Source organism: Narcine bancroftii, chromosome 9, assembly GCF_036971445.1.
Source record: "Narcine bancroftii isolate sNarBan1 chromosome 9, sNarBan1.hap1, whole genome shotgun sequence".
Lineage (NCBI taxonomy): Eukaryota > Metazoa > Chordata > Chondrichthyes > Torpediniformes > Narcinidae > Narcine > Narcine bancroftii.
In genome coordinates, this window is record NC_091477.1 from 66,178,543 (window position 1) to 66,233,214 (window position 54,672).

Consider the following 54,672-nt stretch of genomic DNA (forward strand, 5'->3'; position numbering starts at 1 on the left):
TGAGAGGGGAAAAGAAGTTGCTTTTAAGAGAGGTTGAATCTTATCAGCATATTGAGAGATCCACTGGGCGTAATATGAGAAAAACCCCAAGGATCTCCTCAAAGCCTTCGTGGTCCAGGGAACAGGGAGTTCTAACAGGGGGGCATCCTATCGGGGTTGGGGTCAATGATGCCATTCTCCACCCAGGCATTTAGTCCTGAACACACACTTACTAGAGTTATAAGTGAGGTTCAGGGATTTCACTGCGTGGAGAAATCTCTGAAGGTTGGCATCGTGGCCTTCCAGCGTATGGCCACAGATGGTGACGGTATTGAGGTAGGGGAAGATAGCCTTTTACTCAGACTCATTGACCATTAAGTCCATCTGCCTCTGGAAGATATAAAACTCATTAGTGACACTGAAAGGGACCCTCTGGAATTGATAGAGATGACCATTAGCCTCAAATGCAGTATATGGACGGTCCTCAGAATGGATTGGCATTTGGTGATAAGCAGTTTTCAGGTTGATGGTCGAATAGACTCAATATTGTGCAATATCATTCACCATGTACGCAATTCGAGGGAGGGAGTATGCGTCCAGGAGTGTGTAAAGATTAATAGTTTGGCTTTGGTCAATTACTCGCCTGGACTTGCTTTCCCCTTTTACCACGACCACTTGTGCTCTCCACGGGCTAGTGCTAGGTTCGATGAATCCTTCATTGAGGAGACATTGTGTCTCAGACTTTCTGAAATCTCGATCTGTTGTGCTGTACCTTCTGCTCTTGGTAACAATAGGTTTGCAGTCTGGGGACAGTTTCGGGAAGAGAGGTGGGGGGGGGTCTATCTTCTGTGTGGAGAGCCTGCATGTGGGTTCTGATTTTAGAGGCCCTCTGTTCTGAACCATTATGGGGGAAGGGGGCCAGAATACTGAAAGGTCACGTTTTAAAGTGACACTGGAAGTCCAGACCCAACAGCACTGCAGCACACAATTCATTAAGTAAAAACAGGCGTATTTTTCAAAATTCCTCCCCTTCAAACGAAATATGTACTATACAATGTTTTTGAATACAGATAGCATGTGAACGTGAACTACTCTTTGCAGACGATGCCGCTTTAGTTGTCCATTCAGAGCCAGCTCTTCAGCACTTTACGTCCTGTTTTGCGGAAAGTGCCAAAATGTTTGGCCTGGAAGTCAGCCTGAAGAAAACTGAGGTCCTCCATCAGCCATCTCCCCACCATGACTAACAGCCCCCCCCACATCTCCTTCGGGCACACAAAACTCAAAACGGTCAACCAGTTTACCTATCTCGGCTGCACCATTTCATCGGATGCATGGATCCACAACGAGATAGACAACAGACTCGCCAAGGCAAATAGTGCCTTTGGAAAACAACACAAAAGAGTATGGAAGAACAACCAACTGAAAAACCTTACAAAGATTAGCGTATACAGAGCCGTTGTCATACCCACACTCCTGTTCAGTTCCGAAGCATGGGTCCTCTACCGGCATCACCTATGGCTCCTAGAACGCTTCCACCAACGTTGTCTCCGCTCCATCCTCAACTTTCATTGGAGTGACTTCATCACCAACATCGAAGTACTCGAGATGGCAGAGGCCGACAGCATCGAATCAACGCTGCTGAAGATCAAACTGCGCTGGGTAGGTCCCGTCTCCAGAATGGAGGACCATCACCTTGCCAAGATCGTGTTATATGGCGAGCTCTCCACTGGCCACCGAGACAGATGTGCACCAAAGAAAAGGTAGAAGGGCTGCCTAAAGAAATCTCTTGGTGCCTGCCACATTGACCACCGCCAGTGGGCTGATATTGCCTCAAACCGTGCATCTTGGCGCCTCACAGTTCGGCGGGCAGCAACCTCTTTTGAAGAAGACCGCAGACCCCACCTCACTGACAAAAGACAAAGGAGGAAAACCCAACACCCAACCCCAACCAACCAATTTTCCCTTGCAACTGCTGCAACCGTGTCTGCCTGTCCCGCATCGGACTTGTCAGCCACAAACGAGCCTGCAGCTGACGTTGACATTTACCCCTCCATTAATCTTCGTCCGCGAAGCTAAGCCAAAGTCATCATGCAAATGAAACACAAGGAAGGATACACCTTAAGGTTGTATTCTTGTACAGTCTGTGAGTCTATGAAGCTTTCAGTAGAGCCTGTGTTGATTAGGCATTTAGTGGAGAGTCTGTTTATCTTAACAGTCACCATGGAGTTTCTAAACTGGTGATGTCTGTCCTGATCGAGAACTATTGAGGCCAGGACTTTGGAGACTCTGTGCTCCTCCCTCGAGTGTTCCCCAACATCCTTGGTTGCCTGCGGGTAAGATGGAGTCAACCTCATGATGCAGCAAGATGGCTGCCCTCCTTCCTCCTCCTCTGAATCTTGAGGATTTGAATAGCTGTTTGTATTTGAGTCATGGCAAGATGGCCACCGGACGTTTTCCTTGCTGCCACTCCCCTTCGGTGTGTAGCGCAGCAAGTGTGTTCAGGTAAATTTGGGGTTGACATCTTGGGGCTGGAATTGGATCTGGGAGGGGTGCAGGCTGTGTACTTCCCTTGGCTTCTTCTTGTGTGGCTAACCCTCGTCCAGTGTCCTTTCTTGCCATAGCTGGAGAAAAAGGTGACTTTAGCCGTGCAATGAGATCAGGGGTGCTGGCAGCCGTTATGGCAGGGGTAGTGGGAGGAGCCGGACCTTGAAAGGAGTCACCTGGGGGAAGCAAGCTCGCTAGCTTCGAGGTCGTCATTCTCAAGCTTGGCCAGTTTCAGCACTTGGCCAGTTCAACGTGAGTAGCCAGGTCCTTCTTACTTGACTTGAGCAGTCGCTGCCTCATATACCTCAAGCTGAGCGCCGCGACTAGAGTGTTTCGGATTTGTTTTTCCACACAAGCATGGCCTGGACCCACTTCGTACCTGCACTTCTTTGCAAGCATCCACAGATCCAGCAGGTAATCATCAATGGCCTTTCCTGGCATTTGGTGATGTTGAGCGAGTCAGTACCTTGATAGGACCTCATTTTGCGACTTCAGGTATTAAGCCTTCAAAGCCTCCATGGCAGCATCATATATACTGCAGTCCCTAATGACTGCGTACCCTTTGGTTCCTATCCTTGAAACGAATGAGGAGCTTCTGAGTTCACTGGTGTGGAAGATTAGATGCATTCAGGTAGGCCTGGAAGTAGTCTAGTCAGTATGTGAACTCCTCAGCCGCGTCAAGGGACAGAGGGTTTATCAGTAGCAAACCTGGCTGGAGCAGCACTTCCATCTTCTAAGGAGTAAGCTAATACAATTGTAGCGTGAATAAAAGCTCTTGCGACTGGAGGAAGAATGCATGCTTTTATTAGCTTATAACTGAGGGTATGGTCTTACAGTGGTCTTCAGAAGGTCTCAGGAGTTAAGTGAGAAACCAGGGTTATATCAGGGTAGTTGGGGGTGGGGCCAACCTTCAGTATAACAAACCACCAGTGAATCTTAGTTCACTGCATGTTCACCCTAAACTTTTACGCTTTCACTCTTAACCCATGTCCTCTAGTTTGTATTTCATCAACCCTCAGCGGAAAAAGCCTATCTACATTTACTTGATCTATCCCCCTCAAATTTTAAATACCTCTACAAAATCTCTCCTCATTCTTCTATACTTCAGGGAATGAAGTCCTAATTTGTTTAACCATTCCCTATAACTCAGTTCCTAAAGACCGGGCAACATCCTAGTAATTCCTTTCTGCCCTCTTTCTGTCTTATTTATATCTTTCCTGAAGTTAGTTGACCAAAACTGCAGACAATACTCAAATTTGGCCTCACCAATGTCTTATACATCTTTACCATCACATTCCAACTTTCTATGAAGGCCATTACGCCAAAAGCTCTCTTTATAACCCTATCCACCTGTGATGCCTCTTTCAGGGAATTATGTATCTGTGTTCCCAGATCCCTCTGTTCTACCACACTCCTCAGTGCCCTACCATTTACCGTGTATGTCCTTTCTTGTTTTGTCCTTCCGAAACGTCTGCATTAAATTCCGTTGGCCATTTATCAGCCTATTTTTCCAGTTGGTCCAAATCCCTCTGCAAGCTTTGAAAACCTTTTTTGCTGTCCACAACACCTCCAATCTTAGTGACACCTGCCAACCTGCTGACCCAATTTGCGACATTATCATCCAGATCATTGGTATAGATGACAAACAACAATAGGCCCAGCCTGGGGTGCCAGAGCTCACCAAAATAGAGACAAGAAGGTTTTGCGAGACCTCGCCTTGGTGGCCACAATGTTGTGTTTAGTGCTGAATAATTGAGAATGAAGGGTAGGAGAACTGGTTGTGGTAAAGCAGGTATGTCCAGAATAGAGAATAAGTGCTCAGCGATTATGGGTTATGGGTTTCGCAAATGGCCACAATATTTTAATTCCATGTGCCAATCCACACTCTTAGCTTGTCTGCCTTTCCTACAATACTCCTTGCATTGAAATAGATGCAACTCAGAACATTTTCACCACATTCAACCCATTGACTTCTAACGGTGCATGCAATTTTTAACAAAATCTTTGCCCTCCTCCAATCCTCTATCTGCTCTGGCCCTCTGGTTCTCCACTCCCTGCAAATGTAGTTTCTAACCCACCAGAGCAGCACAAGAAACCTTCTCACAAAGACATTTGTCGCTTTCTAGTTCAGATGCAAATGTTCCCATTAGTACAAGCCCCATCGTCACTGGAAGAGAACCCAATGATCCAGAAACCTGAAGACCTCCTTCCTACACCATGTCTTTAGCCATGTGCCCTTATAAAGAATTTCTGACTCTCCATCCTATACTATTGTCCAAAGAAATATGCGTGAAAGTGGACAGTGTTGTAGAAATGCTCAACCTCACTTGGGACTTGGTGTCCTTTGGGATGGAGTCACGAGAGAATAAAGCTGATATCTCTTGTGTTGGTAATGATTCAGACAGGGGATGTACAGAGGTATAGTGAAGATATGGCAAGGCATGGGACTGGGAACAGGGCAAAGACTAGGGAGCAAAAACGCAGAGGATGAAGTGAATTCTTTTACAGTTTTTTACATCTAAAATGAACAAAAAAGGAAACTGCAAATGTAGTGGGAAATGAAATGGAGTTGTAGATCAGGGCAGGCTTGACAGATATTGAGTTACTGCTGTCATAGAGGGAGGTCAAAGAAAGGCACACCTCATTTGTGCTCTTGGGACTCAACAATAATCAGACAATTTTGGATCAAGAACTTTTCCCATTAATCATTTATGGCTAGTACAGAATCCTACAGCAGGGATAGGTCATTCAACCTAGCAAGTGATGATCAAGTACCCATTTCCACACTTGGGACAAATTATAGTAGAAGTACAGGAGCATGAAAAGCTGAGAAATAGCTCTTCCCACAGATTGATGAACAAGAGCACACAAAAACAAATAAAATTAATTGGCTGTGATTAGAAGTAAATCACAAAATTCTGCAGACAAGTGTTGTTGAGGTAAAAACACAAAATGCTGAAGAAACTCAAGAGATTAAACAGTGTCCTTTATGAAGCAAAGGCAAAGATACAGAAGTGACATTTTGGGCTTGATTATGTCGCAGATGACTGGATTACACATCACTGGGAGATGTAGAGACAGTTTGTCACATGTTTTATTTCTATGTGTATTTCAGCGTCTGCTGGAGATAAGCTGCTGAACACTCCAACACCCGTTTCCACCGATGGAAAGCTTCTCCCTTTTCTATGGACTTCATAAAAATTGCTGATCAACTGCAGCCCACGGCGATTGGAGCGAACTTCGCTGTGTAACGGGTGTGGATTCAATAACTCCAATTTACCACCTTGTGGAAGGAAAGATCAATTTTACCTTCAACTTGAACTTCATTAGTTGTTGGAGTGATCACCAAAAAACATAAAAAAAACAAGGATAATAACCAATGACTGAACATTGTATGATGTCAGCAATATAATATCCATTTGCCAGGGTATTTTGATTCAACAATTTCCATGACCAGATCCCAGACATCATGACACCTCTTCTAAATCTAGTTTAATTTGTGAAAGTTTTGGATGTACAGCAATTTAATCAACGGTTATTCTGCAATAAGAAATTGCTCACCAAAGGATATGCAAATGTTAACTTTTATTTTTATTGTCAAGGATAAATCAAACAGCAAATAAAATGAAATCAGAGGCACTTTGTTCTTTTCTTGACCAGGAAGATTTCAAGATCTGTGTGAAAGCCACCAATAAACGAGCAGGCTGAAGCGAGTATAAGACAGTGAGTTCTCCGATTTTATTTCTTTTTCCCTTTCAGTCATTTACCCCCCAGCCCCAAGTTAAAGGTTGCCCCTGTTTAATCAGCCAGGTCCCCAGTATTGATGTTTCTTTCTTTGCATGAAATAAGTCTGACCCTGAATTATGTGATTCTGTTCATGGGCAGCTTCTAGTGTGATTGGTTTTCTGAACGGTGCCCGGCCAAGTTCACATTGTCATTCTTCAAAGATATAATAAACCATACACAGTTTAACAACTATGTATGTAACAAAATCGAGACCCTCATTATCCCATAGTTTTTTTTCTTCTGTTGATATATTGTTACGAGCCCAGAGGACCCATAAACCCAGCAGCAGTAGATATTCACCAAGACAAATGGTGACGTAAACAAAAGTTGTTTTCAATTATCTTTAAACGTGGAAACAGAATCAAACTTTCACTTATCTGTTATGAACTTAACTTAGCCTAACTTAACCCCCTTCTAATTCTAAACACACGTGTATGGAATGTGTGTGTAAGTTCAGAAAAGTTCTTTGGTTCACAGTCCAATCTCACTTCTCATTTCTCCATGTTCACTGGTTGCAGGCAATTCTTATACTGTGCACAGAATTTAACATTTATGATGTTCACCAGGCTTTGTTGCTCGAAAGGTGGATGGTTACCACTCTGGAAGGTTCTTGTTGGTTTTCAGAGAGAGATGTGTTGTTCCAGGATATCCACAACTGATGTACTTCCATCAGTCATCTCAGTCTCTTGCTGACAAAACTTGCCCCCTCAGGGTTTTCCAAATGATAACCTCTTTCTTTCAGGTCACCACAGAGTTCCTTTTTGTTTCCCTTGTTCCAAGTGATATATTAGACAGCCAGTCCTCTCCACTTGCATAAACCACAAGGGCTGTGACTAGGCCATTTTCCACACTGGGGCTTCTTGCCAGCTTTTCCTGTTTCAGTTCCAGCTGCTCTTGCTGGCTGAAACACAGTCAGAGTGATCTCTGTGTCTCTCTCCCCATCTCTCACACACTGAGAGAAAACCTGTTTGACTCTCTCTGCTTACAAAACCACATGACCCTCTTACAACAACAGACTCTCCTTTCAGGCAGCAGCAGCTCCAGCCTGCTCTTTCACCTGTTTCCTTTGATGAACAATAAGCCATTAGTTAAGTCTCCTGAACACTCTTCAAAGCTCTTGCAAAGAGGTGTGAGAAGCCACTATGTCTCGCCTAGCTCCAATATTTCAAATAAGATCTGTTTTAAAGTGTTTGCATGTGACATACTCTAACAAACCTTTCCCAATTTATCTCCCAAAAACATTTCTATATCCTCTGTGACACCTTCCCACTTTAAAGGAATTTTAACTCTTGAGTTAAAATTCAGTTATAATTAAACTGCCCTTAAAATCACTAAAGAGATAACAATATATAACATGTTATAATAAAAAAACAATGTTGAGTGTATTTTTGTACATGATCAATCTTAACATCTTGACAAACAATCTGCAATCACATTATTTGTACCTCTGATATAATTAATTTGCAGATTATATTCTTGCAATATTAAACTCCAGTTTAACAATCTTCTGTTTTTGTTCTTCTTTTTATTCAAAACCCCAGAGGATTGTGGTCAATAAATATCACAATTGGTTCATGAGAGGTACCAAGATATATATAAAAATTCTGCAAAGCAAATATGATCGACAACAGTTTTCTTTTCAATCGTGGAATATTTCCTATGAGGAACATTGACTTTTTTTGAAAAGTAGGCAACTGGATGGTCAATTTCATTATGTTTTTGCAATAAAACTGCACCTGCTGCTCTCTCACTAGTGTCCACTGCTACAGAAAATAGTTTGTCAAAATCAGCTGATTTTACACAGTGCAATGGCACAGCATCTCCTTTAAATTTTCTAAAGCTGTCTGACAAACTTTAGTCCACACACATTTCTCCCCTTTCTTCAAAAGATTTGTTAAAGGAAGAGCAACCTCAGTAGAATTTCTGCAAAATATCCTATAATATCCTGCCATTCCTACAAATCTTCTCACTGCCTTCTTGCCATTGGGAATAGGAAACTCAGAAATTGCATTCACCTTAGCTTTAATAGGTGCAATTTTGCCATGTCCAACTACATAACCCAAGTAAGTTACAGTGGCATTTACAAATTGACTTTTTGCTTAATTAACAGTGAAATTTGCTTTGGATAATCTTGCAAACAATATTGTCCAATTCCCACGTGACCAAGTAATCAATATAAGCATCTGAATGTGTTAATCCTTGGATTACTAAATTAATTATTCATTGGAATGTTGTAGGGGCATTTTTCATGCCAAATGGTAACACATTATACTCATATAAACCGAATGGAGTTACAAAAGCCAAAATATTCTTTTCTCTCTCAGTTACAGGCACACACCAGTAACCCTTCAACAAATCCAACTTAGTTAGAAATTAAGCTTTCCCAATTTTATCAATACAGTCATCTATTTTCGGAATAGGATAGCATCTGTTTTAGTTACTGAATTAACCTTCCTGAAATCTCAACAAAAACATAATAGTTCCATCTTGCTTCAGTACCAGAATACACGGAGAACTCCAATCTGAGTTTGAAGGTCTAATAATATCATTTCTCAACATATATTCCACCTCCTGATCCATGCTTTTACTCTTCTGAATATTTATTCTAAATGGGTGTTGTTCTATGGGACTTGATTCTCCCACGTCCATGTCCTTTTTGGAACATCAGGAAACAAATTTGTATATTTCAAATTTAATTCTTTCAACTGCATCTGTTCTTGTGACTTAAGATGGGCTAAACTTTCCTCCAAATTTTCCAAAATTGCTGTTAGACAGGCATACAGGAACCATGGTTTCTTTAAGGTTACCTTACAAGATTCCATTTCCATAATCTTATGATCCATAACTTCCTCAACCCTGTCAATAACTTACACCTCAGATACAGATTGTTCTCCACTACCCTTATCATCATAATAAGGTTTCAACATATTTATGTGACAAACCTGAGTTTTATTCCTTCGATCTGGAGTTTAACAACATAGTTAACATCATTCAGTTTTGATTTAACTATGTATGACCCAGAAAAATTAGCTCTCAAAAGTTTGTCATATGTTGGAAACAAAACCAAAACTTTACTTCTTGTCTTAAAATTCCTCACTTGAGCTTTCCTATCAAATAAATGCTTCATTTTACCCTGAGTCATTTTTGAATTCCTCTTGAGTCAAAGTCCACAATTTTTGTAACCTACCTTTAAATTGAGAAACATAATCCAGCAAGTTCACCTGCACATCCTCATTAACCCACTCTTTTTTTATCAACATTAAAGCTCCTCTAACCTGATGTCCAAACACAATTTCAAAAGGGCTGAAACCTAATGACTCCTGCACAGCCTCCTTTGCTGCAAATAATAATAAATGAATGCCTTCATCTCAGTCTTTTCCATTCTCCAGTCAATAAATTCTCATCATATTTTTAAGAGTAGAATGAAATGTTTCCAAAGCTCCCTGAGCTTCAGGGTGTTACGCAGAAGAAGTGATCTGCTTTATTCCAAACTTATAAATCAACAGCTGAAACAACCCAGACATAAAGTTAAGATCCTTGTTCACTCTGGATCTCTTGAGGGAATCCAAAAACAGTGAAAAATCTTTCCAGAGCCTTTACCACCATTTTGTCTTTAATATTTCTTAATGATATAGCCTCTGGAAATCTCAATGCTGTACACATAATTGTTAATAAGTACTGATTCCCAGACTTAGTCTTCGGCAGTGGACCTACACAATCCACAATAACCCTAGTGAATGATTCCCCAACAACAGGAATAGATTGCAATGGAACTACTGGAGGACACTGGTTAAGTTCCCCACAACCTGACAAATTTGACAATGCGGCACCAATTTACAACATCTTTCCTCAGACCAGGCCAGAAAAAAATTGTTTCAAAATCTTTTCTTTACACCAAGATGTCCACCCAAAAGTGTACTGTGGGCAAGATTTAAAATTTCATGCCATTAATTTCTAGGAACAACCACCTGATGAATCACAAACCCCTCTCTTCATTAGCAGGAATATCAAGAGGTCTCCATTTTCTCATCAACAATTCTCCATTCAAGTAATATCCACAAGCCATTTCTTTAATCTCCTGTTCACTTACTTCTTTGTCCCTTATGTCAACAAGATCTGTATCTATTTTCTGTTGTTGAATTAACTCTATCCTTGACAAAGAGAAATTCTTACTCTCACAATTACCCTGCTCTTTCAAAACTATTTCAGAACCACTGGGCAAGTCTCTATCAACTGGATCTTCTTCAGCTCTCATAATTTTCCTGCCAAAGACCTTGTTACAGCACATGCTGGATATATCTCACAATACTCTTTAACCTCATCCTTACTAGGCTGATTTGTTAATCTCAAGACTGACCCAACTTTATCCTCTCCCAAATCATTCCCTAATAAAATTGAGACCCCCTGCATGGGGGTCCTACTACAACAGGTGCTTTGACTAATTCTGAATTTAGCAGAAATGTTAATTTTAATTTTAATATTGTGAAGAGATATTGACTCTACCTCACCTCCAACACCTTTAATCAAAGTTGTCTCCCCTGGGTCAGTCCTTTGATCAAGAGTTAAAACACTTTCCAACAACAGTGACTGAGCAGCCCCAGTATCTCTAAGAATTTTAACTGGAACCTGCGATTCTCCCTCCTTTACTTAAACCAAGCCCTCTGACACAAAAGGTTTGAAAACATCCATGACATCCTTACCAGGTTTGGAACATCTGTTTGAATACATGCTTCTGGCAAAACCTCCTTTTCTCATCTCTTTTTGAATACTAGACAATTCGCAATAACATGACCAGATTTCTTACAAAAATGACATACAAATCCAGAAATTCTGTCCTTTCCCACCTTCATCTTTTCTCTTAACATTCTCCCCAGACTTAATTTCAGGTTTACTATTCTGCTCCACATTAACCTTCTGAACAGGCTTATTAATCCGTTCCACATTAACTCTCTGAAACTGTTTAATATTCTGAAATATATTTTTGTGAATTAGGGCAAATTCGTCCACTAATCTAGCAATTTTCTGCCATGTCCCCACATCTCTCTCATCCAGATATAATTTAACCTCATTTGGAATACACCCTTTAATTTCCTCAATTAAAATCAATTTTCTCAATGTCAGAATCATTATTTATACCTTTTGAGGCGCACCAATGGTCAAAACATACAGATTTTCTTCAGAGCAAAATCCATATAAGATTGATTCCATGTTTTCACCAAATTCCTAAATTTCTCTTTCCTCTTCCACCTTCCATTTTTCTCTTTCTTCTTCTTCCACCCTCAATTTCTCCAATTCCAATTGCAACTCAACAGATCTATCCTCTGGAACATTTTCTAAGTCTTTCTCAACAAAATTTCCCTCACCTATATAATATTTCACTATAATCCTCTATATTTGTATTTTCCTCATCCAATGCTTGACTTCAGTCAGTTTTAAAGCCTTAGAAATAACCATCAGCTCATTTTTTCTCTTGCTTTGCAGTTCTGCAGGTGATGGTTGTGACAAAAATGTATCAACCTCCATTGCTGCTTTTTTTCCACACACAAGCATTAAGTTAGCTTGGAAAAAAAAACAATTTAATGAATAAATCACAGAAACTCCAATTTTCAATCTTAAAGGATGAGGCCCCATAAAATATTATGAGCCCAGAGGACCCCAAAACCCAGCAGCAATAGATATTCCTCCAAGACAAATAGTTACTTAAACAAAAGTTGCTTTCAATTATCTTTAAACATGAAAACAGAATCATACTTTAACTTCACAAACCTAACTTAACCCACTTTTAATTCTAAGCACATGTGTATGTAAAATGTATGTACATTCAGAAAATTCTTTTGATGCACAGTCCTCATTCCTCCAAGTTCACTGGTTGGAGTCAATTCTTATACTATGCACAGAATTGAACATATATAAAGTTCACCAGCCTTTGGTGCTTGAAAGGTGAATTGTCTGCTCAGAATGGTTCTTGTTGGTTTTCACAGAGATATTAGTTTTACGATGGACAGTGTCTTTCTGACGAAACCTGCTCCCTTCAAGGTTCTCCAGGTGATAACCTCTTTCTTTCAGGTCACCACAGAGTGCCTTTATGTTTCTCCTCTTCCAAGTGAAACATTAGATAGCCAGACCTCTCCTCTTGCATGAACCACAAGGGGGTTGACCAGGCTGAATTAAGTACTTGCAACCTGTCTTCCACATGTGTTTTCCGCAAGCTTGCCAGCTTGTTCTATACCAGTTCCAACTGCTGTTGCTGGCAGTAACACTGTAGAAGTGACCTCTCTCTCTGTGAGAGAAAGCCTGTTTAAGTCTCTCTGCTTGCAAAACCACATGAACATCTTTGAACAGCTCCAGACAATCTGCGGCTCCAACATAATCTTTCATCTGTTGCCTTTTTGTAAACAACAATCCATTAGTGAAGTCTCTTGGACACTCTCCAAAGCTCTTGCAAAAGCAGTGGAGCCTATATGTCGAGCATTATCAGAGCTCAAGCATTTCAAATAATATCTTTTTTTAAGTGTTTGTATGTAACCTATTCGAAGAAACCTTTCCCAATTTATCTCCCAAAAACATATCCATATATCACACTGCCGACTGCACACATTATCAAGACACATGGCACAAACTTGGAGTCGGATATTGACTTAGAAATTGGAGCTTGATTCTAATTTAAATTACACAAATGAATTGGAGTTTATCAAGATTGGTTGTTTGAGAGTTACATAACTCAATGGAGTTTTATGTAATTCTGTAATTTGCGAAAATCTGTCAATTTAACTTTATCACTCATTGTGTAGTCTCATATCCTTAATCACTCTGAACTATTTAGTATTGAATTAAATTCTTGTATGCAATTGAACAGTATGACTTGGAAAAATGTTCAATTAATGATCCACTTCCAACAATGATGGCTTTTCTCTTGCCAGAGTTCTTGGAATTCCAGACGTGCGCTCCATATGTGTCTGAGAAGGTCCGCTCTATATCCTCCTTTTTCCAGGGAGCATTGTACCTCATCCAATTTGGATGTGGGATTGGGTAGAACCGATTTGTGGTCCATAAAGAGATGCCATTACATTCTTTGCCACTGAAGATGCCTAAATTTTCAATCCTGCACCATTTTTTCACCATTCGGGTAATCAGTCGAGGACCTTGTTGACCCCAAATATCTCCAATGTAGTTGGCCACAAAATCTAACATGCAATTCCACATGAATGGATGGTGCAGACTAAGGAAGCCCAAGGCCCCATTGCTGACTGATCTCCTGCTTTCTGGGCATAGAAAGTTAGCAATTGGCAAAGGCCTCAATGATATTATGTCAGTGTCCAGGTAGGTGCCTCCATACTTCCAGATCAATGCTAACCTACAGGCATCAGAAAACACCCGGATCCAATATTTCTCCTTCTCTGGATTTATCTGTGTGGCATTGGAGAAAGATATGTTTATTTCATTGTATTAATTTACATTAAACCATAAGACATAGGACAGAAATTGGCTATTCAGCCCATCAAGCCTGCCTTCCAATTTAATCATGAGTTGATCCATTTTCCCACTCAACCCCTCTTCCCGGCCATCTCCCCATAACTTTTGATGCCTTGGCTAAACAAGAACCTATCAAACTCTGGCTTAAATACACCAATGACTGGACATCCACTACTACGTGTGGCACAGATTCCATAGATTTTCCATCCTTCGGCTGAAAAAAGTCCAACACATCTCTGTACTAAGTGGAAGCCCTTTAATCCTAAACTTGTCCGAGACTTTCCCACCATGGGTAACAACCTTTCTGCATCTATCTTGTCCATGCCTTTCAACATTCAAAATGTTTCAATTGGATCCCTCCTTTTCCTGCTAAATTCAAATGAATACGGGACAAGAGCTGTCAAACGCTCCTCATATGACAACCCCTTCATTCTTGGAATAATCCCAGTGAACTTCCTTTGAACACTCTCCTAATTTCTCATAGATTCTTAAACGAGGGGCCCACAATACTCCAAATAAGGTCTCACCAGTGCACTGTAGAGCTTCAACAACACATCGTATTTGCCTTCTTCACCACTCTCTCAACCTGAAAATTTATCTTCAGGCTGTCCTTCACTAGGAGTCCCAAGTCCCTTGGCATCTGGGTATTTCAATTTCAGCCTTGGGTGCTGTACCACAAACTTGTTATGTCAGGAATCACTCGGCTGGATCTTCACTGCACTCCATTTATCACAACTATATCCTGCCTTCTATAGGATATAGACCCATTCACAGCTTTGATGATCCACAGGCACAATGATCAAATTGTCTACAAGGAAGAATATGGAAGGTACATAGAGAGAAGCCACAGAGGTCATGAAACAAAAGTCTGCAGACACCCTGATTGTGATAAAACAGAGAAAAACTGAAGGAATACAGCAGGTTTTTCAGTGTCTAAAGGAGGTAAAGATATATAATGAACATTTCGGGCCTGAGCCCTTCCTCAAGGTAAAGAGGGGCCACATAGTTCCTGGGGGATGCAAATTCTCGATAAACTGTAAACTGGTCATGTTTATTTCCAAAATGATTTTCACAATAAATTTAATTCTTTTGTCTTAATAAGCCCCAGACTAAGATAAATGTTCACTGAAATGTTGCAATAAATTAAATAAATTGGGCAACATGGTTGGCGTAGCGGTTAGCGCAATTCTTTTACAGTGCCAGCTGTATTTGAATCCCGCACTGTCTGCAAGGAGTTTGTACGTTCTCCCCGTATCTGCAGGGGTTTACTCCCAGGGATTCTGGTTTCCTCCCACCATTCGAAATGTACAGAGGGTGTAGGTTAATTGGGAGTAATTTGGGTGGCATCCACCCGTGGGCTGAAATGGCCTGTTTTATTAAAATTCAGACATACTGCACAGTGATAGGCCACTTTGGCCCAGAAGTCCTTGCTGCCCAAATTACACCCAATTAACCTATACCCTTGGTTCATTTTGAATGGTGGGAAGAAACTGGAACCCCTGGGGAAAACTAATGCAGATACAGGGAGTACATACAATCTCCTTACAGAGAGGCGTGGGATTTGAACCCCAGTCCCAATCTCTGGCAATGTAAAGGTATTGCGCTAACTGCTACACAAACCGTGCCACACATCTTTCAAGTAATGAGGAGACCAAAAATGGACACAATACTCCAAATCTGACCTCACCAACCATGCTGTATAACTAAGTATAAATTTAAGAAGGGATGAAATCTTTGTGCTTTGTGCTTGTGGCTAAGATTTTCATTGATCTCAGTTGATTCCTCGTCATAAGCCTGACCAGGTAAAGAAGAAAACACGGTATATCTCACCCTTTCCACAAACATGATGCAAAAGCTTCCATTTATAAATGTTAATTGGAGTCAGACAATTAATTTACTCATTGAAATAATTTCTGGTCATTGGTTACCTTTAGATACCAGCTTTTTAATGGAGTGCCTTCGAAATGTTCCATGGCATTTAATTGTAAAATAACCACATTCTCCAATGAGGAGAGCAAGTGGATTCCTCTGTATTCAGGCAGTGGATACAGGCTCAAGTTGCCACTGAATCCCTTCATGAAGTAATAGATTTGTTTGTCTGGGTTTTGATGAGCAGCAGATTCCACCGCACACACCGCCAATGGCGTTGGCTCCATGTTGTCAGTCGTCTCCACAAACAGAATCCGGGATTCCATGGTTGGAGTAGAGACATTAGTGGTGGCCTTCTCTTTCATTGATGATATCCTTGAGTTGGAGCGTTCAATTAATTGAATATTGCTCATTTTCCAGTTCAGGTACAACAGACCACAAGCTCCAATTATGAAGACAAGTAACCATCCTTTTATCATCGAATTTATGTTGTGAAGTTGGTGTTTCTCCAAAGCTTCCTTTGAAATAACACATGCACTTTAAAAAAATTCAAACACAGTTTATTAATGATTACATTGACGTGTTCAAATGCATGTATTTTTGTTACATTTCTGCTGCATTTATTGTAATCTATAATTAACAACAGGTGATGGTATCCAAATAATATGTTGATATAAAAGGGACAATGTGGATATCAAAAGGTGAGTTCCTCCCAATGAACAATAATCTACTCTGGATGACAGTGGAGTTGTGGACAGAACAAGTTAACTATCCACCAAGTTTTCATTAAGGGATAGGAGACAGTGAATAGAGTTGATAGATAAGAGACATCTGATTACTGATCCACCACAAAAACCACTGCTGAATTCTGACATTCCTGTCATCTGTAAAGAAAAGATGTAACCTGATATGGGGTCAAAATCGCATTGTGTCGACGACCTTTTGTTTTTGTAAATTTAGTTGGAACATGAAGAAAGTTGTGAGGGGATATTTGTGACAGAATCAAATTCTGTCAGAGTGCAACATAACATTCATTTCAGGGCTGTGATCTAGAGAGTTGAGGAAGCATCTTTGGAAAAGCTGATGTTCAGAGTGACTAGAATGTTACTGGCTACCGTGGATCTCTGCAAATTGAAAGGACAGGAATTAAACCTCGAATGTTCAAGGTCAAATTTGATGATGCACCTCAGTAGTTTGAAAGGATTTCATGGGCTTGATTGAGTCTATTTTATCTCCACTGTTTTTTTCAAACTTTATTTAAAGATAGAAAAAACATAGCATACAGTCCAATAATCGTCAAAAAATTTTACAAATATATATAAAAAAAAACTCAAAACCCCACCAAAAAAATACAATAATTTATTTTAAAACCCAAACCCGCCCTTCCACCCCTTCAGCCAGCTCCCTTAAGGGGAGCCAAAAATATAAATTAAAGACAAAAAAAATTATAAACGTTAAGAACAATTCAAAGTATATCTCAATGCATATATTCCAAATATGGAGACCATTTGCTAACAAAAAAAATAATTATCAGGTAAATTAATGGTAATTTTTTCCATAACAATATAAGTTTTCAATTCATTGTGCCAACGTCGGATATTAATCTCTGTATTGTCTTTCCATGTACTCGCCATACATTTATGCGCTACTGATAACAGCAAACATGCAAAAGCAATTTGAATTTGATCCAAACCTAACCCCCTCAACGAAATCAAATTACCCAGCAAGAAAATCATTGGGTCTAATGGTAATGTAAAATTGTACAATTTTTCCAAAACCACTTTAATTCCTTGCCAGAATGGTTCAACTTTAACACAATTCCAAACAGCATGTAAAAAAGTTCCAATACATGAATCACATCTAAACCATAAGTCTGAATTACTAAATCCATATTTTTTTAATTTCTCCGGAGTCAAATATAATTGATGTAAAACATTATAATTAACCATTCCATATCTTACATTAGTCAACTTAATTACATTTTCCTGACACATATCCACCCAATCAACTTCAGGAAAAATAAACACTAAATCACATTCCCATTCAAGTTTAGATTTATCCCAATCTGGTTTATCCATATTATCTTGTAACAAATTGTACATAACCAAAATATAACCCTTTTTGGTTCAGAAGAAATCAAAGACTCAAATCTCGACAAAGTAGGTAAATTCATCTCTACCATAATTATCCTTTACCAAGGCTCTAAGTTGGGAATACAGAAAGAAAGAATTTACAGATATATCAAATCTCTCTCTCAATTGATTAAAAGAAAGAAATTGTCCCTCTTCAAAACAATCCTGTATTGTCTTTATACCCTTAAAATCCCAACTCTTTAAATAATTATTAAACATTGAAAAATAATTAAGTTGGTTTTTATACAATGGGGTTAAAATTGATAGTTTATCTTTTGATCCCAAAACCCTATTTTTTTAAATCCAGATCTTTATCAAATGTTTCAATACTGGCATATTAAATTCCTGTAACAAATTCAAGTTCCAACGAAATATAAATTCATGTAACTGGACCTCAAAAATACATGCCATTTCCACCTTAGCCCAGCTATGAGGTTGATCTAGATCCATCAACCTACTAATAAACTTCAAGTGGGCCGCTTCATAATAATTTTGAAAATGTGGTAACTGAAGTCCACCTAACGCATATTTCCATGAAAGTTTATACAATGCCACTCGAGCTAATTTACCTTTCCATAAAAACTCCTGCACTACCTTATTTAAATCCTGAAAACAACCTTTTGAAAGTAAACAAAATATTAACTGAAATAAATATTGAACTTAGGGAAAAATATTCATTTTATTACAATTGACCCTACCAATTAAAATCAATGGAAGATCGTTCCACTTAATCAAATCTGCTTTAATCCATTTTAATATAGGCACATAATTTAATGGATACAATGACTGATAATTAACTTCTGCAAGCACACCTAAATATTTAATTTTATTTGTCCACCTTAATTTTGTAAGAATTTTAAATTCTGAATAATCTCCTATTCCAACTGGTAAATTTTCACTTTTATCCTAATTAACTTTATATCCTGACAGTTCTCCAAATTTATTCAAACATTCTTGTAACTGCTTCAACGACCGTTCCAGTTCCGTCAAATATATCAATATATCATCTGCAAATAAATTAATCTTATATTTTTCATTCATAATCTTCATCCCTCTAATTTCATAATTTTGCCTAATAGTCTTAGTTAATGGTTCATAGTCAATGCAAATAAGGTTGGTGACAATGGACAACCCTGCCGAGTTGAACGAGTCAACCTAAATGGTAAAGTGATCTGAACATTTGTCACCACCCTAGCAATTGGGTTCATATATAAAGCTTTAACCCAACCAATAAAAAAAGAGCCGAATTTAAACTTTTCTAACACCTTAAATAAAAAATCCCACTCAATCCTATCAAAAGCCTTCTGCATCTAGTGCAACTACCATAGGATGGGTAGGCTGCTTTCGGTATGCATTGACCAAAGTAATTAATCGAAAAAGATTATCTGTTCTTAATAAAACCAGTTTGATTACTATGTATCAACTTGGGTAAGTATGTAGCAAGTCTATTAGCTAATACCTTGGTGATAATTTTATAATCTACATTTAATAAAGAAATAGGTCTATATGAAGACACTTTTAATGGAACTCTATCTTTTATTGGAATAACACTTATTAACATAACAATTACAGCACGGAAACAGGCCATTAGGCCCTTCTAGTCCGCACCGAACCAAACACCCCTTTCTAATCCCACCTCCCTGCACAATGCCCATAACCCTCCATCTTCTTCTCATCCATATACCTGTCCAACCTTTTCTTAAGTAATACAATTGACTCTGCCGCCACTATTTCTCCCGGAAGATCATTCCACACAGCTACCACTCTCTGAGTAAAGAAGTTCCCCCTCATGTTACCTCTAAACCTCTGCCCCTTAATTCTTAACTCATGTCCTCTTGTTTTAAACTTTCCTCCTCTTAACGGAAATAGTCTATCCACATCCATTCTGTCTATCCCTTTCATAATCTTAAATACTTCTATCAAATCCCCTCTCAACCTTCTACGCTCCAAAGAATAAAGACCCAATCTGTCCAATCTCTCCCCATACTCCAGATGCTTAAAGCCAGGCAACATTGTGGTAAACCTTCTCTGCACTCTCTCCACTCTGTTTATATCCTTCCTATAATTAGGCGACCAGAACTGCACACAGAACTCCAAATTAGGCCGCACCAACGTCTTATACAATCTCAACATCACCTCCCAACTCCTATATTCCATGCAATGATTGATAAAGGCCAGCATACTAAAAGCCTTCTTCACCACCCTATTCACGTGAGTTTCTACCTTCAGGGAACGATGTACCGTCACTCCTAAATCTTTCTGCTCTTCTGTATTCCTCAATGCTCTCCCATTTACCACGTATGTCCTATTCTGATTCTTCTTACCAAAATGAAGCACCTCACACTTATCAGCATTAAATTCCATCTGCCATTTTTCAGCCAATTTTTCTAAGCAGCCCAAATCCCTCTGCAATCCTTGAAAACCTTCTTCATTATCCACTATTCCACCTATCTTAGTATCGTCTGCATATTTACTCATCCAATTCACCACCCCATCATCTAGATCATTAATGTATATAACGAACAACAATGGGCCCAATACAGATCCTTAAGGCACACCACTGGTCACCGGCCTCCAACCTGACAGACAATTATCCACTACCACTCTCTGGCCTCTCCCTTTCAGCCAATGTTCAATCCATTTGACTATCTCAAAATTTATCCCTAAAGACTGCACCTTCCTAACTAACCTTCCATGTGGTACATTATCGAAGGCCTTACTGAAGTCCATATAGACAACATCCACTGCGCTACCTTCATCCACATTCCTAGTCACCTCTTCAAAAAATTCAATCAGATTGGTCAAACATGACCTTCCTCCCACAAATCCATGTTGAGTGCTCCTGATCAGACCCTGTCTATCCAGATGTTTATAAGTACTATCTCTAAGAATTTTCTCCATTAATTTACCTACCACAGATGTCAAACTTACAGGCCGATAGTTGCCAGGCTTCCTCCTTGAACCCTTTTTAAATAACGGAACCACATGCGCAATGTGCCAATCCTCCGGCACTATCCCCATATCTAATGACATTTGAAAAATTACCGCCAGAGCCTCTGCTATTTCCTCCTTCACTTCTCTCAATGTCCTGGGGAAGATCCCGTCTGGTCCCGGAGACTTATCCACCTTCAAAAGCCTTAAAACTACACCTTTTGTAATCTCTATATTCCCCATATTTACCCAATTTGCTTTTTTTATCCCACATCTCCCAATATCCTTCTCCTTAGTGAATACCGAAGAAAAGAAACTGTTCAATATCTCCCCCATTTCTCTTGGTTCCACACACAGTTTTCCACTCTGATTTTCTAAGGGACCAATTTTGTCTCTAGCTTTCCTCTTACCATTAACATATTTGTAGAACTCTTTTGGATTAGTTTTCACCCTGCTTGCCATAGTTTTCTCGTACCTTCTTTTAGCTTTCCTAATTCCTCTCTTAAGATTCCTCTTACATTCAATGTATCTTTCAAACATCTCCTTAACTCCATGCTTCTTATATCTAATGTACGCCTCCCTTTTTCTTCGAACCAAGTTTCCAATATTCCTTGAAAACCACGGCTCTCTCAAACCTTTTGCCCCTCCTTTTAACCTAACAGGAACATAAAGCTTTTGCACTCTCAAAATCTGATCTTTAAAAGACTTCCATCTCTCTACTACATCCTGCCCATAAAACAAATTGTCCCAATGCACACCCTGCAAGTCCTTTTGCATCTCCTCAAATCTAGCTTTTCCCCAATCAAAAACCTCAATCCTTGGCCCTGATTTCTCTCTTTCCATAATGACATTGAAGCTGATGGCATTATGATCACTGGACCCGAAGTGCTCGCCAACACTAACCTCCGTCACTTGACCCATCCCATTTGCCAACAGTAGATCTAACACTGCTCCTTCTCTGGTCGGCACCTCTACATATTGTTGTAAAAAACTATCTTGCACACATTTCACAAACTCTAACCCATCCATTCTTTTCACAGAATGTGTTTCCCAATCTATATGTGGAAAATTAAAATCTCCCATAATTACAACCCTGTGCTTATCACAAATATCTACTATCTCCCTACAGATTTGCTCCTCTAGGTCTCGGTCCCCTCCGGGTGGTCTATAATACACCCCTACAAGTGTAACCTCTCCTTTCCTACTCTTCAGTTCCACCCAAATAGCCTCCGTGGATGTGCCCTCTAATCTATCCTTCCTAGGCACCGCTGTAATATTTTCCCTGACAAGCAATGCAACCCCACCTCCTCTTGCCCCTCCGACTCTATCACACCTAAAACAACGAAACCCAGGGATATTCAGTTGCCAATCACATCCCTCCTGCAACCATGTCTCACTAATCGCTACCACATCATACTTCCAAGTATCAATCCACACCTTCAGCTCATCCACCTTTTTTACAATACTCCTGGCATTAAAATATATGAATTTCAGGGATTTCCCATTTTTTAATCCCTGTTTTCCCTCATCTTTAAGAACAACATTATTTACTTTTCCTGCCAATTGCCCTTCATCTTCTTCCAGAGCATTTCCCTTCTCTATCACCTGCCCATCCATATTCAAATACTTACTACAAACTTTCATTGTTTGCATTCTAACCTTCTCCTTACTGCTCTGTACTATTTTGTTCCCTCCCCCCAACCATTCTAGTTTAAAGGATCCTGAGTAGCCCTAGCAAATACCTCTGCCAGGATTCTGGTCCCCCTGGGATTTAAGTGTAACCCGTCCTTACTGTACAGTTCACATCTCCCCCAAAAAAGGTCCCAGTTATCCAGAAACTTAAAACCCTGCCCCTTACTCCACCCCTTCAGCCACGTGTTAATCCTCCACCTCATTCTATTTCTATTCACACTGTCACGTGGCACAGGGAGTAATCCAGAGATTACCCCCATTGCGGTCCTTCTTTTTAACTCCCTACCTAACTGCCTGTACTCACTTTTTAGGACCTCTTCTCTAATTCTCCCTATGTCATTTGTACCTACATGTACCACGACCTATGGCTCCTGTCCCTCCCACTTTCGGATATCTGGGACACGAGCAGCAACATCTCGGACCCTGGCACCAGGGAGGCAAACCACCATCCGGTTCTCCTTGCTGCGTCCGCAGAAACCCCTATCCGTCCTCTTAACTATGGAGTCTCCTACCACAATTGCCCTCCTCTTCCTTTCCCTCCCTTTCTGAGCTACAGGGGCCGACCTCGTGCCGGAGGCACAGCCACTGTCACTCCCCCCAACCTTGATGTCCCCCTCAACAGTGCTCAAAGAGGCGTACTTATTGCTGAGGGTTACATTCACAGGGCTCGTCTCTGGCACCTTACGTTCTTTTGTCCCTCTCCTAACAGTTACCCACCTTTCATCCTCCCGTGGCCCTAGCGTGACCACCTGGTTGTAACTCCTGTCTATGACTACCTCTGATTCCCTAACCAGCCTGAGGTCATCGAGCTGCAGCTCTAGTTCCCTAACACGGTCCCTGACAATCTGCAGCTCGACACACCTAGTGCAGATATGGACATCCGGGAGTCTGGAAGACTCCAGGACCTCCCACATCCGGCACTCCCGACAACACACAGCCTTAACACTCATCCCTTACCCCAATGAAGAAGTAATGAAGACTATCTTAGCTTTCTCTCCTGCTTTCGCCGAAGCCTGATGAGCCAAAGCCTGGAAGTCCCACTCCTTCACTGAGCCTGATGAGCCAAAGCCTGGAAGTCCCACTCCTTCACTGAGCCTGATGAGCCAAAGCCTGGAAGTCCCACTACTTCACTGGGCCACTCACGCGCTGGGTCGCTCGCTGTCCCTCTTATTTATTGGCCTTTTACCAATTAACCCCTTCACACTCTCCTGTACGCTGGCTCGACCAATGGCCGCCTCCGACGCCGACACCTCCCCGCAGACCCTGGTAAGAGACTTTTTAAAAAGTTTTCTTACCTGCCCCGGACTCTTTTCTTTTCTATCCTTCTCCTCTCCTCTCCTCTCCTCTCCTCTCCTCTCCTCTCTTCTCCTCTCCTCTCCCTACTGCTAAGCTCTGTCCCCAGTAAGAGTATTTAAAAAGACCTTACCTTCCCGTCACACTCTCCTGTACGCTGGCTCGACCAATGGCCGCCTCCGACGCCGACTCCTCCCCGCAGACCCTGGTAAGAGACATTTTAAAAAGTTTTCTTACCTGCCCCGGACTCTTTTCTTTTCTGTCCTTCTCCTCTCCTCTCCTCTCCTCTCTCCTCTCCCTACTGCTAAGCTCTGTCCCCAGTAAGAGTCTTTAAAAAGACCTTACCTTCGCGTCACACTCTCCTGTACGCTGGCTCGACCAATGGCCGCCTCCGACGCCGACTCCTCCCCGCAGACCCTGCTAAGAGACTTTTTAAAATGTTTTCTTACCTGCCCCGGACTCTTTTCTTTTCTGTCCTTCTCCTCTCCTCTCCTCTCCTCTCCTCTCCCTACTGCTAAGCTCTGTCCCCATTAAGAGTCTTTAAAAAGACCTTACCTTCCCGTCACACTCTCCTGTACGCTGGCTCGACCAATGGCCGCCTCCGACGCCGACTCCTCCCCGCAGACCCTGGTAAGAGACTTTTAAAAAAGTTTTCTTACCTGCCCCGGACTCTTTTCTTTTCTGTCCTTCACCTCTCCTCTCCTCTCCTCTCTCCTCTCCCTACTGCTAAGCTCTGTCCCCAGTAAGAGTCTTTAAAAAGACCTTACCTTCCCGTCACACTCTCCTGTACGCTGGCTCGACCAATGGCCGCCTCCGACGCCGACTCCTCCCCGCAGACCCTGCTAAGAGACTTTTTAAAAAGTTTTCTTACCTGCCCCGGACTCTTTTCTTTTCTGTCCTTCTCCTCTCCTCTCCTCTCCTCTCCTCTCCTCTCCTCTCCTCTCCTCTCCTCTCCTCTCCCTACTGCTAAGCTCTGTCCCCATTAAGAGTCTTTAAAAAGACCTTACCTTCCCGTCACACTCTCCTGTACGCTGGCTCGACCAATGGCCGCCTCCGACGCCGACTCCTCCCCGCAGACCCTGGTAAGAGACTTTTAAAAAAGTTTTCTTACCTGCCCCGGACTCTTTTCTTTTCTGTCCTTCACCTCTCCTCTCCTCTCCTCTCTCCTCTCCCTACTGCTAAGCTCTGTCCCCAGTAAGAGTCTTTAAAAAGACCTTACCTTCCCGTCACACTCTCCTGTACGCTGGCTCGACCAATGGCCGCCTCCGACGCCGACTCCTCCCCGCAGACCCTGCTAAGAGACTTTTTAAAAAGTTTTCTTACCTGCCCCGGACTCTTTTCTTTTCTGTCCTTCTCCTCTCCTCTCCTCTCCTCTCCTCTCCTCTCCTCTCCTCTCCTCTCCCTACTGCTAAGCTCTGTCCCCAGTAAGAGTCTTTAAAAAGACCTTACCTTCCCGTCACACTCTCCTGTACGCTGGCTCGACCAATGGCCGCCTCCGACGCCGAGTCCTCCCCGCAGACCCTGGTAAGAGACTTTTTAAAAAGTTTTCTTACCTGCCCCGGACTCTTTTCTTTTCTGTCCTTCTCCTCTCCTCTCCTCTCCTCTCCTCTCCTCTCCTCTCCTCTCCTCTCCTCTCCTTACTGCTAAGCTCTGTCCCCAGTAAGAGTCTTTAAAAAGACCTTACCTTCCCGTCACACTCTCCTGTACACTGGCTCGACCAATGGCCGCCTCCGACGCCGACTCCTCCCCGCAGACCCTGGTAAGAGACTTTTTAAAAAGTTTTTTTACCTGCCCCGGACTCTTTTCTTTTCTGTCCTTCTCCTCTCCTCTCCTCTCCTCTCCTCTCCTCTCCTCTCCTCTCCTCTCCTCTCCTCTCCTTTCCCTACTGCTAAGCTCTGTCCCCAGTAAGAGTCTTTAAAAAGACCTTACCTTCCCGTCACGCTCTCCTGTACGCTGGCTCGACCAATGGCCGCCTCCGACGCCGACTCGTCCCCGCAGACCCTGGTAAGAGACTTTTAAAAAAGTTTTCTTACCTGCCCCGGACTCTTTTCTTTTCTGTCCTTCTCCTCTCTCCTCTCCTCTCCTCTCCCTACTGCCTACTTATTAAAGCACTTGAACAAGAATCTGGCAACTTTTGTTCTTCAGTAACTTGTTTTAACACATCTTCAAATACAGTAGATAAATCATCTTTAAAAAATTATAAAATTCTTCAGGAAATCCATCATCCCCTGGGGACTTTCCATTTGGCATTTCCAGTATAGCTTAGTTAATTTCAAGATCTGTATATGGAGATTCCAATTCCTGAATATCTTTCTCATCTAGTACCAGTAACATTAATTTAGATAAATAACATCCAATAGAATCTTTGTCCTGCTTCCCCTCAGCAGTATATAATTTTTGATAGAATGAATAAAACTGATCATTAATATCCCGAGGCTTATAGGTAATTATTGAATTCTTTTTAATGGCATTAATAATCCGATATTCCTGTTCAGCTTTCAATTGCCAACAAAGTACATTATGAGCTCTTTCTCCCAACTCATAATAATGTTGTTTAGTTCGATTAATTAAATGCTCAAATTGATAAGTTTGTATAGTATCATAACATAATATCAATTTTGCTAATGCAGCTTTTTTGCCTTCGGTCACATCCTTCTGAAAATCTTTATCTAACTCAGCAATCTGGTTTTCCAATTTTAAACTTTCTGCCATATATTGTTTCTTAACTTTCATAGAATAACTAATAACCTGTCCGCTCAAATAAGCTTTTAACGTGTCCCACACTACAAAATAACTATCAACAGAATTAATATTCTCATTCAAAAATAAAGAGATATGCTCTTTTTATTTCAATAACATTGCAATAAACCTCCAACTATATGATGAGCGTACCACTTCTGAACTTTCACAGGTAAAAAAGTAATAATGAATGGTCTGATAGAACTCTACTTTAATATTTAACTTGTAGTGCTCTACCCTGTAGGTGTGCTGATACCAAAAAAAAATCAATCCTTGAAAACAAATCATGTCGTGATGAATAAAAAGAAAAATTTTCCTCCAAACATCTACCAGATTTAAATCTTCCATCAATGCTTTGATCTGTATTGCCATCTTTGATTTCCTTATATTCTTTGGGTTTCTATCCAATAAAGGTTCCAAAACACAATTAAATTCTCCTCCAACTAAAATATTTTCATTAGCTTGAGTTAACAATAAAAAAAAGCTTCTGAAATAAACTGCTCATCTTCTATATTAGGCGTATAAAAATTAAGCAAAATCCAAGACTCAGCAAAAATTTTACAATTCACCTGTAAAACTTTACCTACATTTCCCTCTGAAGATTCCAATTCAAATGATAAATTTATATAAATCAAAATCGCTACCACTCTTGCCTTATAATTAAAAGAAGAAAAGATAAACACGTCCAACCCAATCTCTTTTCAATTTCAAATGTTCCTTTCCGGTCAAATGTGTTTCTTGTAAAAAAGCAATATCAATTTTCATTTTTTTAATATAAGCCAATACCCTCTTTTGCTTAATTGGATTATTTAATCCCTGAACATTGACAGTTGCAAAATTCAAAGTAGTCATTTTTACTAACTACTAATATATTTATTTGGCTTGGCTTCGCAGATGAAGATTTATGCAGGGGTAAATGTCCACATCAGCTGCAGGCTCATTTGTGGCTGACAAGTCCGATGCGGGACAGGCAGACACAGTTGCAGCGGTTGCAGGGGAAAATTGGTTGGTTGGGGTTGGGTGTTGGGTTTTTCCTCCTTTGTCTTTTGTCAGTGAGGTTGGCTCTGTGGTCTTCTTCAAAGGAGGTTGCTGCCCGCCGAACTGTGAGGTGCCAAGATGCACAGTTTGAGGCGATATCAGCCCACTGGCGGTGGTCAATGTGGCAGGCACCAAGAGATTTCTTTAGGCAGTCCTTGTACCTCTTCTTTGGTGCAGCTCTGTCACAGTGGCCATATAACACGATCTTGGGAAGGCGACGGTCCTCCATTCTGGAGACGTGACCTACCCAGCGCAGTTGGATCTTCAGCAGCGTGGATTCGATGCTGTTGGCCTCTGCCATCTCGAGTACTTCGATGTTAGGGATGAAGTCGCTCCAATGAATGTTGAAGATGGAGCGGAGACAACGCTGGTGGAAGCATTCTAGGAGCCGTAGGTGATGCCGGTAGAGGACCCATGATTCGGAGCCGAACAGGAGTGTGGGTATGACAACGGCTCTGTATACGCTAATCTTTGTGAGGTTTTTCAGTTGGTTGTTTTTCCAGACTCTTTTGTGTAGTCCTCCAAAGGTGCTATTTACACTCTATGAAATAACGCTCCTCTTTATAATCCTTCAAAAACACAAAAAAAACACACCCCTCAATAAAAAAAATATTTAGAAATATAACCCCAAAAAATATAAAAAATCACCCAAAGGTAGTAACAGCCTAAAAATCTGGGTGTGGTAAGCCCACTAGTGGCAGATGACAGTTAAAGCTTTCAGTGTCCTCCACCCCTCCAGCCAGATACACATTCATTATGTAATTATAAACAATCAAATATAGTAAATATATTCAACCCAATGATTCCAAGCCCAATGATTGTTCTGGATCTTCAACGTCAAGATGACTTCATGTCCGCTCTTCTTTCTTTCCATTCTTTCCATACCCATTCCCGTTCCCATTTCCATTTCCATTTACCCTCCTCTTAGGAGATGATGGTGAAGACTGCCCATTTCTTCGCAATTCTGGCAATGAATTAGCAAAAACCAAAGCATTGTGATCATTCTCAAAAAGTTTAGATTGAAATTTTCTGTGAAAATCCTTCAAAATTGCAGGATAATGAAAAGCATACTTATAGCCCTTTCGCCACAAGTCATCCTTCGCCAAGTTAAATTCCTGTCGTCTTCTAATAATCTCTTGACACAAATCACCTTAAAAAACACTATTATTTTGAATTATCATCGGGGATCAACTCTGCTGCACTTTCTGTACTGCCATTCGGAGAATCATTTCTCTACCTTGATATTTCAAACAACAAATAAATACTGCCTTTGGTGTTTGTCCTGGAAGAGGTATTTTTCCTCAATGTTCTATGGGCCCGATCCAATTCCAAACCTTCAGGAAAAAGCTCTTTACCCAGTATCTCTGGGATCCAATGCTTACATTTTTTTATTGGACCAGAACCTTCAAAGTCCTCTGGAAGACCAACTATTTTCACATTATTTCCCTCTCTTTGATTTTCCAATCAATCAATCTTCATCAATAAATCCCTTCTTTGAATCCCTCAATCCACAAAAGAACATTCTACTTTTCCCACTTTTTCTTTATTGCGTTCCATCTGATTTTGACATTCAGAAAAGGTTGTTTCAATTGTTTAAAAGTCATCTTGTACAATATCAACAGATTTTATGCATCTGTTAATATCACTGTTAACTACAGTCATTTCTTGTTTCATAGTTGACATTTCTTCACATAAAGTATTTATTTTTGTTTTCACCTCCATAAATCCTTGGGTCATTTGAGTTGACATTTGTTTTGACATATTATCCATTTGGGAAGCAATCCCTTCAAAACTGAATACTGAGTCCAATCCAGATTCCATCCCCACTTTTTGAGGTCTAACTTTGTGAACTGCAGGCTCCTCCTCCTGGGCATATTCCAATAAGGTAAGTTCCTCTTCTCCTTCAGTCACCATGGGTCCTTTGACTGTGCGGCTGCGGATTTGGATACCTGACGCCAGCACCCCGACGAAGTCGGGGTACCGGCGCTCGGGCTCCCCTACAGCCCACATTTTTTCCAAAAGTTCACGGACCTGGGATGCTTTGCGAATGCCCAGTAGAACCACCAGATGCGTTAGGTGGACAATATCTGTAAGTTCATTAACTTAATGCATGCAGTACAATGAAACAAGACACCAACAGTGGCGGTTGCCTTAGATGCAGAAAAAGCCTTTGACAGAGTAGAATGGAATTATTTATTCAGAGTATAACAGAGGTTAAACCTACCAGAGAAATATATTAATTGGATTAAAGCATTATATAAGGGACCATTGGCGAAGGTGACAGTAAATGGATATATATTGAACCAATTTAAATTAAGCAGGTCAACTAGGCAGTGATGTCCACTATCTCCCTCACTGTTCACATGAGCTATAGAACCATTAGCAAAACTGATGAGAACAGAAAATAAAATAAGAGGGATAAAAATAAAAGAGAAGGAATATAAAAGCAGGCTATTTGCAGATGATGTCATAGTATACTTAACAGAACCACAATTATCAATAAAAGAATTACATAAGAAATTGAAGGAATATGGAGAAGTATCAGGGTACAGGATCAATGCAAATAAAAGTGAAGCTATTCCAGTGAATAATGCTTATTTTGCAAAGTTTAAGAAAGAATCACCATTTAAATGGCAAACACTAGCAATCCGATACCTAGATATTCAACTAGATAATAATCTAGGCCATCTATACAAATTAAATTATCAGCCATTAATGAAAAAATTACAAGATGACTTAGATCATTGGAAAGATTTACCACTAACACTGATAGGAAGGGTAAATTGCATTAAAATGAATATCTTCCCAAGGATGCAATACCTATTTCAATTGTTACCAATTCACCTAACAGAGAAATTCTTCAAGGAGCTAAAGAAAATAACAAGGAAATTCTTATGGAAAGGGGGGTGGGAATGCCTTACACTCCATCCGCTCCCTCCTATGTACTGCAACAAATGCCACCCCCCACGAAAGGATGTTCCTTTTCCTGAGGAAATCCAAATCAGGAACCACTCTACCGGCATGGCTCACTCTCCCTGGCCCAGTCCTTTTGCGACGCCACGTCCGGCACTCAAAGAATGACCCCTTGGTCGACCGAGTGACTCTACTCCACGCGAACCCACATTACGCCTACGTTGAGTTCCCAGACGGGCAGGAGGACACTGTTTCGGTGCGGGACCTAGCTCAGCATGCGGTAGACCCAGCAAACCCCCCAACCCAACCTTCCCCAACTCGTTATTCCTCAGGACCCGTGCCGCATAACATAACATAACATAACAATTACAGCACGGAAACAGGCCATTAGGCCCTTCTAGTCTGCACCGAACCAAACACCCCTTTCTAGTCCCACCTCCCTGCACAATGCCCATAACCTTCCATCTTCTTCTCATCCATATACCTGTCCAACCTTTTCTTAAATAATACAATTGACTCCGCCGCCACTATTTCTCCCGGAAGATCATTCCACACAGCTACCACTCTCTGAGTAAAGAAGTTCCCCCTCATGTTACCTCTAAATCTCTGCCCCTTAATTCTTAACTCATGTCCTCTTGTTTTAACCTTTCCTCCTCTTAACGGAAATAGTCTATCCACATCCACTCTGTCTATCCCTTTCATAATCTTAAATACTTCTATCAAATCCCCTCTCAACCTTCTATGCTCCAAAGAATAAAGACCTAATCTGTCCAATCTCTCCCTATACTCTAGATGCTTAAACCCAGGTAACATTCTGGTAAACCTTCTCTGCACTCTCTCCACTCTGTTTATATCCTTCCTATAATTAGGCGACCAGAACTGCACACAGAACTCCAAATTAGGCCGCACCAACGTCTTATACAATCTCAACATCACCTCCCAACTCCTATATTCCATGCAATGATTGATAAAGGCCAGCATACTAAAAGCCTTCTTCACCACCCTATTCACGTGAGTTTCTACCTTCAGGGAACGATGTACCGTCACTCCTAAATCTTTCTGCTCTTCTGTATTCCTCAATGCTCTCCCATTTACCATGTATGTCCTATTCTGATTCTTCTTACCAAAATGAAGCACCTCACACTTATCAGCATTAAATTCCATCTGCCATTTTTCAGCCCACTTTTCTAAGCAGCCCAAGTCCCTCTGCAATCCTTGAAAACCTTCTTCATTATCCACTATTCCACCTATCTTAGTATCGTCTGCATATTTACTAATCCAATTCACCACCCCATCATCTAGATTATTAATTTATATAACGAATAACAATGGGCCCAATACAGATCCTTGAGGCACACTACTGGTCACCGGCCTCCAACCTGACAGATAATTATCCACTACCACTCTCTGGCCTCTCCCTTTCAGCCAATGTTCAATCCATTTGACTATCTCAAAATTTATACCTAAAGACTGCACCTTCCTAACTAACCTTCCATGTGGTACCTTATCGAAGGCCTTACTGAAGTCCATATACACAACATCCACTGCGCTACCCTCATCCACATACCTAGTCACCTCTTCAAAAAATTCAATCAGATTGGTCAAACATGACCTTCCTCCCACAAATCCATGTTGAGTGCTCCTGATCAGACCCTGTCTATCCAGATGTTTATAAGTACTATCTCTAAGAATTTTCTCCATTAATTTACCTACCACAGACGTCAAACTTACAGGCCGATAGTTGCCAGGCTTCCTCCTTGAACCCTTTTTAAATAACGGAACCATATGCGCAATGCGCCAATCCTCCTGCACTATCCCCATATCTAATGACATTAGGAAAATTACCGCCAGAGCCTCTGCTATTTCCTCCTTCACTTCTCTCAATGTCCTGGGGAAGATCCCGTCTGGTCCCGGAGACTTATCCACCTTTATATTTTTCAAAAGCCTTAAAACTACACCTTTTGTAATCTCTATATTCCCCATATTTACCCAATTTTCTTTTTTTTATCTCACATCTCCCAATATCCTTCTCCTTAGTGAATACCGAAGAAAAGAAACTGTTCAATATCTCCCCCATTTCTCTAGGCTCCACACACAGTTTTCCGCTCTGATTTTCTAAGGGACCATTTTTGTCTCTAGCTTTCCTCTTACCATTAACATATTTGTAGAACTCTTTTGGATTAGTTTTCACCCTGCTTGCCATAGTTTTCTCGTACCTTCTTTTAGCTTTCCTAATTCCTCTCTTAAGATTCCTCTTACATTCAATGTATCTTTCAAACATCTCCTTAACTCCATGCTTCTTATATCTAATGTGCGCCTCCCTTTTTCTTCGAACCAAGTTTCCAATATTCCTTGAAAACCACGGCTCTCTCAAACCTTTTGCCCCTCCTTTTAACCTAACAGGAACATAAAGCTTTTGCACTCTCAAAATCTGATCTTTAAAAGACTTCCATCTCTCTACTACATCCTGCCCATAAAACAAATTGTCCCAATGCACACCCTGCAAGTCCTTTCGCATCTCCTCAAATCTAGCTTTTCCCCAATCAAAAACCTCAATCCTTGGCCCTGATTTCTCTCTTTCCATAATGACATTGAAGCTGATGGCATTATGATCACTGGACCCGAAGTGCTCGCCAACACTAACCTCCGTCACTTGACCCATCCCATTTGCCAACAGTAGATCTAACACTGCTCCTTCTCTGGTCGGCACCTCTACATATTGTTGTAAAAAACTATCTTGCACACATTTCACAAACTCTAACCCATCCTGTCCTTTCACAGAATGTGTTTCCCAATCTATATGTGGAAAATTAAAATCTCCCATAATTACAACCCTGTGCTTATCACAAATATCTACTATCTCCCTACAGATTTGCTCCTCTAGGTCTCGGTCCCCTCCGGGTGGTCTATAATACACCCCTACAAGTGTAACTTCTCCTTTCCTACTCCTCAGTTCCACCCAAATAGCCTCCGTGGATGTGCCCTCTAATCTATCCTTCCTTGGCACCGCTGTAATATTTTCCCTGACAAGCAATGCAACCCCACCTCCTCTTGCCCCTCCGACTCTATCACACCTAAAACAACGAAACCCAGGGATATTCAGTTGCCAATCACATCCCTCCTGCAACCATGTCTCACTAATCGCTACCACATCATACTTCCAAGTATCAATCCACACCTTCAGCTCATCCACCTTTTTTACAATACTCCTGGCATTAAAATATATGAATTTCAGGGATTTCCCAATTTTTAATCCCTGTTTTCCCTCATCTTTAAGAACAACATTATTTACTTTTCCTGCCAATTGCCCTTCATCTTCTTCCAGAGCATTTCCCTTCTCTATCACCTGCCCATCCATATTCAAATACTTACTACAAACTTTCATTGTTTGCATTCTAACCTTCTCCTTACTGCTCTGTACTATTTTGTTCCCTCCCCCCAACCATTCTAGTTTAAAGGATCCTGAGTAGCCCTAGCAAATACCTCTGCCAGGATTCTGGTCCCCCTGGGATTTAAGTGTAACCCGTCCTTACTGTACAGGTCACATCTCCCCCAAAAAAGGTCCCAGTTATCCAGAAACTTAAAACCCTGCCCCTTACTCCACCCCTTCAGCCACGTGTTAATCCTCCACCTCATTCTATTTCTATTCACTCTGTCACGTGGCACAGCGAGTAATCCAGAGATTACCCCCTTTGCGGTCCTTCTTTTTAACTCCCTACCTAACTGCCTGTACTCACTTTTTAGGACCTCTTCTCTAATTCTCCCTATGTCATTGGTACCTACATGTACCACGACCTCTGACTCGTGTCCCTCCCAACAGCACCCCAATGACCCGGGCCACCCTGCGGACAACACGACTGGGGAATTGAGCGACGGAGCAGTCGCACCCGACGAGCCCGCTGGCGACACCATCCCAGCGACCCCAATCCCGGCACCACGGCGGTCACGCCGGATGGTCAGACCCCCTGACCGCTACAGTCCTTGACTTACCCCTTCCTTTCATTCTCTCCCTCGTTTTTTTTGGGTTTTTTTCCAGGGTCAGTTCTCCAAGAAGGGGTGAATGTGATAGTACAGATCTATCACCAATATACATAGTGTATATAGTTACTGTATCTAGACTGTGCTTACAGCGATTGGCTGAGAGCTAAGCCACGTCTATTGTCTGGGCCTTAAAGGGTTGTGTCCCTAGCCAGGTCGGATCATTCCAGACTGGTTGGCCACCTGTGAAGAGCTCCTGTCTTTTGCTAATAAAAGCCTTGGTTTGGATCAACAAGTCTTTGGTTCTTTCGACGAGCTCTACAATAGGATATAGAGAATGTCAGTTTAGAGGTGGAACAAAGGGAATGTCAGTTATGTGGAGGAAGGGAATGTCAGTGATGGGTGATAAAGTCAATGTCAGTGAGGGGCCATAAAGGGAATGTCAGTGATGAGGGATCATGTTAATGTCAGCGATGGGCCATAAAGGGAATGTCAGTGATGGCGGTGGGGGGGACAAAGGGAATGTCAGTGATGAGTTAAAGGAAATATCATGGGGCATAAATGGAATGTCAGTTATTGGGATAAAGTAAATATCAGTGATGGGGGGACAAAGTGAATGTCAGTGAAGTGTTTTAAAGTGAATGTCAGTGATGTCAACAAAGGGAATGTCTGTGGTGGGGATAAAGGGAATATCAGTGATGGGGGATAAAGGACACCTCCCTCTCTCTGTAATTTCATCTCCTTTCGTCCAGCTCTGTATTTGGAGATCTACCCTACTCCCCCTCCCCATCAATTCTCAGCCTTTTTCCTCCTTCCCTCCTCTCGCCACGTCCATCTATGGATTCCTGATTGTTGAGTGATGCTCCTCCCCCTGCCCCTCTACACCTCCCCCTCCACCCCTACCTTTCCATTCAGGTACCTGCCTGCTTTTTGCTCATACCTTGACAAAAGGCTCAAACCCAAAATGTTGGTTGTATATCATTGCCTCCTACAGATGTTGCGGGACCTGCTGAATTTCTCCATAATGTATTCAAATTATGTCACTTTGGATGGAGGAAAAAGGAAAGAACCAGGCAATGAAAGTCGCTGGGGTCAAGGCTGCAGGATTGTGGCTGGTTGCATATCATTGAACATGAGAGCAGGGTTGAGGAGGGCGAATGGCCACTTCCTGATGCCATATTTGTGTATTGAAACCACAGAGCAAACCAAAAGGATGGAATCCTGAGACACCAACTGCAATGAAAGCTGTGGATGTTCAAGATAAAATGTGCAGCAAGTTCACCGCATCGAGTGTTTGCACATGTACAAGCGACCTGCTTGAAGAAGTGGAAGGATGTGTCAGGAAGTTTGCAGATGACACGAACTTGGAATAGTTGTGGATGGAGTTGAAGGATATAGAAGGTTACAAATGGATATAGACAGGATGCAGAGATGGGCAGAAAAGTGGATAAGTGTTTAGTGATGCAGTTTGAATGGATGGACCAGAGGTTGAGTACAGGGTTAATGGTCGATTACTTAAGAGTGTGGATGAACTGATGGACCTTGGGGTTCAAATCCATAAATCCCTCAAGGTCGCCACACGGGTTGATAGAATAGTTAACAAGCCCTGTGTGATCCTGTGTTTCATTAATAAGAGGATTGAGTTCAAGAGTAGAGAGGTCATGTTTCAAATCAATATATCTCTGGTGAGACCACACTTAGAGTATTGAGTTCAGTTTGGCCACCTCATTATAGGAAGGTTGTGGAAGCTAATGAGTAGGTGCAGAGGAGATTTACCAGGATGTATTCCGGATTGGGAAACAAGTCTTATAAGCCAAAGTTAACAGAGCTGGGGCTTTTCTCTTTGGAGCGTAGAAGGATTTGAGAAGACTTGATAGAGATTTACAAGATTATGAAAGGCATAGATAGGGTGGACAACCAACACCTGAGGACATGAGTACAAAGTGAAGGTGGGGGAATTTAGGGGAGACAGCAGGGATAAGATTTTACACTGGGAAATGTGGGTACCCGGAATGCCTTGGCAGCGATAGTGGTGGAGGCTGAAACATTGGGGGATTATGTATTAAAATACATTAAAGATTATTGTCGCTCACCTGTGTTAAACTGACGGAGTCAGTTAGACTGTTCTGGGTGTCAGACTCCGTGTTCTGGTTGTTTAACTTTATATCTTCAGTTTGAAACATTGGCATATCTTATTAATCATCTCTGGGTGTGACATTCTGATGAAACTCTTTGTAAAACTGGATAGCCTGGTGATTGTTTGAAGGGAACAGTTTAAATTTAAAAGAAGCGTAATTAGAATGTCAAGCACATTTCCAGTTGATTACATTTCATGAGATTGATCTGAGGTCAGAAATTGCTGAAGAAATTTCAGTAAAGCTGAACGATTCTATGTTTCTCTCAGCCTGTCCTGGTGAAACGAGTATTGCCAGTTTTTTATGGCTTCTTCAGTTAATCATCTTCAATCACCAGAGACATCAAGTTCAATGGGGAAGGAAGCAAAGGGAGAGAGAAGAAAAAGATAGAACGATGTGGTCTGATGGGAACAGATGGAGTCAATGTTTCAAGAGAAGGAACAGGGCAAGTGGAATTAGTCATCGAGAAGTTGAGGAACAACTCTGAAGTTCAAGTGTCAGTAACACAAAATGCTGAAGGGTGGGTCATGCTGAGTGGCTGAGTGGACATGTTTTTCACTTTGAAATGTTGGCATAGCTTATTATCCAACCCTACGTGTGATGGTTAGATCGCATGCAAAAAAGCCAAAACCAACAACAAAAGAAGCCACCTCAACGGACAGTGTTAGGGGATCTGCCTCTACTTCTCAAACAAGGCAAGAGGTGGAAATGATTTTGCAAGAATTTGAAGGATTTGGACAACATTTTACAAGTGTAGAACATGCTATGATAGAGCTCACCACTTCAGCAAATGATATGGGTGAAGCAATAAACGATCTATCCGAAAGAATGGATGGCACTGAGAGAAATCTCGGTAAACATGATAAACAGATTGAAGCCCTGAAAAACAAGCCGAACAATGGGAAATAGACAAGCAACTTCTTTTAGATAAAATTGATCACATGGAAAACTTCAGTTGGAGAAACAATGTGAGAATAGTTGGCCTGAGAGAATATGTAGAAGGCAGAGATGATGTGAAATTTTTGAGGCTTGGATTCCTCAAGAATTTCACACCAAGGAACTCGGCAATCATGTCCACATTGAACGTGCTGATCGAACGTTTGGACTGAGGAGTATGGGTGAAACTGGCCCTTCAACCTGTTCTAGTAAAGCTACTAAGCTTCAAAGACAAAGAGACAATCTTGAGAATTGCATTTGAACATTCACAAAATACTCGCTCTCCAGTAAAGTAGAACAATATAGAGATTAGGTTTCTTCAGGACTTCAGTAACGGGGTAATCCAAAAGAGGAGAGAGTTCAACGTGGTCAACAGGCAACCACATGAAAAGAACATCAGATATGCGATGCTGTAACTTGCAACTTTGAGAGTGGAAATCTCAGAAGGGAATAGACGCTTCTTCAAAATGAAAGAAGAGGTGGAAGATTTCATTCAACAATTAAGAAGGTGAAGAGAAAAGAAAGCAAAGTTTCAACCTAACTATGGCTCTCGGGGAGCTCGGAAAGTGAAAAGAAATATTGAAGGTAACAGCATGGTTCACAATCTGGCTTTAAGGGGGAAATGACATCAGCAGGGGCTTTACTTTTAAAGATGGCACTTTAGGGGTGGGGTTCCTCTTCTTCATCCCTGGAGGTTTAAGTGGGCTTTATTTTGTGGGCCTCAGGGAGTTACTGTCCATGTCACTGTTGGAGCAGAGGTTGTACAATTTTTAATGAAAAGGCACAGATCATGAAACAGTTGACATATTTCTTTGCACATAATTTACAAATCACTGCTATGGATAAGACATTGAAATTTATTCATTTTAATGTTAATGGTTTGTACAGTTTGGTCAAGAGGAAAAGAAAACTTACATATTTAAAAAAGCTGAAAGCGAATGTGACTTTTCTCCAAGAAACACATCTCATGAAAGTAGAACATAATAAACTAAAACAATTATGGGTGGGACAGGTCTTTTTTTCATCATTTATTTCAAAAGCTGGGGAGTAGCAATTTTAATCAAAAAATGTTCCAATTGTTCTAGAAAATATATCAAAAGATCAAGCCAGCAGATATATAATGATAAATGGCAAAATTTATTCAGAATCATGAACGTTGATGAATATTTACGCTCCAAATTATGATGATGAGACCTTTATGAAGGATGTGTTTATACAAACAGCGGAAGGAAGGTATTATATACTGATCAGAGGGGACTTTATTTTTTGTCCTAACCCAATACTAGATGAGTCAGCAGGAACAGTAACAAGAGTTCAGGCAGCTCAGCAAACTCTTTCACATATGAATGATTTAAATTGGAGGCAAAACAATCTCATAGAAAGAGACTACTCGTAATATTCTGAAATGAATGATTCACATACAAGAATAGACTTGTTTTTGCTATCGGCGAGTCTGAAGGATAGAGGAGAAAAAATGGAATACCTACCCAGATTAAACTCAGATCATTCACCACTAACCTTAAAAATATCTCTTCTTTGGCTTGGCTTCGCGGACGAAGATTTATGGAGGGGGTAAAAAGTCCACGTCAGCTGCAGGCTCGTTTGTGGCTGACAAGTCCGATGCGGGACAGGCAGACACGGTTGGAGCGGCTGCAGGGGAAAATTGGTTGGTTGGGGTTGGGTGTTGGGATTTTCCTCCTTTGCCTTTTGTCAGTGAGGTAGGATCTGCGGTCTTCTTCAAAGGAGGTTGCTGCCCGCCAAACTGTGAGGCGCCAAGATGCACGGTTTGAGGCGATATCAGCCCACTGGCAGTGGTCAATGTGGCAGGCACCAAGAGATTTCTTTAGGCAGTCCTTGTACCTTTTCTTTGGTGCACCTCTGTCATGGTGGCCAGTGGAGAGCTCGCCATATAACACGATCTTGGGAAGGCGATGGTCCTCCATTCTGGAGACGTGACCCACCCAGCGCAGCTGGATCTTCAGCAGTGTGGACTCGATGCTGTCGACCTCTGCCATCTCGAGTACTTCGACGTTAGGGATGAAAGCGCTCCAATGGATGTTGAGGATGGAGCGGAGACAACGCTGGTGAAAGCGTTCTAGGAGCCGTAGGTGATGCCGGTAGAGGACCCATGATTCGGAGCCGAACAGGAGTGTGGGTATGACAACGGCTCTGTATACGCTTATCTTTGTGAGGTTTTTCAGTTGGTTGTTTTTCCAGACTCTTTTGTGTAGTCTTCCAAAGGCGCTATTTGCCTTGGTGAGTCTGTTGTCTATCTCATTGTCGATCCTTGCATCTGATGAAATGGTGCAGCTGAGATAGGTAAACTGGTTGACCGTTTTGAGTTTTGTGTGCCCAATGGAGATGTGGGGGGGCTGGTAGTCATGGTGGGGAGCTGGCTGATGGTGGACCTCAGTTTTCTTCAGGCTGACTTCCAGGCCAAACATTTTGGCAGTTTCCGCAAAGCAGGACGTCAAGCACTGAAGAGCTGGCTCTGAATGGGCAACTAAAGCGCCATTGTCTGCAAAGAGTAGTTCACGGACAAGTTTCTCTTCTGTCTTGGTGTGAGCTTGCAGGCGCCTCAGATTGAAGAGACTGCCATCCGTGCGGTACCGGATGTAAACAGCGTCTTCATTGTTGTGGTCTTTCATGGCTTGGTTCAGCATCATGCTGAAGAAGATTGAAAAGAGGGTTGGTGCGAGAACACAGCCTTGCTTCACGCCATTGTTAATGGAGAAGGGTTCAGAGAGCTCATTGCTGTATCTGACCCGACCTTGTTGGTTTTCGTGCAGTGGATAATCATGTTGAGGAACTTTGGGGGACATCCGATGCGCTCTAGTATTTGCCAAAGCCCTTTCCTGCTCACGGTGTCGAAGGCTTTGGTGAGGTCAACAAAGGTGATGTAGAGTCCTTTGTTTTGTTCTCTGCACTTTTCTTGGAGCTGTCTGAGGGCAAAGACCATGTCAGTAGTTCCTCTGTTTGCGTGAAAGCCTCACTGTGATTCTGGAAGAATATTCTCGGCGACACTAGGTATTATTCTATTTAGTAGAATCCTAGCGAAGATTTTGCCTGCAATGGAGAGCAGCGTGATTCCCCTGTAGTTTGAGCAGTCTGATTTCTCGCCTTTGTTTTTGTACAGGGTGATGATGGTGGCATCACGATGGTCCCAAGGGAGTTTTCCTTGGTCCCAACAAAGCTTGAAAAACTCATGCAGTTTGGCATGCAGAGTTTTGCCGCCAGCCGAGAAACAAGAAAGTATGCAGAGGAGGCAATTGAATGGACTGTTGTTAAAAAGGGAGGATTTTAAACAACTTCCAAGACAACAAATTGAATTTTTTTGTGAAAGATATTTAGAATCAACTGACCAAAGCTTTCTAATATGGGAAACTTTAAAGACATACCTGCAAGGGCAAATTATTTTATTCAGAAAAAAGATAAAAAGAGAGTTTGATGCTGAAGTGAATAAATTGGAGAAAGAAATTGGAGAATTTGAAAAAGAATATCAAAGATACTGTAGAGAAAATTGTATCAACGAGTAATTGTCGATAATTGTACCTACCCGGCATTACCGAGTAAGGTGCTGACATTCGTATTGAGTTCTTACCACCAAATATGATGTCATTGCTGCAACCATGTTACCAAGGCCTAATAGCCACAATTAAGGCTGACTACACACTATTGTTGTAAAAAATTTAGACATATAGCGCTCTAACAGTCCATTCTGGCCTTACGAGTCCATGTCACCCAATTTACACCTGATTATCGTACACCCCGGTAATTTTTGGAGGGTGTGTTGAAACTGCAGGAAACTACACAGACGCAGAGAGAACATACAAACTCCTAACAGACAGTGTGGGATCTGAACTTGCATGTGATTTTCACCATGATTGACAATGCTTCAATGACTGCAGAAAATATGACTTTAATTTTGAAAGGGCACCTAGGTTTAGGGCAACTTTGCTGGATGATTTGAGAGCCTACAAAGAACTGCATGATAGAATAACCCATGAGGCGAAGCAGTCATACTTATGTCATATTTCAAGCCGTCCACATCGCCCACATCGTCCACATCAGCCACAGCAGATGGGAAACAACAACCTTCGACATAAAGGTTTTTAAAACTTTTAAAAAGTGTGCGGAGGGAAACTGAAAGATTAAACAGAGTGTTGATTTGTGGGAGTGAGTACATGAGATAATTGGCAGGGAGAAATAAAAGGAAGGGAAGCTGAAGAAGAGCATCCAGTGGGTGAGTGGTCCAGTGTAGGAGTGGAGATTTGAGGCTTTGGCTCGAGTTGATTCGGCGAGATGAGACTGAGGTGGAGCTTGCTTCCATTGAGGTAACACCAGGTGAGGTAATTTAACCTTTAATTAAATTAGGAATAGATAGTGATATCAGCTAGAGCAGTAGATTGCTCTGATTGTGGGATGTGGGAAATCTAGGACAGCATAATTGTCCCTGATGATGACACCTGCAAAAGGTGCATCCATCTTCAGCTCCTGACAAATCAAGTTAAGGAATGGGAGCTGGAGCTGAATGAACTCCAGATCATTCGAGAGGCAGAAGGGTGATAGAACGGAGCTTCAGGGAGACAATTTCCACAAAAAGTCAGGAGGCAGGTAGCTGGGTGCCAGTCATGAGAGGAAAGGGGAATAGAAAGAAAGAGCAGAGCACCCCTGTGGCTGTTCCCATCAACAATGAAAATACCATTTTGGATACAGTTAATGGGGATGATCTACCAAGGATTAGTTGTAGTGGTCACATCTCTGGCACTGAGAATGGGCCCTCAGCTCAGAAAGGAAGGAGGGAAAAGGGGAGAGCAGTAGTGATAGGGGATTCAATTGTTAGGGGGACAGATAAGAGGTTCTGTGGGAGAGATCGAGAATCCCGGATGGTCTGTTGCCTCCCTTGTGCCAGGGTCTGCAATATCTCGGATCGAATTCTCGATATTCTCATGAAGGAGGGAGGGCAGCCAGATGCCATGGTCTATGTAGGACCAATGATGTGGATAGGAAGGGTGAGGTGGTCCTGCAAAGAGAGTTGAGGGAGTTAGGTACAAGGTTAGGACAGGACCTCTAGGGATGCGATCTCAGGAGTGCTGCCTGTGCCATGTGCTTGCGAGGCTAGAAATGGGAAGTTAATGCAGCTAAGTATGTGATAGTGATAAAGGTGACCATCTCGATATTATCAATTTAACCTGATTGAATAGAATGGAAGAAAAATCCTTTAAAAAGATGTTTAAAGCTGTTAGTAATTGTAAAGCTGAGGTATGTCAATTAATTCTGCACAATCTTAAAAGGAAAATTAGAATAACTTGATATAAAACCATTTAAACGCAAAAGTTCATTTTTATGCAGATTCAACTTGTAGCCAGAAAACTGACTACTATGAGAGTGTAAAGCCAATGCTTGGTAAAGAAACCTTTGGATTAGAAACAAAAAGCAAAAGATCATCTGGATATAAGGAAACCTTATGTTCATTCCCTGAGGATCCCAGTAAAATCTTTATTTTCACAGAGCAATTGTTAAAGGTCCCAAGACCAAGTCCAAATGTAATAGACTTAAAAGAAATCCCTAATAAGTACCCCGCTGAAGATTAAAATGTTTTGACTTCTGTAGATGAGTAAGAATTGAAGCAGAGGGACATAGATATAATCATTTAACCCATTTAATAAAACATGGCCCAAAATGAAAATTTACAAAGTAGCAAATAAATAACTCCATTCCACCTGATCAAAGGCCTTCTCAGCTTCTAAAGGGAGCACCCATTCAGGGGCAGGAGTGGGAGGTAAACATACAATATTCAATAAACAATTTATATTAGAATAAGAATAACAGTTTTAATGAAACCTGTTTAATCTTCAGAAATGATTAATGGTAAAATATTCTCCAGTTTATGGGCCAATAATTCAGACAAAATCTTCATATCTATGTTAAGTAAAGAATTTGCCTATGAGAAGCTCATTCAAGTGGATCCTTCACCTTTTCAAAATCTTATCGACAGCAGCTTGTCTGGGAGAGCATGTGATCTTTGCAGGCTGAGACAGGTCAGCTTTGCTCTCTGAGATGGAGGGAGTGAGAGAGAAGGAGTCACAGAAATCAGTTCCAGGGGGACAAGCTGGCAAACTTTGGAAGACTGCCTGGTCAAAGGAGATGACTGGCAGTCTGAAAGGTGACACGAAAGAAAGAGGATCATCTGGAGAACCCTGAAGGGGACAAGTTTCATCAGCAAGACTGATCGAGAAGGAATCATTTGCAGATATTGTGGAAAAGGAATCTCTCTCTGAAAACCAGCAAGAACACTCCTGAGTGATAACCACTGCCTGTTAAACACCAAAGTCTGGTGAACTTTGTTAATGCTAACTTCTGTGCACAGTACAAGAATTGGACTGTGATCCAAAGAACTATTCTAATCTTAAATATACATTATACACACCTGCACTTAATATTAGAGGGGAGATTAAGTAGGTTAGGTAGGTTAAGTAAGTTGATAGTAATAAGTTAAAATTTAATTCTGTTTTCTTGTACAAATATAATTAAAAACTACTTTGGTTTAAATAACCCTGTGTTGTAGTGCATATCTATTACTACTGGTTTGTGAGGTCCTCTGGATGCCATAACAATTGCAATACATTTCCTGTCTACTGCCAAAGCCAGGTGAATAAATGCAATTTGAAATGTGTCCAATCATGTTCAGGTTGTTGTATAACCCATTATAAAAAGTAATGGATCAAGTTTGAATAAATTTTCCAAAAACTTCATAATTCTTTCCCAAAAGGGTTTAATTTTTTCACAGATCCAAACTGAATGTTAAAAAGTACCTCTCTGTATTCCACAACAAAAACACAAATCTGAAGAACTAAAACAATATCTTTTTAACTTCTCAGGAGTTAAATACAACTGATGCAAAAAATTATAGTTGACTAAACTATATCTCACTTTAATCAATTTAGTCACACTATCTTCACATATAGTCATCCATTCTTCCTGAGATAATAAAATAGATAAATCCTTTTTCCATTTACTCTTTGTTTTATATAATCTAGCTTAATCATCTTCTCTTGTAACAAAGCATACATTTCAGTAATAAATCCTTTTTTTACACCATCAACAATTCCTTTTCAGTACAGGACAATTTGCTATTATGTGCCCTGCCTTCTTACAATAGTGGCAAATAACATGCAAACATTTTTCCTTCACCCATTTCTCTTCCTTTAACCTCACTTCTAGATTTTCTTTCTACTCTACTTGGATTATCAGCAGGTTTTACCTGGTGTCCACTTAGGCTTGTGGGTTGAAGCATATTCCTCTGCAAATTTAGCCAATTCTTGCCAAATTTTTATATTTTTCTCTTCCAAGTACACTTGAATATCATCAGGAACACAATTTTTAATCTCCTCAATCAGAATGATTTCCCTCAATAAATCAAATTATTTTCTACTTTCATTGTGGCACACCACTGATCAAAACACACAACCTTCCTATAAGCAAAATCCAGGTAAGATTGGGTTGCTGCTTTTTTAAACTCCTGAGTCTATAAACCTCTGGGACTACTTCATATGATCAGAGTATAGCCTGCTTTACAAGTTCGTAATCAGCTGTTTGTTGTACCGTGAGACACGAATACACCTGTTGGGCTTTTCCTTTAAGAACACTTTGTAGCAGGAGTGACCACTGGTCTGGGGGCCATTTTAACTTTTCAGCTAGCTACTTTTGCAAATGCTGAAAATACTGGTCTATTTCAGCTTCCTCATATGGAGGGACTAACCTCACTTTTCTACTGAGAAACCTCTCCTCCTGACCAGCACGTGGGTTTTGGGCTTCTCCTTCAACTTGCATTAGGGTCAGCTTTAGTTTAGCTAGTTCTAGCTCATGCTTCCATTCTTTGTCTCTCTCTCTCTCCTCCATTTCTGCCTGCCTTACTGCTTCTCATTCGGCTTTCCTTTCTGCCTCTCTTTTTTCCTCTAACTCCAGTTTTCTCAAAGCCAACTTTAGTTTCTCAGAAGTTTTCTCCTTTGGAAACTGTTCTAATGCAGCTTCTATAAATACCCCTTTTCCTACATAATGCTTAACAATCTATCGGGCAATTTCCTTCTTTTTCATCCCAGTTTTTACTGTAAGAAATTGTAACTTGCCACTATAACCATCAGTTTTGACTTTTTAGCCATTTTTAAATTAACCACTGAAGGGTTCGCTATGAACTGATCAATATTCATAGTTGCTGGTTTTTCTGTGATTTATACACTCACCATTTATTTTTAATTTCAAGCTGGAGGTTGAGTCAAACTCAGATGACTGATAACTAAACACAAGTCAATCACCCCAAAAGCTCCCAAATTGGTTTGATCCCAGATGAATACCCCCAAATTATATTACAAGATCAAACCAACAACCACAAAGAAGGCATATCACACAGGGGTAAAGATGAACAATTACTTTAACAAAAATTCATCTTCAAACTTTAAATCAAAACACCCCTTTTATAACAATGCCCACTGCAAATTTCTATACCAGTATAAAACTAATAAATTCCCCAGCCTAAATATAACATATGAGAGAAAAACCACTGGCTTGCTCTGGATCCTTCTGGCTGCCTTCAGAATGCCTTTGAAATCCCAACATTCTAAACTGTCCTCCAGACCATGGCTCATGCTCTGGGCCTCCACTCCATGGTGGTGGTTTATCATCCAAGTCCAGAAATTTTTAGATCATTTTCTGCACATGCTCAGTCCGTCTCCCACTCTCTCAGCAGTCCACCTTCACCTTTACTCTCTAAGGCAAACAGTCACTTTTTAACACATAGGCCAAAGCACAACACAGAACTCTGTAACACAATCTTGAGAGTTGCATTTGAACATTCACAAAATACTTGCTCTCCAATAAACTGGGACAATACAGAGATTAGGTTTCATCAGGACTTCAGTAACAGAGTAATCCAATAGATTAGAGAGTTCAACGTGGTCAACAGGCACGTGTAAGGAACTTCAGATATGTGATGTTGTAACCAGCAACTTTGAGAATGGAAATCTCAGACAGCAATAAAAGATTCTTCCAAATGAAAGAAGAGGTGGAAGATTTTATTTGACAATTATGAAGAAGAGAAAGAGAAAAGAAAGTAGACACAAGAAAAGTTCACTGCAGAAATATTTTATAGACCTAGAAGAGTCTTATTTTTTTGTAAAAATCTTCCTAATTATATTAAGAACTGTCAAAGTTTCATCCTGTCTAGGTTACAGGCTGGTTCACAATCTAGCTTAAGGGTGGGGGGGTTGGGTAATGGCATCAGCAGGGGAGTTCAGTTTTAAAGATGGCACTTTAGGGGTGAGGTTCCTCTTCGTCATCCCTGGAGGTTTCAGCGGGCTTTCTTCATGGGATTCAGGGAATTACTGTTCACGTCACCGTCGGAGCAGAGGTTGCACAATTTTTTAATGAGAGGGCACAGATCATGAAACTGTTTAGGTATTTATTTATTTGCACAAAATTTACAAAACGCTGCTATGGATAAGACATTGAAATTTATAAGTTTTAATGTTAATGGTTTGAATGGATGGTCAAGCAGAAAATAATACTTGCATATCTAACAGTAATTTTTCAACAGTCACTAGAGGGGGGCATGGTGCCACAGGATTGACGGATCGCAAATGTGGTTCCTCTGTTTAAAAAGAGCACCAGGTGTAGGCCTAGCAATTTTAGGCCTGTAGGTTTGACATTGGTGGTCGGTAAACTAATGGAAAGTATTCTTAGAGATAATATGTATAAGTATCTAGAGGGCCAGGGACTGATCAGGGACATTCAACATGGGTTTGTGCGGGGAAGGTCATGTTTGACAAAACTTGTTGAAATTTTTTAGGAGGTGATTAGGAAGGTTGATGAGGGTAGAGCAGTAGATGTTGTCTGTATGGATTTCAGTAAGGTTTTGATAAGGTTCCACATGGAAGGTTGGTAAGGAAGGTTCAAGATCTAGGTATTAATGTTGAGATAGTCAGATGAGTTCATTGGTGGTTAGAAGATATTTGCCAGAGAGTCATGGTGGATAACTGTCTATCAGGATGGAGGCCAGTGATGAGAGGTGTGCCTCAGGGATCAGTGTTGGGTCCCTTGTTCTATTTAATTAACATTAATGATTTGGATGATGGAGTGGTAAATTGGGTGATTAAATATATGGACAATACAAAAATACGGGGAGTTGTCGATAGTGAAGATGGTTTTCAGGCACTGCAGAAGTATTTGGACTGAAAGATGGCAGATGTAGTTTAATTTTGATAAATGTGAAATGTTTCATTTTGGGAAGAATAATCAAAACAGAACATATGCAGTGAAGGGGAGGGCACTGAAGGTTGTAGAGGAACAGAGAGATCTTGGAATAATGGTTCATTGTTCTTTGAAAGTGGAATCTCATGTGGATAGAGTGGTGAAAAAGGCTTTTGGTAAGCTGGTCTTTTTAAATCGAAGCCTAGAATTTAGGAGTTGCGAAGTGATGTTGAGACTATTCAAGGAATTATTGAGGCCAAATTTGGAATACTGTGTGCATTTCTGGTCCCCAAATTATAGGAAGGATATCAATAAGGTAGAGAGGGTGCAGGGAAGATTTACTAAAATGTTGCGTGGATTGCAGTATCTAGAATACAAAGAAAGAATGAGTAGACTGGGTCTTTATTCATTGGAGTGCAGAAGGTTGAGGAGGGATTCGATAGAGGTCTTTAAATTTATGAGGGGTCTTGATAGAGTAGGTGTGAATAGGCTCTTCCCCTTGAGGGTAGGAGAGATTGGAACAAGGGGTCAAGAGTTAAGGGTTTGGGGGAAAAAGTTTAGAAGTAACATGAGAGGGAGCTTCTTCACTCAGAGTGGTGAATGAGTGGAATGACCTTCCGGAAGAGGTGGTTACAGCAGGGTCAGTTTTGTCATTTAAGGAAAAGTTGGATAGATGCATGGATATGAGGGGATTGGAGGATTATGGACAGAGTGCAGGTAAGTGAGACTCTAGGGGATTACTTAAATCGGTACCGCCAAGAGGTGCCGAGATGACCTGTTTCTGGACTGTAATTGTTATATGGTTATATGCTTATATTTAAAAAAGCTGAAAGCTGATGTGGTATTTCTCCATGAAATATACCTCAAGAAAAGTGCAGAGAACAAAACAAAGGACTCTACATCACCTTTGTTGACCTCACCAAAGCCTTCGACACCGTGAACAAGAAAGGGCTTTGGCAAATACTACAGCGCCTCAGATGCCCCCCAAAGTTCCTCAACATGGTTATCCAACTGCACGAAAACTAACAAGGTCAGGTTAGATACAGCAATGAGCTCTCTGAACCTTCTCCATTAAAAATGGCATGAAGTAAGGCTGTGTTCTCGCACCAACCCTCTTTTCAATCTTCTTCAGCATGATGCTGAAACAAGTCATGTAAGACCTCAAAAATGAAGACGCTGTTTACATCCGGTACCGCACGGATGGCAGTCTCTTCAATCTGAGGCGCGTGCAAGCTCACACCAAGACACAAGAGCAACTTGTCCGTGAACTACTCTTTGTTGACAATGCCACTTTAGTTGCCCATTCAGAGCCAGCTTTTCAGCGCTTGACGTCCTGTTTTGTGGAAACTGCCAAAATGTTTGGCCTGGAAGTCAGCCTGAAGAAAACTGAGGTCCTCCATCAGCCAGCTCCCCACCATGACTACCAGCCCCCACACATCTCCATCGGGCACACAAAACTCAAAACGGTCAACCAGTTTACCTATCTCAGCTGCACCATTTCATCGGATGCAAGGATTGACAACGAGATAGACAACAGACTCACCAAGGCAAATAGCGCCTTTGGAAGACTACACAAAAGAATCTGGAAAAACAACCAACTGAAAAACCTCACAAAGATTAGCGTATACAGAGCTGTTGTCATACCCACACTCCTGTTCGGCTCCGAATCATGGGTCCTCTACCGGCATCACCTACGGCTCCTAGAACGCTTTCACCAGCGTTGTCTCCGCTCCATCCTCAACATTCATTGGAGCAACTTCATCACCAACATCGAAGTACTCGAGATGGCAGAGGCCAACAGCATCGAATCCACGCTGCTGAAGATCCAACTGCGCTGGGTAGGTCACGTCTCCAGAATGGAGGACCATCACCTTCCCAAGATCGTGTTATATGGCGAGCTCTCCACTGGCCACCGTGACAGAGGTGCACCAAAGAAAAGGTACAAGGACTGCCTAAAGAAATCTCTTGGTGCCTGCCACATTGACCACCGCCAGTGGGCTGATAACGCCTCAAACCGTGCATCTTGGCGCCTCACAGTTTGGCGGGCAGCAACCTCCTTTGAAGAAGACCGCAGAGCCCACCACACTGACAAAAGGCAAAGGAGGAAAAACCCAACACCCAACCCCAACCAACCAATTTTCCCTTGCAACTGCTGCAATCGTGTCTGCCTGTCCAGCATCGGACTTGTCAGCCACAAACGAGCCTGCAGCTGACGTGGACTTTTTACCCCCTCCATAAATCTTCGTCCGCGAAGCCAAGCCAAAGAAGAATCTATACTAATAATATGATTATATTCTTTACTATTTTATTTCTGAGTTACTGAAAATGGCGATTTTTTATTTTTTGTTTATTAAAACTTTTCATGGTTTTTTTTTACATTCGCCATTTTCTCTTTGTCTTTCTTCATAAAGTAATTTTAAAATGATTTAACTCTTTATGACTTTGTTTTATCAGCAGGTACTACACAATTACGATTTTTCTTTTATTTCTTTTTAAATATTTTTCTTTCAATATTTAGCACTTGATTTTAGCTTGAGTTATCCTTTTTATAAGTTTAGGTGGTGGATCTTATCTTAATATTAGGAGCTGCCGTCTGAAGACATGGGGGTAGGTTTAGTATTATCTCTTCTTTTTTCTCTGATCACTCTCTGGTCAGATGGGGAGCTTTGTGGGTGGGGGGTGGGTTTTGTTTTTCTTTCAGGGGTTTTTATGTTTCATTTTCTTTCGTTTTTTCTTGATTTTTCTTTTAGAACTACAGATATGGCTGACACATCGTGATTTCCGGTCCTTCCTTATATCTTAATTCTTCTTCCGGGCGCATGGGTCCCTGCTTTGGTTAACCCTTTATATACTGGAGGGTTGACCTAAGTAATGGATCAAAACATTAATTTTGTCTCTTGGAATGCTAATGGTCTAAACAACATGTTTAAAAGGAGGAAGGTCTTTAAAGTATTCCAGAGACTGAAAGCACAGATTATTTTTTTACAGGAGACTCATGTGAGGAAGGAGGATAATCTGCATTTTTTTATATCTTGGAAAGGCCCACAATTTCATGCCAACTCATGCTCTAAGACTCGAGGTGTATCTATTTTTATTGATCCCTCTATTACATTTGTTCAACATGACATCACTGTAGACCCTAACGGCAGATTCTTATTGGTTACTGGGTTATTATTCAATATTAAGGTTGTCATGGTTAATGTTTATGCCCTGAATGTAGATCACCCTGAGTTTTTTAGATCTTTGTTTACTATTTTACCCAATCTAAATGAATATCATTTAATAATGGGTGGGGATTCTAACTGTTGTCTGAATCCCCTGCTAGATAGGTCGAAACCTTCACAGCTCCTACCGAATAAATCGGCTACATATATTAACTCTTTCCTTACTAACTCTGGAGCTGTTGATATTTGGAGATTTCTTCACCCGACAGATAAAGAGTTTTCCTTTTTTTCTCATGTATACCATTCATACTCGAGAATTGATCACTTTTTTATTGATTCACGTTTTATTCCACTTGTAACTGCTTGTAAGTATGACATTATAGCCATTTCGGATCACTCTCCATTACAACTCTCTCTTAAATTCAAAGACTCTGTTTCTACTATTAAGCACTGGCGTTTTGATGTTACATTATTGCAAGATTTAGTCTTTGTTAAATTTATGAAAGAACAAATTAACTTTTTCTTTTCAACAAATTACACTACGGAAATTTCTTATGGAATATTGTGGGATACATTCAAGGCTTATATTCGAGGTCAAATTATTTCTTACTCAGTAGCTTTGAAGAAATGCATCAAAAACAAGATTCATCTATTGGTTGAGAAGATTAAAGACATTGATAAGAAATATGTGACTGATCCTACTGAAGAACTTTACAAACAAAGAATTGAACTGCAGATGGAATATAATTTGTTACTTACATTTTCGATTGAAAACCAGTTAATTAGATCTAAATCTGATTTTTATGTGCATAGTGAGAAATCGGGTAAACTGTTGGCTAATCATCTGAAGAATATTTCAGCTAGACGCCAAATTGTGGAGATTCGCAAACAGAATGGAGAACTGACTGTTAACCAGGAAGAGATAAATCAATCTTTCCAAAATTTTTATACATCCTTATATAGTACAGAATCCCCTCAAGACCTTAGTAATATGTTTAATTTTTTAGAACATTTGAAACTCCCAAAAGTATTACCTCAAGATAACTTAGAATTAAGTAAACCCATTACAGATTCGGAGATCAATAATACTATTTTCTCACTGAACTCGGGGAAAGCACCAGGTCCTGATGGATATTCTGTGGAATTTTATAAAGCTTTTTCTTCTACTCTCTCTCCCTGGCTGATTAAGATGTTTGATGAATCTATCACATTGGGTAAACTACCACAATCATTTTACAGAGCTACGATTTCTCTAATCTTGAAAAAAAATAAAGAACCGACCGAATGTTCTTCTTATAGACCTATTTCTTTGTTGAATGTTGATTCTAAGATCTTCTCTAAAATTCTAGCGACAAGGCTAGAGAAGATATTACCATATATTATCTCTGAAGACCAGACTGGATTCATTAAAAATTGTTATTCCTCCTTTAATATTAGAAGATTGATGAATATTATTTACACTCCTTCACATAAGTCTTCAGAATGTGTTATTTCACTAGATGCTGAGAAGGCCTTCGATAGAGTAGAATGGCCTTATTTATTTACAGTTCTTGAAAAATTTAATTTTAGTCCGATATTTATATCTTGGATTAAACTTCTTTATAATTCCCCAGTTGCCTCGGTTTTTACTAATACCCAAAGATCGCCATATTTTCGATTATTTCCGGGCACCAGGCAAGGGTGCCCCCTTAGCCCTTTATTATTTAACTTAGCTTTAGAACCTTTGGCAATTGCTATCAGAGAAGCACCCAATATTACTGGTATTATTCGTTGCAGGGATATTCATAAAGTATCACTATATGCAGATGATTTATTGTTATATATTTCCAATCCTGAAAATTCTATTCCTGCAGTTTTATCTTTATTAGCCCAATTTAGTAATTTTTCGGGATATAAACTGAACTTAAATAAAAGTGAATTATTCCCTTTTAATGGATGGGTTCCTATTTATGATAGTTTGCCTTTTAAAATAGCTAGAGACCATTTTATATATTTAGGGATTAAGATTACTAAAAAACATAAAGATTTGTTTAGGACTAATTTTTTCCCTCTATTGGACCTGATCGGCAGTTTACTTACCAATTGGTCACCATTATCCCTATCCATGATAGGCCGAATTAATGCTATTACGATGAAGATCTTACCTAAATTTTTATATATATTCCAAGCTATACCTATTTTTGTTCCTAAATCTTTTTTTGATAAGGTCGATTCTAAATTGTCCTCGTATATCTGGCAAAACAAGAATCCTAGATTGGGGAAAAAATATTTACAGAAATCTAAACTAAAGGGAGGGTTGGCATTACCCAACTTTAGAATTTATTACTGGGCAATTAATATTAGTTACTTAAGGTATTGGTTGAATTATTCAGAATTATCTCTAAATCCCCATTGGGTAAATTTAGAAATTAAACCAATACAAAATATTTCAATAGCTCTATTTTGGGAGCTGCTCTCCCTTTTACTCTTACTAAATTATATAAACAAATTGATAATCCAATGGCTAAACATACACTACGAATATGGTTTCAATTCCGGAGATTTTTTGGCCTAAGTCATTTTATCTTGGAAACTCCTATTGTATTTTTCATCCCTCTCTAATTGCTCAAGCTTATTTACTCTGGAAAGTTAAAGGTATAACATGCTTTTCGGATTTATTCTTGGATAACTCTTTCATGTCATTTGAACAATTATCCATGAAATATGATTTACCTCGATCTCATTTCTTTCGATATTTGCAGATTAGGAGTTTCTTAGTTTCGACTTTACCCTCTTTTCCCAATCGGGAGACTACGACTGTTTTAGAGGATATACTATATTCAAAATTCCCTCCAAAAGGTGTGATATCTAAATTATATAATATAATTACAAAAATAAATTCTGGGACTTTTGTAAAGTTTAAAAATGATTGGGAAAGAGAACTCAACCTTCATATTTCCAATGAAAATTGGAATAAAATTCTGCGACTGGTAAACTCTTCTTCTTTATGTGCAACACATTCACTAATACAGTTTAAAGTTGTTCATAAAGCTCATATGTCTAAAGATAAACTCCATCGCTTTTATTCTCATATCGATCCTATATGTGATAAATGTCAATTGGAAATAGCTTCCCTTACACATATGTTTTGGTCCTGTCCCTCTTTACAGAATTATTGGAAGGAATTTTTTTCCATTATATCTACTGTTTTGAATATTGATTTACAACCACATCCCATTACTGCAATTTTTGGATTACCTATGATAGATTTGACTTATTTATCTCTTCCTGCAGATCGTATGATTGCTTTTCTTACACTAATGGCTAGAAGATCTATACTATTGAATTGGAAAGAGGTTAATCCTCCCACTGTTTTCCAATGGTTTACCCAAACTATACTATGTTTAAATTTAGAGAAAATTAGAAACTCTGTCTATGAATCCCCTTCTAAGTTTGAGTTAACCTGGCGACCATTTATTCAATATTTTCATTTGTGGTGAGTTGATCTGGCTCTGATTTCTTTCTATGATTATGTATGATAATTGGGCTGTAAGATGAGATCGGAGTGATCGGCGTGGTTTAGCTATATCTGTAGGTTATTTTTTAAGTTTTTTTAATTCAGATTTGTTTTTTCTTCTTTTTTGGGTTTTTTTTCTCTTTTTTCATATATTGTTATTAATTATATCTTTCTTTTTTAGAGATAGTTCACACCCTAAACTGATCTAATTTTTTTTTTATGATATATTTTTATTCTGTAATATTATTGTTTAATATCTCTGTATTAATTCATTACTTACTATGTATTTTTTATATCTCTTTGAACTGTATGTGTTTATAAATTATAAT

At 40.5% G+C, this 54,672-nt stretch overlaps 1 protein-coding gene across 1 annotated transcript; it reads right to left on the bottom strand.

Moving 5' to 3' along the window:
* Positions 1-13,007: 13,007 nt before the first annotated feature.
* On the bottom strand, positions 13,008-35,305 carry LOC138743566 (alpha-1,4-N-acetylglucosaminyltransferase-like). The gene is made up of 6 exons (XM_069899070.1): positions 35,287-35,305; positions 29,319-29,563; positions 26,592-26,687; positions 16,491-16,535; positions 15,711-16,169; positions 13,008-13,716 (listed from the first exon to the last, which is right to left on the bottom strand). Exons 1-6 carry the CDS (start codon positions 35,303-35,305, stop codon positions 13,129-13,131), a joined length of 1,452 nt encoding a protein of 483 aa, XP_069755171.1. The 3' UTR covers positions 13,008-13,128.
* Positions 35,306-54,672: the final 19,367 nt, after the last annotated feature.

Bases quoted from the DNA above. Each gene is read 5' to 3' on its own strand.
- LOC138743566 (XM_069899070.1), bottom strand. The intron at 16,536-26,591 runs GTACGCTCATCA...TTTTCTTTACAG, and splicing joins CCTGTGAAAGTTCAGAAGTG to ATGACAGGAATGTCAGAATT. The intron at 13,717-15,710 runs GTAACCAATGAC...AATGCCACACAG, and splicing joins TAAAAAGCTGGTATCTAAAG to ATAAATCCAGAGAAGGAGAA.